Source organism: Capricornis sumatraensis, chromosome 12 (assembly GCF_032405125.1).
Source record: "Capricornis sumatraensis isolate serow.1 chromosome 12, serow.2, whole genome shotgun sequence".
Taxonomy (NCBI): domain Eukaryota; kingdom Metazoa; phylum Chordata; class Mammalia; order Artiodactyla; family Bovidae; genus Capricornis; species Capricornis sumatraensis.
This window is the reverse complement of record NC_091080.1, coordinates 37,172,623-37,244,711: the sequence shown is the minus strand read 5'-3', so window position 1 is coordinate 37,244,711 and position 72,089 is coordinate 37,172,623. Positions and strand designations below refer to the sequence as shown.

Below are 72,089 nucleotides of genomic sequence, written 5' to 3'. Positions count from 1 at the left end.
TAATCATAAAATTGTAAACTCTCTTGCAGTGTAAAATATTGCTCCCTTTCCAGTTGTCCTAGGCCACTTCTTCCCTCTCTTCTTTTTGCACCTCTCCAGAGTTAGCAGAGCTAGAGACTAGGGCAGCTGAGGCATAGAATGGTCTAGCTTGGCTGACATCGTGGTCATCTGGTTTGAATGCTTTCTGAATATGGCAGATTCTAAATTCTGATTCTTTCTTTCTGATCTGCTTGTTGGGTTCTCTGGAGAAACCTTCTCCCCCCAAGACCAGTGTCCTCCCTCCTATAGTCACATCAAGCTTGTGTGCTGAAAACTTTCTCTTTGCTTGTTCATTTTTCTTGCTAAGGACTGTGCTTCCTGTGGCCTCCTGCATAGTCTCCATCCAGTGGAGCACTGTACTAGGGACAGAGAAAGGATGGAAAGGATGTTCTTTGCTAGAAATTTGACTGCAATTTCTCGGGAAGAAAAGAGTTAGAATTTCATGGGAAGGTCAATGAATTGTGGAAGTCTTCCCTGAAAAGCAATTTATCTGAGAAATGACCACTTGACTAAACTCTTCTTCACACTGTGCTACCCAATCTGAGACCCTTAAACCAAGCCCTGGTGGCATTGTGGGCAAAAAATGACCATTTCATCTGAAAACTATGGGATGTGGCCTTTCTGGAAGTATCATATCTGACTCATGTGTCCTATGAGCCTCTGTCATGTATGTGGGGAAACACAGCCATCCTTATTTTCTATGAAGACCTGGTTCCCTCTGTTGGGGACCAGACTCCATACTGCCTGAGGAGCAGGCTAGGCAGTTTTTACTTGCTCAGACACCAGTGAGTATTTGGTGATAAGCCAGTTTGACTGAAATGAGACAACCTTGTCAAAGTTTTCTTAGTTTCTGCTTTTGGGATAATTGATAACCTTGGATTGCCCCCCACCTCCTGCCACTCCAGGTAAGATACCTAGAAATGCAGACATAGATTATAAAGGAACTTAAGAGTTGCCAGGAAGCTAAAACTTAGTTCTTTAAACACAACATATAAGCACTTCAAAAGAAAATACATGAGGATTATCTTGTTGCTAATCTATTAACAATGTGAAATAATACTTTCTAAAATCCCATGAAAGGCATGGGAACTGGACAATTCTCTTGACAGTTTGCATCTGGAAGGAAGGCTGCTTTCATAGCTACAACAAAGATGTGTGTACCTAGACTGTCTGTAGCTTCCAAATCGTAACACTCCTGAAATTTAAGTACAAAGACAGTAATGGAAAATATTGAGAAAAGGGAGGAAAAACTGAAAGTGTTAAGGAGAAAGAAGCCCAATGAATACAGCTTGCAAATAAAAGTCAGAAATGGGAGTGAAAAGAACATTATCACATTTTGATTCATCTTCCACTGTATCATTGAGTGATTATAATTTGGCCACCCATGTCGTGAAGTCTCCACAAGGAGCCTTTATAGAAAATGAAGATGGAAACAATGAAGTAATCCTGCCTTCTTGCCTTTATAATTTAAGGTTGTTTCCCCAAATTCTGTTATTGAGTGTTATGCCCACCAAAATTTCCTATGACTCAGACTATGGGATTATTACGCTTCCTCTGGGAAGCACTTTATAAAATAATAGCATTTATTATTAGGAATGCTTTTTTGAAAATCAGCCAAATTTTTTCATTTTCCAAGTGAATCCAAGATTTTGGCTATAATTTCCCTGACCACCCCCAAACAACTGCTTCCTTTCAATCCATGTGTATAATACTTTAAGTTTCGTTTAGTACTTGAAACAGTGTGAGTTCCAAAGAAATACTGGCGGAATGAATATTTCTAGGTGAATAGATGGATGAATAGATGAATTATCTTTTACTCCATGTCTTGAATCCTCAGTCTGCTTTCTAAAGGTCTTTGATAGGGATAAATTTTAGGGGGTTATGGGAGTGAAGAAAGGCATCTTCATGCCCACCGCCTTCAGGATGGATCCCACTATCCATCAGATGTGGGACAGTGATAGTGCATTGGTTTGCGCAGGCTGTCATAACAACATATCATAAACTGAGTGGTTTAAAAAGTAAGAACCTGTCCTCTCTCCATTCTGGGAGGCTAAAATCCCAAGATCAAGGAGCTTACAGGGTCCTACCTTCTGAGGGCTGTGAGAATCTGTTCCAGGCCTGTTACTTAAGGAGAAGTAGGTTTGTTGACAATCTTTTGGCATTCTTTGGGCTATAGATGTGTTGCCCCAATCTCTGCCTTAATATTCACATGGCATTCTCCTTCTGTGCATATCTGTGTTCAGATTTTCCCTTTATAAGGATATAAGTCATATTGGATTAAGGGCCTACTCTATTTCAGTAAAATCTCATTGTAGTTTAAACTAATTATCTGCAACCCTATTCCAAATAATAGCACATTCTGTGGTTCTGTGGATTAGACATTCAGCATATTGATTTGGGGGTGGGACACAATTTAATCATAACAGATAGAAACCATTCTTGATACCTCCTTCTCCCCTACTATCCCATGTCTGGGCACCAAAACAATTTATTTTATCTCCTAGTTATTTTAGTATTAACCTACTTTCCTCATTTCCCTAGTCCACGTTACCATAGTATCTTGATTACTCCAGTATCCCCCGACTTCATCACTCTGCTTTCAGTTTTGCCATACTCTATACAAAGTGATACTTTTAAAAGGCATATTTGATCATGCCACTCATCTTTGAAATCTCCCTGTGGGTTTGCGTTGGCTTTACAAGCAAGTTCCCACCATCTTCACCAACCTGCTTTCTTGCCCTGCACTGTTTACTTTTTGTTTCCAGTCATACTGGATCTTCTATGAATTTCTCCAATATACTAAACTCCAACCTGCCTCAGGCCCCTTGTTACATGCTGCTCCCCTGCCTGGAATACTCATTTTATCTCTCTCTTTTGGGTAACTTCTTCATATTCATCCAGTGTCAGCTTATATGTCCCTTCTGTATAGAAGCCTTTCTTATGCCCCACAAAAGATTGAGTTGCAGTGTTTGCTTTTATGGCACACTGAAGTCACCTTTTTAGTACTTGCCAAAACATAATCAATCACTTTCCTAGTAAATACTTGTTTAATTAATCTCTCTGCTGTAGACTGAATGTTTGTGTCTCCCCACCCCAAAATTCATGTGTTGAAACATAACCCCTACTGTGATAGTATTTGGAGATGGGGACTTTGGGAACTGATTAGGTCATGAGGGTGGAATCCTCATGAATGGGATTAGTGGCCTCATAAAACAGACTTCAGAAAATTTAAAAATAGATAAAGAAAAACAAATAAAAAGCAAAAAGAGACCCCAGAGGTTTCCTTTGCCTCGTGTGAGAACACAGTGAGAAGATGGCCATCTGAGAACAAAGAATTAAGCTCTCACCAGACACCAAATCTGCTGGGGCTTTATCTTGGGCCTCCCAGACTCCAGAACTATGAGAAGTAAATTTCTATTGTTGATAAGCCACTCAGTCTATGATAGTTGGCTTTATGAATAGACAAAGACTCTCTCCTATTAGACTTTAAACTCTTCTTCCCACATAAAAAGGCTACAGAATGAAATGTGTGTGTGTGTGTTCATTGCTCAGTCATGTCTGACTCTTTGTGACCACATGGATGGTAGCCTGCCAGGCTTCTCCGTCCATGGGATTTTCCAGGCAAGAATACTGGAGTGCATTGCCATTTCCTTCTCTGCAGAATGACATGTGGTCCTTCAGAAAAGATGGGGTCTCTGGACAAGTCACTGATTCTTGCTGATACAGCTTCCTCATCTTTATCTGCCTCAAAGGATTAGTATGGGGTCAGTCAGTGGAAAAGAAGTGAGCTATGGTTAATGAGCTGCTTAGAGAGAGGCAGAGGAAGTGGGGTGAAATCCTGAAGCACCTCCAGGAGGACTGAGGCAGGAAGTGGGTGGAGATCAGCACAGCTGTGTAGAAAAGGCAATTCCCCTAGGGTAGGGGAAATGCTACAACTTCCAGCTGGGAGGATCCACAACAAAGCAGATTATTTCCAGATTTTGCTATTTATAAACTAAAACAACCAATCAAACAATGGGGGCATTCTTGTAAAACTTCAGTTTTATTTAAAGAAGAAATAAGTACTTTTTGTGTTCTAAAAACTGTTGTTACTTTCAAAAGGATGACTGAAACAGAGATCTCTCCACTGGCCAGTGTGTGCACAGCCACTGCCTCTGCTGGCAAGATTGTTGGATAGAAAACCCTTACTTTAAAAAAAAAAAAAAGGAAATTCAACGTTTGTACTTTTCACTGATCCACAAAATGGTACATTCAGAACTGTTGTCTCCTTCCCAAGAGGGTATCCCAGGAGTCAGCAGCTGTGTAAACACACACAGTTCAGTTAAGCAATATTGGGGATTGATGATATGAGCTACATGTGCATTTTTAATCTTGTTTAAAAAACCAAACAAAACAAACAAAAAAACCCCACCATAAGCACAAGTATAAAGTATTGTGATGAGCCACACACCTGCAGGGAACATGGTGACCCAGCATGACAGAAATGAGGTACTCTTGCGTAATGGTGGGTTGGTGGCCTCCAGGGAGGAGAGCTTTTCAAAGATGTGGCTGGAAGAGAGTCTGTTGTTATCATTTCACATAAAGGATACTGGTAGCTGGCCATTAAAAAAGGAAAATTACCGTTCCATTGTTCCTGTATGTAGGCACAAACCATTTGTTACAAATTTAGCCAGCCTCACTGCCAGCCTGCTCTGCAGAGCCAAGTCAGAATGAGCTTCAGCAGTCCAAGGCATTCATTTGAATAAACTCACTCCTGTGTCTGATTGCCTCAAACTTGCTCACCACACGTTTTATACAATCTCCACCCTCTTTAAAGCAGCCTCTCCTTAAATGCCATTTCTTCGTTTTTTGGATGCTTGGTGCTTTTTAGTTGCCTTCTCTTGACTTAAGTTTCTTGAGGGCAGGGGCTACTTCATATCTACCTTTATATCTAAACCCATAGCACATCCTTGTTACAAACAGATGCTCATTTTGAGAAACAATTTCTCACTAAATGTTCCCATTTAACAAGAGCACGTGTGATACAACAGTGCTCTTCTCTGAGTTCTTGATGTCAAATTACCAAAGACTATGAGTGAGTAAATTTGCTCAGTTGTGTCTGACTCTTTGTGACTCCATGGACTGTAGCCTATCAGGCTCCTCTGTCCATGGAATTTTCCAGACAAGAGTACTGGAGTGGGTTGCCATTTCCTTCTTCAGGGGATCTTCCTAACCCAGGGATTGAATCCAGGTCTCCCGCATTGCTGGCAGATGCTTTACTGTCTGAGCCACCAGGGAAGCCCACGAGGGAAGCTACTATACAAAATGATAATAGCAGCTTTGGCAGTATGGCACGGTATCACCTGTCCACAAAGCACTTTAAAAATTAGCATGTTCTTAAACTAGGAGTTCTAAAATTTATCTTAAGGGATAGGATAAATCACGAATTTGTTCTAAGACTTAGCTACAAATAAATTCAATGCAGCATTGCTTATCTTATTTGAAAACGGAAACTAAACGGAATATCAAACATTTAGAGATTTGTAAGCTAAAATTATGTGTGTGTGCTAAGTCATTTCAGTTGTGTCAGACTCTTTGCGACCCTGTGGACCAAGCCTGCCAGGCTGCTCTGTTCATGAGACTCCCCAGGCAAGAGTGCTGGAGTGGGTTGCCAGGTTGTAAACATTTTAGATGAGACCAAACACGTTTGAAATCTTTGCAAATTGCTTTTTTAAAATGACCCCCTACCCCCGCAACCCCGCCACGGGTTCATTCTAGAATGCTCAATGTTACCTAGTTGAGAATGAACATTTTTTATTTTTTGTCAAACCATTTAATCATATTGTTCTCTGCCTGTCTATAAGCAGCCTGCCATTTTAGGCTTTCTGCCCGTACCTTTATTATAAGCAGCAATGCTTAGCACATCACTGCTTTGTTGTCTTCCCAATGTCCTAAATAGTTTTCAAGTAATAAATTAGATTCTCAAGCAAGTACAGTATTTTATAGCATACTCCTACCTAGTTTAAGAAGACATTAGCTCAAGCAGGCGAAAGGATGCTGTTCTTTGTCTGAGACCCTGGAATCCAGTCTTGAATTTCCCGGGGCCAGGCTGTGTGTTCCTATCCAAGGATTGATGCTTTTCTGAGGCTCCTTTTCCTTATCTGTAAAACCAGGAAGTTGTCACAAGATGATCTCTTAAGGCTCCTTTCAGCTTTAAAAGCCTTTGCAGTGAAATTATATGGAAACTGTCATGTGGAATAATTCATCATCATTTTTCAAAGATTTGGGGTATAGATCATGGCATCGAGTGACAGCAGTCTCCAGGAGGAAAAGTCACGCGGTGTAAAGTTCACTTGTCCATTCTACCTCCCAGAGGCCCAGAGACAGAGCTCATGTAGCTTTCTTCAGTTTCCTTAGCAGAACATGTGGATAAATGCATAAACTCATAAAATAAAATGCAAGGGATTTGAAATGAGCACTTTCCACAAATCACGATTTATCAAACCACCCAAATGGAATGGTAGTTTTTTTCTCCCAACACTCCCCCGCTGCCCCCGCCACCCTCCACCTTCTTCCTTTCAGCAAGTTGTAAATTCAAGACCACTCGCAGTGCCTATATTTGGCCTGGGAGTTTCTCCTCCAATAACTCAACCCCTGTGATGTCTCCTAGGTGCAGCTTTTGCAGAAATTACTTAATAAATCAGTGGTTGACATACATTTTTATTCCCCCTGGGGTTGTGCACTAAGCATTTTCTACAACCTTTGGGTTTATTTCGCTTGAAGACGTTGATCTTAGAGAAGGGATTACTTTCAATTCAGTCTTCAGTTTCTCAGTCATGTCTGACGCTTTGCGACCCCATGGACTGCAGCACGCCAAGCTTCCCTGTTTGTCATCAACTCCTGAGGTCAAGGACAGAACTGAAAGTTCTTACCCTCTAATCACACAGTTAGCTTCACTGGCAACCAGCCTGTCCTTAGTTGCTTTCCAAAGTCACCTCATTAGCATAACAAAAGACACTTTAATTTCTCTCTTCAAGGGAAACTTCAAGGGTTTTAGGAACTCTGTGCCAGGACAGGAACAAAACTCAAATATACATTTCTTATTATAAATCACAATATCACAATAACCAATATCTATTGAGTATGTCCATCGTTCAAGGCACCAGGATATTAGCTGGTAGCACCATCTTTTGAGGTACTGCTGCTAATAATACTATTCTAATTTTAGAGGTAAAGAAACTGAAACATACTTATTTTGGGTAGCTTACTCAAGAGTGTCCCTCTGGTAAATGACAAGACCTGACTTTGAAGTCAGATAGTCTGAGTCCATAGTCCATTCTCTTAGTCACTCCCATACCCTCTGCAAACCACTGTGGGTGTTCCTGGGAGTGTGCAACACAGTGACTTGTGTCTAGATATTTAAAACTTGAACCTGAACTCTGGCAATGTCATAGTAGAGGTGAAATGGAAGGGGAGATGAAGAAATGATAGTTATGGGATGACTAATGATTGTAATATTATGGAAAATTGGTTTTATCTTAGTCTCTATATAAACTCTTGGATATTAACTGAATATGTATTTTATAGTATTTATGTGTGGACACAATAAGTATTATTACTGTGCCAGTTAAAAATAGTCTAGTCTCTGAAGAAACTTTGAAAGAGTGTTCTTCAGAGCTACATGAGCTTATTAACAATAAGTCATCTTGCTCCATTGTTAATTGTATTTTCCCTAAATTTTTCCATGAATAAAATGACTGCATCTCCATTTTGATTTGTAATTAAAAATTCTGAAAGAGCTCTAAACTCCTCTTGAATATACCAAATCTGGCCTAGTAAAAGCCATCTTCAATGACTTATGTGAATACTTGTCAGAATTAATTGGATTGTTACTGAAAGTTCATGAAATGCCATTTATTGCCTTTTAAAATATTCATAATTTCAAGTTTACATCTTGATGACTCTTGTTTCCTCCTTCAAGTTATGTTTTTCCAGAGTTAACTCTTTCTTCTCTGAATTCCTATGCCTCTTTCAGTAAGTGCTTCTGCCATTCATCACATCTTGTATTACGTGTTCTCTGGTGTTACATTGAGAGGCATTATGTCTTCCTATTTAGTTTGTCATCATCTTGAGTGTCAGGAAGTAAAAATGTCTTCTATTTCTTAGCTATTTCTAATATGGTCAGCTTCTGCTAGCTTTGGCCGTGTGGAAGTGTGAATGAATGAGTGCCATGAACCTGACTTGTCAGTGCTGGTCAGTGATCTGTTGGTACTCTTAGGCTATAATTCAGTTTGGTGGTTAGGCCCCTGGGCTGGAAATCAAGAGACTCAGATTCTATTTCCTATTCTCTATGACTTTCGATGGCTCATTTAAGCTCTCATTCCCTCCCCACCACCAATAACTTGTGGGAAGAATCTCTGTCTAGACCAGTGGTTCTCAGCCTTGACTGCACCTTGAAACCACACGGTCGTGGACTTCTACCTCCAGAGATTCTGATTTTAGGGGTCTTGGCATTGGGGGTCTGGAAAGCTCCCCAGGTGATTCTGTTGAGAAGCTGGGGTGCAGAACTTGTTTAGAGAACTTCAGAAATGTTAATGCGTGCTGGTACACTAGTGGAATGCTCTCCATCATCCCACATATGCTTTCTTCCAGGTTCTGCTGATTTGCCTGTTATACCTCTCTGAGTACATTCATCTCCTCCTCTGCATTTCATATGGTATTGTCCAGCAACTTTTTAAACTTCCTTTTCTTCTTCTCAGATGCTTCTCTTGTCACAAATGTGGCTTTCCTAAAGCAAATATGAGTATCCCTTTCATGCTAAAACTCTTCACTGTAGAGTTGAGTACTTGCTCCTTAGAATGTTGTACAAGCCCTACATAATATACACCTGGCTGCCTCTCTAACCACACGCACGAACACATCCCCCCTTAAACACTGTCTCCATCTGTGATGTCCCATGTCTCTGTTCTTGTGTACCTACTGTTCCAGCTATAGAGGGTGATACCCTCCTCCTCTTTCCCCACCATTCACTCATTAATCACCTGCTACTCTAAGACTTCTGGACTTCTATCAGCAGACGTGACCCTCCCTCTTCTATGTTACATATGTATTTTATACATACATCTTTACTCTTCTCATACTGTAATTATTTAAATACACGTCTAAAGTTTGAGGATAGAAAGTGTCTAATTTATCATGTTTTCTTAGTGCAAAGCATGGAAACTTTTACAGAGTGGGAACTCAACAAAGTTACTTGAATTAAGTTAATTTATATTAATAAAGAGTTTGGAATTTCTTAAAAACAAGTACAAATATACTTGGCTTTAAAAAAAAAAAGAGAGAGTCTACTCAACAGGAAGACTTCTCAGATCAAAATTTCATAATTTATGTACATCTGATACATGCACTATAAGGAATTTTTAAAGTTAATTGAATTCCTATTTTTGCTTTTGTATAAACCCAAGTTATTAATTGAACAGATATCCATTGAGTTCATTCTATGTGCCATGACACTTGCTGCCCTCAGGGAACTCAATGAGACACACAGACAGTCCAAAAGTTGTAGAATGATGCAATGCTATGACAGAGGTAGGCACAGACTTACCTCTGGGGTCAGCCAACCTTGTCTCTGGGACATTCTCAGTATAATGGCTGAAAATTTACCCCTTTTTCCTTCTCATTCAAGAAAGTATAATCAAATGCAGATCATATAAAAAGATAGTATTATAGGGATGATCTTGCATACACTCAAGACTTTGACTTTTGATACACTAAAAAACAAGAAGGTTTTTTCTAGGTGAATAATTCACAAACCTTGACACTTTAGCTAATATAGTAACACATTCCTTGTGACATATCCTATTAATAGAACTAAACTTGCAACATACAAATTTATCATGCTACCTATTTTGGGTGGGGGGAGAAGGGGAACCATTTCCTTAATGTATTTTTAATAATTTAGTCTTGCAAAAATTTAGACTTAAGTATATAATCTTTTAGGAAAATATCCATGCATATTGTAACCAAGGTCATTTAGTGCTGGCAAGAACTCAGATTTAACTGGTATCACCAATGTAAGATGAGTGGATAGTCATTTTACTTCTTTGATGCCAGTTCTATCTCCTCCCTTCAGTTCTTTTAGTCAATCTGACTTTCTGAGAAAGAAATCTCTCTACCATTAAATATATAAAACCCCTAATTTCAGACTAATTTCCTTTATCAATTTTGAACCTTGAAACATTTTGTTTTATTTCCCCAAAACAGCGTTAGTGATTGATGGGCCAAGATATGGTGATAATGTAACATATATATACTAAAATAAATGAAAATAGCTACTACTCAGAACATGGAAGACTGGAATAAGCTGAGGTCCAGGTTCAATCCCTGGGTCTGAAAAATCCCCTGGAGAAGGAAATGGCAATCCTCTCCAGTATTCTTGCCTGGAGAATTCCACGAACAGGAGAACCTGGCAGGCTCAGTCCATGGGTTGCAAAGTTGGACATGACTGAGCAATTATCACTTTTACTTTCAAGGTCATTACACAGAGATGATTTCACTTAATCTTAAGGTACGTCTGGTGTGTCCTCTTGATTCTACCTGATCCCGTTACAAGGATTTCATTAGGCTGAAGGCAGTAACTCTACTTCATATTCTATAACCCTCTATAACCCTAAAATCTACCCTGTGCTACACCACTAATTCTTTCTGCAACATCAATTGCTAAAAAGATCTCATATATATATATATATATATAAAAGAACATATATATACACACATGCATGTATATATGTATATACACACATATATATGCATATATTTCCCATGCCTCTCTTAACCCCCCTATAAAAACAGATTAAATTATTTCTTTTGACCAAAACATTCTGAACGTAGCACCTTAGACTGCTCGACCATCTTGTCGGCACCAAAATCATTCTGAAAATAAAACGTTAATTTGCATTTATAGGGTAAAAACCCAGTTTTCTTTTTTTACAGTAACAAATGTTTTAATGACATGTTCCTCATGGCAATAGAATATAATCTTGAGATGAAGGACCATTTCTTTTATTTTTCAACCCTATGTGTTATCTTATTCAAAATACTTGGTGACTTTTTGGCAACATAGATAAGCACAGCAAAGGTCTACTGTTACTGTTGTGAATCTAAAGGATTAGACTATGATTGGAATTCTGTAGGATATAATCTTAAAACAGATATTTTGTTGACTTGAGGTTTATTTTTTGAGGTTCTCCATTACATTTATGTTTTCTTTTGTGCATCATTTTCTCTTTTTCATTCTGCCGATGCATTGAGCCCTGACTTGCACATACGTTTGGGGCCTACCTGAAAGCAATGTTTTACATGAACCGTCTAGGTATCAGACCTATAAAGCAGCATTTAATTACCATTTAGGGGGAAAATGGGTATGTCAACTTATTTCATACCACAAATATAAAACTGAATTTTAATACTTTAAACCCAACTCAAAATTTACTTTTAGATGAGAATTGACATTAAACCAGGTCCTAGGAGAGAAAGAAGAGTGAGCTATTACTTTCCCATTTTTGACCAAGTGAATTTTAGCCTCTTTATGGCACTGAGTCTCAATTTTTCTCCCTGAAGACCATGGTCTCCTTGTTACAGTCATTTGTAACTAGCATGTAGGACAGACAGTGGATAAGTCCAAAAGTCTCTTACCACAGGCCACGTGCATTCCTGTTCCGTGCATATTTAGCTCTGGGGATCACACATTGCTGGCAATGAGTAAGCTCCCCACCCCTTCCTCACTTATTTAGCTCTTGCATTGTGCTGGGTCTGTGCTAGGTGTGTGCATGTGATATTAAGCAAAAGCAGACAGGGCTCCTACTCTCAGGAAGCTTACAGTCATGTGCGAAAAAGAGACATTAATCAAGCAATCAGACAAATAAGTAATATATTGTGACAAGTCCTAAGAAAGTGAGTACTTGGTTCAATGATAACATTGCTATAAAATCTGACTTCACTTAGGAGTCAGTTGAGGCTTCTTAAAGAAGTGAGCATGGTGTCAGGATCTGGGTCCTAACCAAAAGGTTAAACAGAAACAGAAATCCAGGCAATTGAGAACAGAACTCTTTTTTTATCTTCACTCAGAAATTTTACTTTTATTATCAGAGTAATTGAAACAAAAGATTCTGAAGGGTCATTAGTAAACTGAAAACTTGCCACAATATTTAGAGCCTGAGCAATTCTTCACCCAAATATGCTTGCCTACAAAAAGGAACAAAACTACAAAAATACAACAGATGACATTCAAGCTTATGACACAGAGGTCACCCTTAGTTATCACATTTTTGTGTTTGCTCTTTAGATAAGGTCCAACCTGCCCAGTGTGTTTTCAGGCAATTTCTGTTCTAGCCCATGAACTCATGAACGCCACAGGGGGCAGTGGGCTCTGCAGCACCCCAGTGCACTCTTGCTCAGCTGAAATAAGTTTTTAGTTCACTGGCTCCAGTCACACATGACCTGCTGCTTAATTGCCATGGCTCTTCAGTAGCCTTTTAAATCACCTTCTTCCCCAAAGTGATCTTTCAGTACTGTGGCATTGTGAAGTGATGCCATAGCCAATTCTGTGTGTTGCTGTTTTGTTAATTTTTCATTATTATTCAAGTTAGCTTAGCTTAAGGAAACACTGTGCCTGTGGTTGAGTTCACAAAAACAGGACAGAAGCAAATGGATTGTTAGAACCCGAGTACACTGAAGGCTAATGTTGCCAATGCGTTTTCCTTTCTTTTGTACCCAGCTCTCTGGTGCCCAAGGCAGGTGGCAGAGGCCAGCAGTGACCAATCTTTTCAGAGATCCTTGAAAACATTGAGCAGAGCTCATTGCATCAACAGGCCAGAAATAATAAAAGGCATAAGACCAGGACTCCTAAAAGAGGGAACGTTGCAGGTTTGGATGCGCCACTAGATGGCAGTGTTACTGAAGTTCCCTCTGAAGAGGCCATGCTTGGTATTATCATTGCTGTTTTCTTGAAAAGTCGGAGTAATAAATAATAGCTAGTCTTTATCAAGGTCTGGTGTACAAAGTAATGCAGTAAATGTTATGTTCACATGAACATGATAGGAAAAATGATGATCCTCTTTTTACAAATAAGAGAGTAGAGTTTTAAAATAGTTAAATAAGAGCAGTAGGAAACAGGAACTTAAGTATTTTTGAGGTTATATATAGTTTAGCTCCCAATTGCCTTATGCTGTACGTGTTTATGAAGCTTTCAGCTTGAAGATGAAGAAATCGAGGAGAAAAGGTGCTGTCAGGTTGCAACAGTTCTGGGTAGGATAGGGCTTCCCTGGTGGTGCAGAGGTTAAAGCGTCTGCCTGCAATATGAGAGAACTGGGTTTGATCCCTGGGTCGGGAAGATCCCCTGGAGAAGGAAATGGCAACCGACTCCAGTATTCTTGCCTGGAGAATCCCATGGATGGAGGAGCATGGTGGGCTACAGTCCATGGGTTGCAAAGAGTCAAACACGACTGAGTGACTTCACTTCACTTCACTTCACTTTAGCTCCCAATTGCCTTAACCTGTAGGTGTTCGTGAAGCTTTCAGCTTGAAGATGAAGAAATCAAGGAGAAAAGGTGCTAGCTAGGTTTCTTGCTCAAGGTCACACAGCTGGAAAATGAGGAACCAGGATCTGAACCAGGTTAGTCTAACTCCAGAACTTACACTCTTAAACACTCCCTCCTCCCTTTTGCCTGCAAAAGAAAAAGGTTAAATTTACACAGTATTCTTTCTGCCCTGCCTGGGCATTAGATACTCATAGAGTATCAATAACTTGTGAATCTCCATTTATTTTTGTGATGGTACTGGGGAACATCATCAAAAGAAGAATGCTCTTATCCCAAAAATTAACTCACAACATTTCTTGAGGATTAAAGTCATTTTCCCCAGAATTGAAAATAAAACCCTTCATACTTTAATAGAATGGCTTAAAAAAAACTCATCTCTTCCATGAAAGAAGAAAGTACTCATCTCTCTTTCATTTCAAACTTGAAATTGGTAAGAAGCCTATGCCCTCCATTCTTGTGCAAGTTTGTAAGCCCGAATCAAATTTCCCAGAACTGGACAATGAAGAACTGCTGCTGCCATCCTGATGAAACCTTAAAGACTTCTGATCCTCTTTAACAACATACTGTTAGCCAGTATTTAAAATTATTCATCATAACTGAATGATTATAAAGCCACACAGCCCATGCATTTTGGAGTTTTGTTTTTGTTTTTGTGTCTCTCAGTGGAAGGTAGTTAGCTGCCATTTTGTTCAGTGTGATGAACACTTACAGGGCAATGCATTTATGGTAAGACAAGTTGTTTTTAGAATACAGTATAAAAATATAATTTAATGTTTAAGATCTTGGAGAAAGGATTGAAAGGGGATGGTAAGGCAATAAAGGAAATTTACCCACTTTGACCCAGGAGGTGTCAATTTTAATAGAAACACTTATGCTCATATTCCAAATTTTACTTTTTCTCAGATATTTATTTAAGAAACTTTTTTATTAAGTTTTTTTTTTTTTTCTGGAGGATTGATTCTTTGTATTACCTGCCTGCAGTCACCACTCTGTTCCAGATAACTATTAAAAGAAGCAAAGAAACTAAATCCAAGAAACCACTTCAAAATTTAGCCTCTACCAGTACGTAATCCAAGATATCTAGAGCCTTCCAGATTATATAATAAATTAGCTCGCACCAACTGCCAGATAAGAACGGTGACCAAAATTCTAGTCAGCTAGATGACAAAGGGGAGGAATGCCTCAAAACTTCTCACCACTTCTTTAAAATATCACTCCCTAACTGAGCCTTCTCCCAGTCTTTGAACCAAAGGATGGTTTAGTAATGATTCGAAGTCATTAGAATTTGTTACTTCTTGGATGCCTTTTGTGTGACACTTACTGTGTGGATCACAATAAACTGTGGAAAATTCTGAAAGAAATGGGAATACCAGACCACCTGACCTGCCTCTTGAGAAACCTGTACACAGATCAGGAAGCAACAGTTAGAATTGAACGTGGAACAACAGACTGGTTCCAAATAGGAAAAGGCGTACATCAAGGCTGTATACTGTCACCCTGCTTATTTAACTTCTATGCAGAGTGCATCAGGAGAAATGCTGGGCTGGAGGAAGCACAAGCTGGAGTCAAGATTGCCAGGAGAAATATCAATAACCTCAGGTATGCAGATGACACCACCCTTATGGCAGAAAATGAAGAAGAACTAAAGGGCCTCTTGATGAAGGTGAAAGAGGAGAGTGAAAAAGTTGGCTTAAAGCTCAACACATTCAGAAAATTAAGATCATTGCATCCGGTCCCATCATTTCATGGGAAATAGATGGGGAAACAGTGGAAACAGTGGCTGACTTTATTTTTTTGGGCTCCAAAATCACTGCAGATGGTGATTGCAGCCATGAAATTAAAAGATGCTTACTCCTTGAAAGGAAAGTTGTGACCAATCTAGACAGCATATTGAAAAGCAGAGACATTACTTTGTCAACAAAGGTCCGCCTAGTCAAGGCTATGATGTTTCCAGTGGTCATGTATGGATGTGAGAGTTGGACTATAAAGAGAGCTGAGTGCCGAAGAATTGATGCTTTTGAACTGTGGTGTTGGAGAAGACTCTTGAGAGTCCCTTGGACTGCAAGGAGATCCAACAAGTCCATCCTAAAGGAAATCAGTCCTGAATATTCATCAGAAGGACTGATGCTGAAGCTGAAACTCCAATACTTTGGCCACCTGATGCGAAGAGCTGACTCATTTGAAAAGACCCTGATGCTGGGAAAGATTGAGGGCAGGAGAAGAAGGGGATAACAAAGGATGAGATGGTTGGGTGACATCACTGACTCAATGGACTTGGGTTTGGGTGGACTCCGGGAGTTGGTGATGGACAGGGAGGCCTGGCGTGCTGCAGTTCATGGGGTTGCAAAGAGTTGGACAAGACTGAGTGACTGAACTGAAACTGAAACTGTCTCACTAAAGCAATTCTCTAAATCTAATTAATTTTGATCCAGCATAAAAATAAAGTCAGAAGAGATGTTTCATTTAAAAGAGTTATTTCTGAGCAACTATGATGATGGAGGTGAGGTATTAGAAATTCTGAGATTAAGGAGAACGTTTTCCTTACACTAATAATAGTTTCTTGGAAAATCACTGGTTGCCTCTGAAAAGCTATTAGAAATAGCAGAGGAGTTGATAACTCTGGGAAGCCTGGTGTGCTGCATTCCATGGGGTCGCAAAGAGTCAGACATGAGGGACTGGACTGAACTGATAACTTTACTTACGATTTTCTCTGCTACTAGGCTAGGCTCTGCAGTTCTTTCTTTTTGGCATAGGTGGATTTTTTTTGAAAACTTTAATTATTTCACTTAATCAATAAGATGGTCAAATCAAAGCAGGGAGCTCCAGTCAAGGACAAGAAAATACTTTTCCAAAGTATACATGATATGTGGGTAATTTTGAATTCAGTGGTAGTCAGAGTGTAGTTTCCTCCTCAGTTACTTTGGACATTAAGGCTCTGAGTCATTCTAATATGTACGAATGCGCTCAGACGTTCAATCACATCTGACTCTTTGCAACCACATAGACCATAGCCTGCCAGGCTCCTCTGTCCGTGGAATTTTCCAGGCAAGAATACTGGAGTGGGTTACCATTTCCTGCTCTAGTGGATCTTCCTAACCCTGGATTCGAATCTGTCTTCTGCATGGGCAGGCAGATTCTTTATCACTGCGCCACCTGGGAAGACTTACTTCTAATATGGATAACCATAAGAAAAATATAAGAAAATGTGACCCTATATATGTGATCCGTGTAAACCAAACTACTGGTAGAATAGCTTTGTGTGCAACAAACAACAGATATCTGTGGCACGCAATAACTTTTCTTCCTGCCGAGGAACAGTTCACACGGTACATACGAGTATATGAATATTAGGTGTTGCCTGGTGGGCTACAGTCCATGGGGTCACAAAGAGTCGGATACGACTTTGCCTGTGTGTACTGAACTGTAACTTCCTCCAATTTTAAAGGAAAACTGGAGAAGGAAATGGCAACCCACTCCAGTGTTCTTGCCTGGAGAATCCCAGGGACGGGGGAGCCTGGTGGGCTGCCGTCTACGGGGTCGCACAGAGTCGGACACGACTGAAGTGACTTAGTAGTAGTAGTTAGTAGTAGTAATTTTATGGACCATAATACTTTAGGAAAAAAGAATGATTTGGGGGGTGCAGTCGTCTTCAGAAGGCCATGACAAATAAATCTTGGAGAAAGCCAGAATACTTTTTTTTTCTTAAGTATCTCATTTATTGAATTTAGTTACTAGTTCTCTTCAAGAATGTTTGACAGGTGAGTCTGTGGCTAAATTTTATCTGGGCTCCTTCACCAACTAGTTCTGGCCTAACCGGCTGCTCTTTTATCTGCTCTTCCTTCCTATTGTCTCTTCCAACTAACTCCTTCAAATGTAAATATATTATGTGTCTCCTTCTCCAAATACATGCTTCCTAAGTGCAGGTCCTACCTGTTTAGATCCCTGCAGTAAACCATGGAAATGCCTCATACTCAAGGCTAGCCCCCAGCTTTCTTTGCACTTACCGCCTCTTAAAACTTCACCCAATCTGTTAAGTGTAAATGTCCATCTGCATGTTTGAAAGAGCTTAGTGAGTCATCTTGTCTTGGCAAAGTATACTTTGAATTTTTAAAAAGTAGTTTTATGAAATTATTTTTAATCGTGAAAAAATTTCAGCAATTTAGATGACCATAACACGGAGAAGTACAAATTGACAAGTAATACTTTTAAATCAAAGTTAACAATTTTAGTTTGTAGCCTTTCTGGTGATCACTTCTGTAATATCAAGTATATGCAAACACCTTGAAATCTTGTTTAAAAAATTCTCAGCAGCATCTCTTGTCTCACCGATGTGAAAGAAGAAGAAATAGTTTTACTACCCCATCTCTTCTGCTTGCCCAGGTTTTGATGGTTACCAAGAGTTTTGATTCTTCTAGAGGTTTCCTTCTAAGTAATTCAGATAAACATCCCTTCCTTGACTGGATGACTTTATTCGCGGATTGAAGGTGAGGATGTTTTTGATCCTTGTACTCCTTTCTACTTTCTCACTATTTCTCTTGCACTCCAGTTTCTTCAAGCTATATTGTTATTTTCTTTGTTAAGACAGGCCAGATTTGATGGCTAGTCACTCAGGTTTGCTACCTTTTTTCTCTTGCTCTAGATTTTAGGAGGTTTCTGAAAGGACATTTCTCAGAGCTTCTACTGAAATTTTCATTTTGGAAATCATAATTTTTAGTTATCAAGAAATATCTTTTTCTATGATTGCTTCTTTTTCATGGCAGCCTATGGCTTGTTTTATGGTTTCAATATCTTCTCATATTTCTCTGAGGATATGAAAAGAAATTTTGAAACTCTCTTCTATCCCTGAATTACAAGTTTTCTCTGAAGTTAGTTGTTCTACTTATTTCTCTTTGTGTTTTTCATTTGTGTAAATTTATTCTCTCAAATATCTACTGATTATTTGTTTTGCCTGAGCTTATTTGTGAATCCTAAGTAACTTCTTTGAGGTCTTTTTGTCTGTGTTTTTGTCCTTCAAGACACAGGTCCCTTTTTCAAACATTGTTTGTCTCTGCTGTCATGTTGTGCTTGCCTAAGTATCCATTGATCTGACTTGGACTTGTTTGTATATTCTAGAAGCAATACTAATATCCACACTGGTACTATGGGTAAAGGTTCTAGGGAGGTCTGTTTGGGCTCCAGTATGAAGGAACTTCCTCACTTGCCCACAACAGACTGAGAAAAGTGTGTTTACAGAACTTTGCTTACATAGTTTTACATAAAACTAAATTCATTTGATTTATAACTTAGTCCTTTATTCTGAGATCATGTCCTTTGTTTTTCTTGGTATTAGAATCTCCTTCCTTTTATGAATTACAGTGTTGGTGAAAACAGTCATCTTTTAAATGTCCTTTCTTGGCAAAAAGAAGGCTGAAAACACATTATTTGAAGCTTTATAGGCTTAGACATCCATGTAATGCGGAACTCCAGTTTTCCTAACTTCTAAATTATGTTCCAACTGTCAAATTATGTCAGATTTTTTAGTTGTTTATCTAGTCAAAGGATAAGAAGGAAAAGTTCATTTGAATTAAATCAGAGGATTATTTGCATATGTAGATTTTTACTGTCTGTATTATTTTGGATATTTTATCTTTTGTAAGAGGACGCTGAGGGAATGAACTGATGTGATAGAACAAATTAGGAGACCTAGAATCAAATTCCCAGCTGTGCAGCTAACTAGAGGTATTTGCTTATTCTGGTTCTTTAAAAATTAGGTAATGAGCAAGTAGTAAGACTCATTTTGGTAATAAAATGCAGTTTAAAAATACATATAAAAATGCAAAAATATGTATAGCTGAGTCACTGTGCTGTACACCCAAAACTGACACAACATTGTAAATCAACTATACTTCAATTTTAAAAAACAGGAAAAAATGTTAAAAAATACATATAGATAGAATGTATGTATATGTACATGCATTTGTTTGATTATATGTGTCTATGTGTGTACATGTATACACACTTATGTATACACATGTATACTTGTATGAATATACACACATGTATATTGAACTTTGTGAGAAATTGATCAGTTTTACTAATAATAGAATAATTTTCAATCATTGTTTATAACTGAAAAGTTTATGGAAGATTTAAAAATCCAGGTGGGAAATTTAATGAATATACAAGAATACTGCCAATATTTGAAAAGTGAAAAGAAATTGAACTATATGGGATGACTGGAAATTTTTTATGAACACCAATTTGCTGATGGGCTAATAAGCATTTACTTTGCTGATCTTGTAGTTAGCTACCTAATTCCTCAATCTGGGCATGCAAATGCAGTCGTTTGTGTATAAGTGTATGCAGGTGCAAATCTGCATTAGTAGTATTAGGATCTCACTTAAAACTTGGTCATGATCTTTCATTTCTCTATACTTGAAAAGTCAAGATCCCAGTTTTCAAAAATAGTTCCTGAAACAAAAAGTGAAATCTGTATGGGCAAGATCAGGTTTTTAATGCAATTGCCCTCCCTAGATACCTATATTCAAATCTTCTAAAGCTATTGTCTTGCAACAAAATTTCTAACTAATTGATAATAGTTTTAAAAAATGATGTGCTACCTTTTATTGCCAACATGAATTCTTAAGAAAAGGGGGTCTTAGAGACCCCAAATCAAAGACATAAGAATATGATTAAATGCAGTGAGGAAACCAATTTGATAATGCAATTATACACAATTCAGTTCAGTTCAGTCACTCAGTCGTGTCTGACTCTTTGTAACTCCATGAACCGCAGCACGCCAGGCCTCCCTGTCCATCACCAACTCCCGGAGTTTACCCAAACTCATGTCCATTGAGTCGGTGATGCCATCCAACCGTCTCATCCTCTGTGTCCCCTTCTCCTCCTGCCCTCAATCTTCCCAGCATCAGGGTCTTTTCAAATGAGTCAGCTCTTCGCATCAGGTGACCAAAGTATTGGACAATTATATGCATATAATTGGAGAAGGAAATGGCAACCCACTCCAGTACTCTTGCCTGGAAAATCCCATGGACAGAGGAGCGTGGTAGGCTACAGTCCATGGGGTCGCAAAGAGTCGGAGATGATTGAGCAACTTCATCTTATTTCACTTCAGATGCATATAATATAATTATACACAAATTAGATTTCTTATATTTTTGCTGTTATTGTAGTATGCCTGTATTGTTAAGCCATATTATTTACAAGTCACTCAGTAGTCACTGTTTGGAAAGACTTTGAGGGGAAAGTAAAACGTATGCTTTAAGATTCAGCAATAATAATACTATCTAACTGTTGTGTGGGACTTTGAAACTTAAAGAACATTTTCCCATGTATATTACCTTGCTTGATCCTGCAATATTCCCATAGGCTAACCTTTATTTTAGAATTAAGAAAACTGAAGCTAACAAAATAAACTTAATGCCATGATTTCACAAGTATTCATTCACATAGCAAGATTTTAAACCTAGAATACTGTTTTAAATTCTGGGATAGTCCTCACATCATACTCAATAGTGAAATGCTGAAAACATTTCCTCTAAGACCAGGAATAAGACAAGGATGCCCACTCTCACCACTTTTATTTAACATAATACTGGGGGTTCTGGCCATAGCAGTCAGACAAGAAGAAGAAATAAAAAGAATTCAGATTGGAACAGAACAAGTAAAACTGCACTGTTTGCAGACGACAGGATATAGATAGAAAGTTCTTCAGACACAATAAAAAAATAAAAGTACTAATAATAAATGAATTCAATAAAGTGGTAGGATACAATGTTAATACACAGAAACCTGTTATACTTCTATCACTAACAAGCAATTATCAGAAAAACTTAAGAACACAGGTCCATTTGTGATTGCACATGGAATAGAAACAGACTCATAGGTACAGAGCGAGCTGTTGATCGCCGGAGGAGAATGGGGTAGGGGAGTGAATGAAAGAAGGCAGTAAGATTAAGATTAAGTACAAATTCTAGTCAGATAATAAATAGGCCGTGGGGATGCATAGGGAATGTGTCAATAATATTTTAATAACTTTATCTAATGACAGATTGGTACTACATTTATTTTGTAGTGTATAAAGCATCTAATCCCTCTGCTGCTAGCCTATTAATACAATAAATCAATTATGCTTCAATAAGAAAGAAATGAGTAAATAAGTTAATTGCCTCTGGGCTCCTTCAGTAACATCACATTGTCTTAATTCTGTTATTTGTTCTTGGTTTTGCATGTTAATTTCTGCAACTCACTCCCTCCCTTAATGTTACAGAATTATTAATCTCAAAGAGCATAATTTCCTTCTCAGCATTTTGCATGGTGCTAAGCACAGTTTTGTACATAAAATTAGATACCTTAAAAATACCTGTTTACTGTTTATTACTGAGGAGGTAGAGAGCTGGTAGCTAAGCAATGAAGTTCATTTTGTGAATTGATCTTAGCGAGGCCGGTGTTGGAGCACAGCTTTCACCAGCGGCCTCATGCTCTCAGTCTCTACATGTGAGGACAGTGTGAAAACCGTGTCCCAGGATGTGGTGAGGCAGAGCTGGTGGGGATGGCACAAGCTATGCATTTTGGAATTGCAGAATGTACTCAAGACATGACAAGCCCTTTTCATTTCTGTGTCAGATACCAGGTACCTCTAGTTTATAAGACTGGCATGTTTTTCAAAGTAGAAGTTATGGAAGTTATCACAGTAAAAACTCCAGAGTAATCTCATATATAACAGATTCTCATTCACGAATGAACATTTGATTCTATTGAAACAGGGACCTGAGGCAGTTTCATTTCTCTGCTCTAAAGAAATTCTTCATTCTTTGGAGATCCGCTCTGAAATTCCCATTCAGGCACTTTTACCTCAACATCTAATTTTCTTCTAAGATGCAAGATTGAATAAATAGCTCAGGTTGTTAAGAAACTATTTCTGGAGGGAATAAACATTCTCACATCTTGCTAATAAAGCTATTTTCATTGTATTCTGTGGACTTAACAGTTATGGCTTTACCAAATGCACCTGCAGAGGGCAGTATGTGGGAGCAGCCTAACGACTCCAGCCGCAGATTCCCAATGCAAGCGTGCTGCTGGGACGGGGAGACCTCAATTTCCGTATACACACAATCGGGATTTTATGAGAACATCTGTCTCACCTTCTGGGCTGCTTTGCTTAATCATTTGGGTGCCCAAGGGAATTCCTGATGAAGGCAGGTGACAGGATACAATGGGAGTAGGGTCCTATTTTCAGGACTCTTGGTTTCTCTCCTGAGTACATCTCAAGGCTTCCAGGGGTGCTACTTGCTCCTCAATATCCAGTCTACTTGCCAGTGAGCTTAGTTGAAAGGATTTACAATGAGACAGTTTATTTATCCCATTGACATCACAGCAATATGATGCTTAGGTGACTGTCCATAAAAAAAGGTATAATGACAGCTGCAGTTATTGTGTTCTGACGTGTTACATTCCAGACACTGTGGTAAGTTCTTGTTATTTAATTCTCACAGCAACCATAATACAGGAAGGAAAACAGAAACTTCAAGGTTTGAATAACTTGCCAGTATATATCCACAAAGTATTAGCAGGATGTGTACTCACTCCGGATGCCAAAGCCAATGCTCTAACCTCTAGGTCACAATGACCTTGAGTTTGATAGAAAGGCTTCTTTGGGGAAAGAAATATAATTATTTGGAAAAAAAATAATTCTGCTGTTATTATTTGGTAGCCTTTCCTATGACCAGCTATGACCAACCTAGACAGCATACTAAATAGCAGAAACATTACTTTGCCAACAAAGGTCCATCTGGTCAAAGCTAAGTCTCTTCCAGTAGTCATGTATGGATATGAGAGTTGGACTATAAAGAAAGCTGAGCACTGAAGAACTGATGCTTTTGAACTGAGGTGTTGGAGAAGACTCTTGAGAGTTCCTTGGACTGCAAGGAGATCAAACCTGTCCATCCTAAAGGAAATCCATCCTGAATATTCATTGGAAGGACTGAGGCTGATGCGAAGAACTGACTCATTGGAAAAGACCCTGATGCTGGAAAAGATTGAAGGCAGGAGCAGAAGGGGACAACAGAGGATGAGATGGCTGGATGCCATCATCGACTCGATGGACATGAGTTTGAGCAAGCTCCAGCAGTTAGTAGTGGACAGGAAAGCCTGGCATGCTGCAGTCCATGGGGTCACAAAGAGTCAGACATGACTGAGCGACTGAACTGAACTGAGCCTTTTCTATTTGATAGGTGTGGTTCAGATGGATAAGTTTCAGAGAATTTTCAAAAAGGAAAGGGAAAGTGTCTGGCTACTTTCAAAGATCTGAATAGCCCAAGGTGCCTGGGTGCTCATGCCTTCTGTGCCACCTCCCACTTCCTCATGACAGAGCTCCACACCCTCTTCCTTTATACTTCAGCAGCCTCTAATTGCTTCTGCTCATACCTCTGGGGCTCTGCTGTATCACTCCTTCTTCCCAGAGTGCAGCCCCCAAGGTCTTTAGCATGAGAATTACTATCAATTCTTCAAAGTCCAGTTCCGACATCATTGCTGGGGCAGTCTCCTCTGACCACTCCATGCAGATGAGAACCCTCCCTGGCTCCACCCAGGGCCCTTTTCTGTTTTTTATAGTCACACTTGTCATTGCATTTATCACACCGTGTTGTCATTTTTTCCTTGTCTGTCTCTCATATCTCCCCAACTGTAAAAAAAATGCACAGGAATTGTGTTAAGTGTTATTCACCTCTGTATCTTTGCTGCACAGCCTGCAAACAAAGGTGCTTAATGAATGTGGTAGAACTGACTTGAAAACTTTTCTATACTAGCGGCATAAGCTACTTAAATAGTATTTCAAGATAAATGAGGTTAGAGTCTTCAAAGTAGTGCACTGTGCTTTTTTTCTTTTTCAGTTGTAAGTGTATTAAGGATGAAAGATGTGTGTGTACTTCTGCAAATGTTTCTGGAAATGCCCCAGAAAGGAAGAATGAGACACATAGCCCACAGCTCACCAATACAGAGGCCTTTGGGTTGGGAATTAATTGTAAGAAAAACAGCTGCATCAGATTGATGCAAAAATCACCTGTTTCCTTCCATGTTGTCATTAAGAATTGCGGGTGTGTGGCTTTTTATTTTTTATTTATTTATTTTGCAACAGGCAAAAAATTTAACGCTACAAAATGATGTATGGTTTGTAGTTGCTTGAGCGGGTAAGCGTTGTTTGCCTCAACCACTGTGAACTTATTTGTTCATCAATCATTTTAACAGTGTGCTATAAACAAGGAAATATGTGGTTTAAAGAAGAATAATACGTTGACAGAATCTGCCCAGAGCCTTCTGATGTTTGTAAACCTCTGAGTGCCTAGTTTGTAGACTAGCTTAAAGAGAAAGTTCACAGAATTCGATCATTTAAGACAAGGGATAGATATATATTTTTTTAATTTGAGAAAATTCTCACCAATAATTAAGACATTTTTATCTATCAGTTCAGTTCAGTTCTGTTGCTCAGTCATATCTGACTCTTTGTGACTCCATGGACTGCAGTACACTAGGTCTTCCTGTCTATCACCAACTCCCAGAGCTTGCTCAAACTCATGTCCATCGAGTCGGTGATGCCATCCAACCATCTCATCCTCTGTTGTCCCCTTCTGCTCCTGCCTTCAATCTTTCTGAGCATCAGGGTCTTTTTCAAAGAGTCAGTTCTTTGCATCAGGTGGCCAAAGGATTGGAGCTTCAGCTTCAGCATCAGTCTTTCCAGTGAATATTCAGTACTGATTTCCTTTAGGATGGACTGGTTGGATTGCCTTGCAGTCCAGGGAACTCTCAAGAGTCTTCTCCAACACCACAGTTCAAAAGCATCAATTCTTTGTTGCTCAGCTTCCTTTATGGTGCAACTGTCACGTCCATACGTGACCACTGAAAAAAACCATAGCTTTGACTAGATGGACCTTTGTCGGCAAAGTGATGGCTCTGCTTTTTAATATGCTACCTAGGTTGGTCATAGCTTTTCTTCCAAGGAACAAGCTTCTTTTAATTTCTTGGCTGCAGTCACCATCTGCCATGATATTTGGAGCCCAAGAAAATAAATAATCTTTCTCTACTAGCCCTTATCCTTTCTCTTAGGAGAGACAAGTGAAGCCAGAGGAAACCAGCTTGAAATTACAACTATAGAGGAAATAGTGAACTTAATCAGCAAGTCTAGGTAGAGTTTAGGCCCTTTACCTCTCTCAGTGACATTGGGCAATTTCTGTCACCTCTTGGAACCTCTGTCCACAGTTGTAACTTTGGGATAATATGTGTCATGATTATATCTCAAAGAAAAATGAGTTTCTGAAGATTGTGACCTTGAGGTCCTTGAAGTTGCAAATTTAACTTTCAACACTTCAAATCTGAGACATCTGCTCTCAGGCTGTTCGGAACAACCAGAAGAACCTGGGGAGAGTGTCTGTCTCCTGATGAGTGGAAGTGGAGAGGTGTGTGGAAAGCCACTTGCAATTCACACATGTTTAAAAAACATAGTACTGAACTTCATGGCAGAGTGATGGTAGACAAAAAAGCTTGATTTAAAACCATCCCCAGCTTAAAAGCTTTTCTTTGATTCCATATTTCTGGCTTTGCAAGGCCTTGATTATCTCTATTATTGGATATCTCCAAATCAAAGGCTGATAAAGTCCACAGATACAGGCCATACATGTTGAGATGTGTAGCTATCAATCTAAGTTTGCCCAGTTGGACTCATGACTTGGGTACGGCATTCATCACTGCAGACAGTAGCAGCTCAGCATCCTGGACGGACTCTTTGACTCTTACTCTCCCTGCTGATCTACAGGTTACACAGGTAGTTGACCCAGTTACCTTCATAGCCAGGTCATGTTCAGTGCATCAAAAACCGCCTTTCAGGATACTTTTAGGATATCTCTTTCTCCTGCCCTCTCCTCCATTCATTCATGGACAACATCTCTCTCATTTTCTTCCAAAGTTTTAGAGAATGAAGAAGGCAGAAAGAAAACCACAAGTGTTGAGGATAAGCTAAGTATGAAAGTAACACTGGAACATATACAGTGACCATATTTCCTAAAACAAGAATTGTAATTTGTGATCTGACAATAGAATAGGATATTTAAAATCCAAACTCAATTAGAAGACTAGAATACATGGTTTTCTTGTTGAACTCAGCTTCAGTAAGATGTCAATATATTTTCAAGGAGTGAAAGATGGTAGGGTCATTTACAAAGTTGGATAATTCATTGTCAGAGAGCATTAATGGAATAGGTAGGAAGATGGACCTGCTGAGGTTAATTCTAACAAATTCATTTATTCCTTCATACATACACTCATTCAACAAGCAGTTATTGAATATCTACCACATGCCACGGACTGATGGAAACAGGGTTAAAATTAAGGTGAATTTTAGAAAACAAAAGTTACATCTTTTGCACCCTGAATTTGTGGACCATGTTACATATGTATTACCAATCATGACTGTGAAGAGCCACTTACTTATTCTGCTTCCACAGATTGTGTCAAGTTTGATTTCCAAATTTTAAATCAGATATTTTGGAAATGATAACAAATTTTCTAGACTAGGACAAGAATGATAATTGCAGGAAAGTAGGATTCATGAAGACGTCACCAAGGCATTAACGATAGAAGTAATGGTGAAAGGAACTGCCGTTTACCAAGCACCTACTCTGTGCCTGTCACACACTAGGCCCTTCTTGGATACGGTGTCCTATTTCAATGGCTGCTAGAGAGGGCAAGACAAAACATATTAACTGTGCCATGCTTCCTTAAAACCTCTCAAAGGCATCTAGCAAGTTATGAGGAAGGAATCTCGCTGATTTGTTAAAGCTAGCTACCTAAAATCAGTAGATCCAACTCAAAACCAGATAGTTCGACAAGTAGAATGCTATAAGAAGTCCTATACCTGTCTTGTGTGCTCCACACTCACCACCTGCTGGTTAGACGCTGGTGAGGAACTTTGTCTCCTAGTTTTACCAATAAACTGCTTTTCCAAACTTGACTTTCCACATCTCCTCATCACTGACTCTAAAATTTATCAATAGAAAAGCTGAATTACCAGCTACTCAGAGTCTATAATTCCATGCCTCTCTGACTTAACTTGCTCATCTTGCCCCCCACCCCCAGCTGTGAATTCCTTTAATGACCTAGCTCAGTGTTGTCTCCTTAAGTTGCCTCCTTGGCTTCTTCTGCTGCAGGAAGTCTCTTTCCTCAGAGTTCTCTAGTGCGTATCTTGTCCTTCTCTTGTGATAAGGACCTTGTTCCTCTTTGAATTTCAGCTGCAGGTTGTACTTGGTTTCTTCTCTATTCTCAGGACAATTGTTAGCCATCATCCAGCAGTTAAATCCTTCTTTCTACACCACAGAGTCCATATGGGAAACAGCTCTGTCACAAACCAATATCTGCGATTTGGAATGTCTGCCCTGATGACTTACACATTGGGACTTAGGTTTGAAATCTCTCTGTATTGGTGATTTTGGTATTTCTCTCTCCATTAGAAGGGAGATGTCTGTGATATCAGTTGGGTTCTTTGGTTGAAAGCAGGAGAAATGGATATTGGATGGAATTTTTTTTGTTTGTTTAAGTCTTTATTAAATAAAGACTATACAGAATCCCAAGGAAGGCAGAAGAACCAAATATAAAGCAGAGACCAGGGATTGCCACAGGTGTCACTGCCAGAAGAGGCAGGTCATTCTCACTCAAAATCTATTACTGGGATGAGCCAAGACCAGTCATTTATTGTAATTCATTTCGGATCACTCTGATTAAGATTCCAAGTTTTGAGAGTCTGAGTGGCCAGTCTTGGTTTACTTGCCTGCCTCTGGCTGTTCTTACAGGCTGAGAGGACCCTTCAGCATCTGTTATGAGGGGATCTGATCCCTTGATTTGCCATCAAGCAGCTGTTTTCTACTCCATGCCACTTTTGGGCCATTAGTCCTTCAGCCTCATATTAAAAACTATGTCTTCTTAAAGCCTATAACCCTTCTGAGAGATATAAACTCTTGCCTGTCATCTACACTTGATGGTTCTTATTTTACATGTGTTATTAAAATAGCTCTTCACACTGTTGACAGCTCCCTCCTTTTTCTCAACATCTTCCCAACCCAGCAGGAGCTGGGTCCTATTGCTTTTCTACCCGGTCTTTCAAACTTCAAAGTGCTGGCTTCTCTTGATCTGCTCACTCATACACGTCTGCATTTCTCAGTATCATGGACACGGAGCCAGGCTGCCCAGGTCGCCTGGGGGAGAGACTTGCTGTCATAGCAGCTGTGAGTGCAGACAAGAGACAAGAGCTTTTAGCTCAACCTGGTGTGGCCTTGGCTATTTCTTACATAGGATCTGTGCCCCTTCCAGGACGCATATCCTGTGACTGACTAAGACAGGATATAAAGGGCTGGTTATTGTGGCCGAATAAAGGACAATTCCGATAGGTTGCTCCACCTAGAGAGACCCTCTTGGGGGTGGCATTGCAGCTCAGCTTCTCCCTTTGCCTCACCCTGCTTCTTCCACACCCCTTCTGCAGGTGTGCGTTCCAAGTGCACCCATTCCTCCGTGAACATCTTGAGCACACAGCTCTGTCTCAGAGACGGCATCCTGGAAAACCCAAACTCCAGCACGTGGGATTTTTTCTTCATTGCCTCTCTTTTCACACTGCGTAGTTTTCCTTGCTCATCTCATCCACTGTGGCAACGTCAATTACCTCTGTTACACTGAAGTCTGTATCTCCTGTCTAGATCTTTGTGAATTCTGGATGTGCATATTAAGCTTTTTCTTTACATTTCTACTTGGATGGCCCATAAATGTCTTAGATTCAAGGCAACCAAGACTGAATTAGTGTTTTGTTTTGTTTTTTACAATATGTTCATTCATGGGGTTCTCAAGACAAGAATACTGAAGTGGCTTGCCATTCCCTTCTCCAATATTTTGGTCCCCTGATGTGAAGAGCTGACTCACTGGAAAAGACCGTGATGCTGGGAAAAACTGAGGGCAAGAGGAGGAAGGGGAAACAGAGGATGAGATGGTTGGATGGCATCACTGACTCAATGCACATGAGTTTGAGCAAACTCTGGGAGATGGTGAAGGACAGGGAAGCCGGGTGTGCTGCAGTTCACTGGGCTGCAGAGTCAGACACGATTTATTGACTGAACAACATTTTTTCCTTTTAATCTTCATGATACTTTTCCTCTGATTTCTTGGGGCAAATATCGCTCTCTGTGGAAGTCAGGGGTTTGGATCACTCAAGTAGTAACATGATACTTCATAGGGAGATAGGCAGAGCATGCTTGTTGGTGATATTATAGTCTCCTCATTGGCCAGTCTCGAGAAATTGCTTTCTCATCCACCGAAAACAACGGTAGCATATCTTCTGTGCCTTGACTGCATGTAAATAAGCTTGAACCCATTACAACTTTCTTTTCCTTTTTTAAATATAATTTTTAAAGATTACTTTCCCCCATTGCAGCATTTTTTTTGAAATGTATAGCCAGCATTGTTTGGTAAAATGTTTAATCACTGTGACATTGATCTGGGTGTTACTGTAATCACTGGCCAAATATACATATTTTGGGAGGGTTCTGTCTTTGTAAAAGTTTCACCCAGTTTTCAAATCTTCTCCCTTATGACATTTGTACTGGTAGCATTTGTGTCCTGAAAGAGAGTACAAATAAACACATACGTAACAAACTAGAATTTGTTAGTGTGACCTCAGCAACTAAAAAGGCAGCTGTACTTCATTGAAAAAAACAGCAGCAGCAGCCCTCTATGATGCAGGTAAAATCCTGAGTTGTTCTAGAACTTGATGATACTGAAAACCATTTACTGGACAACTGTGAAGGGGAATGGTAATAAAAGACATAGCGGAGAGAACTACCTGAATCTGCAGCTCGATGGGTTCTTTTTATCCTAGGACCCTCCTATTTAGCAGATCCTCCAAAATGACCATCACTGCCCTCTCCCAGCCCAGCCTTTGAAGAGAGCACCTGATTATCTCATGGTTTCCCTGTGTCATCCTCACAGTTTATATCCTATCAAAGTTTTTCCATTGGCAAGTGTCCAATTATGAAAAGTTTTACATTTTGGTGGCCCTTAAAAGTGTTTTCTGGGCATAAATAATGAAGATTTAAAACTTTTAGTATCTAAAGAAGTACCAATAGACACATGCCCTTTACTTTTAATCTCACCACTCTCAGACACATGCCATCTTGAAGCATCTTGAAGACACTTGCAGTCTTGAAAAAGCTAATTAAACTTGCATTATCTTTGTACTTAAAGGCAAAGTCCTGTTTCTAATGTAGGCGGTTTGCATTTATAAGTTCTGACAAGCTGTTTGGTACCAGACAGCCAAAAGTGATGAACAGTCTTAGCAGATTAAAATGTAAATTTGATTGAAGAAAACAATCTACAAAAATTTATGCTTCTGTATAATCTATGTGATTAAATGTTACTTGTTTCAAAGCTAGTGTTTCTGACACTTCCAATTACAGCTTTTGGAAGTTTTATTCCACATCATTTAATCTATTTTAAATAACTCTCCCTTTTAGGCTCTACACATAGAAATGCATGTACAGTATGAATCTCCAATACAAATTTAGAAATAATCTTTGTCCAGTCTGCACCAAGACTCATTCTATAAGGAGATAACAAGCTTTAAAAGCTAAATATTCAATCCTCTTTCTTATACTGGATCTCAGTATAGCTATAATTGCCCTTTTTTTTTAAACCGTGGCAAAACACACAGCATAACATTTATTCCCCTAACCACTTTTAAGTGTGCAGCTCATTGGTGTTAACTATAGTCATATTGTTGTGCAATTACATTTCTAGAATTCCTTATTTTGCAAAACTGAAATTCTATATCCCTTGAACAGTAGTGCCCATTCCCCATTCCACCCAGCCTCTGGCAACAACCCTTCCACTTTCTATTTCTGTGACTTTGACCACATTAGATACTTCATATACGGGAACTCCTACAGTATTTGTCTTTTTGTGACTGAATTATTTCACTTAGCATAATATATTCAAAATTCATGAAGCAGGATTTGTAGCATTTATAAGATTTTTTCTTCTGTAAGGCTGGATGATATTCTGTTGTGTGTATACGCCATTCTGTTTATCAGTTTATCTGTCCATGGCCATTTGGGTTGCATCTCTTGGCTACTGTGAACAATGCTGTATTGAACATGGGCGTGCAAATATCTCTTCAATTTCAGCTTTCAGTCCCTTTGGCTATACCCAGAAGTGGGATAGCTGGATCATATGGTAATTCTATTTTTAATTTTTGAAGAAAACCCCATACTGTTTTCCATAGAGGCTGCAGCATTTTATATTTCCTCAGAGCTATTGTCCCTTTTATTACAGATTACAATAACTAAATATTGAATGATGTTAGTAATTATTAAATAATAATAAAATAATGGTAAGATTATTCAGTTCAGTTCAGTTCAGTCGCTCAGTTGTGTCCAACTCTTTGTGACCCCATGAACCTCAGCATGCCAGGCCTCCCTGTCCATCACTAACTCCCGGAGTCCACCCAAACCCATGTCCACTGAGTCGGTGATGCCACTCAACCATCTCATCCTCTGTTGTCCCCTTCTCCTCCTGACCTCAATCTTTCCCAGCATCAGGGTCTGGCTGTCATATAACTGAGTTTTCAGTGCTTTGCATTAGTTTGAAACAGTACATTTAGTGGTATGCCATTTTGCCATGCTTTAGTTTTGTTTTGTTTTTATTCATGGATTTGGAATCTCAGAGCACTGCTCTACCATGTGCTGTGCTGTGCTTAGTTGCTCAGTCATGTCCAGCTCTTTGCAACCCCATGGACTGTAGCCCACCAGGCTCCTCTGTCCATGGGGATTCTCCAGGCAAGAATACTGGAGTGGGTTGCCATACCCTCCTCCAGGGGATCTTCCCAACCCAGGGATTGAACCCAGGTCTCCTGCACTGCAGGCAGATTCTTTACTGTCTGAGCCACCAGGGAAGTCCTGCTTTACCGTAAACTGTTATAAATGAGACTTCCATGTAATTCAAAGAAAATTATAAGCCAAGGTAAAGAAAGAAAATTACCATTTCCACCGGTTATCTTAGTCTGAGGAAAATTCTCTGTGAGCTGCTAGGGTAGAATTTGCCTGATAAAGCCCCATCAAGTGAGCAGGGTCACCTTTTGGCACTGTTATAATGACATCTTACCTGGGAAGTGACATTGCACCCCTGCCTGGTACTTCTGGGTCACTCCTGTTGCAGAAAAGCTTCCTGGATTCGTCATGGCTTCAGTTGGTGAAAGCCCAAATATCATTGGAATTTACGTGTGTGTGTGTGTGTGTGTGTGTATTGTCATTGTCAGAACTTTACCATGGTTTTCCAGAAGATAAAATGATTTCACATATATAAAAACACTTTTAACTCCAAATTGATCTGTACAGTTAGTGCAATTCCTATTAAAATTCAGCAAGGTTTTTTATAGACACAGATAACCTTCTAAAATTCACATGCAAAGGCACAGAATACAGACCAGATAAAATAGTTTTGAAAAAGAAGAATCAAGTTGGAGAAATTACCTGATTTTAAATCTTACTACATAGAGGCAAGATAATTGGCAGAGGGTAAGTACATAGATCGCTGGAACAAAACAGAGAACACAAAAGCAAACCCATACAATACACCCAACTGATTATCAAAAGCACTCCAATAAAGAAAAGCCCTGTATTACCACAAAATCCTGTCTGTATCGATTTCAGCCTCTCTGCCTCTGGATTTTTATTTGTGTCATCTACTTCAATTTGCAGTGCCATCTTCCCAGATTGCATGGTTCTCCCCACCTTCAGAGAAACCTTCCCTGATCATTCCAGCCTGAAATAGTATTTTCTACTTCTAACTTTAGGAAGAAGCATTTAGAATTTCTGGTCAAGGGTCTAAAATAGGAAATGAAAAGATATTACAGATTAAAGCAAAAGACTAAAGTAGGGTAAAACTAAACTGCAGAGGTTGCCGTGGCCTGATTTTTTCTGCCAAGTTTTAAAACTCTTCTGACGAGGGCCAGTAAATGTGTTGAGGCAAAGAGCTATTTCTGTCTAATTCACTGCTAAATGTATCCCTTTATTTGGTGCATGAATTTGAGCGTTGGGCTTACTAGGCATCTAGGTAGGCCCTGAGCCCAAAAAGGCAAGCAAAGGCCAAACACAACTCTTGAACTTCTGTGTTTTCACCTCACCATCTAGTTCCCAAATCAATACCCTCAGGAAGTATTTGTTGACAGACTGAATGGCTAAATTGAGGTTACATAATGAGGGAAGCAATAGAGGCCACCCCATAAAGACCGAAAGACATTGCATAATGGAGTATTTTCTACTTAACATTTGTCTAGCCTCGACTTCCCAGAAGCATAGCATGCACGTTTCAGCCAAAGCTTCTGTTTGAAATAAAATCAGGTCTCTGGCTACTAAGCAGTCCCAGCCTCAAGGCTCAGGTCTCCAGTAAAATGGAGATAAGACTGAAACAGAAATCTCTTTTCTTTGAGGTTTCCATGTGGCTTGCCACCTGCCAGTCCCTGAATGGCTTCCCTACTGAGTGGGGTCAGACACACAGTGGGTGTGTCAAGTAGACAGTGTACTGCAGCTAATTTTAAAATGCACAAGTGCCTTGAGGAATGCCAAAGGTGGAAGCGTACTGCTTCAGGAGACATCGGATGGAATCATAAACACTCAAACACCCAGAGCAGTGCCAAACTCCATCTCCAGCCTGAAGCCCCCAAAACGAGTGTGGGGCTTAGTTTCCTTAGCTATTGTTGTTGTTCAGTCACTACATCATGTCTGACTTTTTGTGACCCCCCATAGACTGTAGCCTACTAGGCTCTTCTGTTCCTAGAATTTTTCAGGCAAAAATACTGGAGTTGGTTGCTATTTCCTACTCCAGGGGATCTTCCCAACCGAGGGATTGAACCCGTGTCTCTTTCATCTCCTGCACTGGCAGACAGATTCTTTACCACTGTGCCACCTGGGAAACCCCATGTAAATTATACCTGAACATAATTGATTTTTTAAAAAGAATAATGAGAACCAGAAAAAAGAAAAACAGCAATGAAAGTGACCATTGGTTTGGTTTTGAATAGAATCCAAAGCTTGACTTCCAATACAAATTAAAAATCTGACCATAACTTCAAGATAGGTATTCTCCTGGGCTGTTCTATCCAGGTGCATCACTCAGAGACTGGCATAATACATTGGAAAGCCTTTTTTGGCTTCTTTACCAAAAATTAGACTGTTTTAAATCCTCCTCCTCCTTTTAAGCTTTTTTGGGTCAATTTCTCCCAGCTCTAGGGATCACAGAAGTTTGATCATGAACAACTATGTGCTGACTGTGGATCAGGAAAAGGCAGACTGGAGAAAGGGTTCCCCAGGATTTCAGTTTGAGCCCTTACTTACTGTTCTTCGCTGCTAAGACAGTGCTGCTAACATCCCCAGAATCTATAGAGTAAAAATGCACCTGGGCATAGGACCACAGGCCTGGGTCTGGAACGCTTTCCTGCTGGTTTCTGGCCACACATATAATGTGTTTTCTGGCCATACACACTAGATCTATGATGAATCATCAGCTTGGAAACATTTTCTACTTTCAAATCCTGTCCTGAAGCATTTGGCATGACTTCTTTTCCTTTAGAATTTTTGTGTTCATTGTGAGAGTGAATGAATTTGGTCTTATTAATAACAATGCCTGATAACACAGGACTAATGCTAATAACAAAGGACTGATGGTGAAGCTGAAGCTCCAGTAGTACTTTGACCACCTGATGCAAAGAAGTGACTCCTTAGAAAAGACCCTGATGCTGGGAAAGATTGAAGGCAGGAGGAGACGGGGATGACAGAGGATGAGATGGTTGGATGGCATCATTGACTCAATGGACGTGAGTTTGAGCAAGCTCTGAGAGTTGGTGATGGACAGGGAAGCCTGGCATGTTGAAGTCCATGGGGTTGCAAAGAGTTGGCCATGACTTTGTGACTGAACTAAACTGAATAACAATGCCAGCCATTTCAGCAGTATTAAAATTACCTTTTCATTCTTTAGTGTCAATTCTAACACCATCTCCTGAGGGAGGGCTGCCCTGATTACTTTAGTTAATGCAGGCACCTCTCCCCTTACATCCTTGAGCCACCCTCAACCACTTTGCCATGTATGATTGTCTTTATGGTGCTCATTAATATCTGAGATGATCCTGGTGCTTACTTATTGTCAGTCTCCTCCTTGCTAAAATGTCATCCTGTGAAAAATGGGACCAAATCTACCTGTTCACAATATCCTGAAAGCAGTGCTCAACTCAGAGCAGGTACTTGATGAATATTTTGGAATGAATTCAGCTATACAATATGGGAAGACATTTAAACAGTTATGTAGAATCTACATTTGAATTCTCTCAAATATCTTTGTTTATATTCTTCAATTGTAAGTATCGTTAAAAATATAAACTTAGATTCCAAGTTATTTGTCACTTACTGATGAGAGATCTGTAGACAAAAGTTGCCAAAATGCAAATTGCTTTTTAAAGTGCTTTAATTCCTTTATAAAGATTTTTTAAGTTCTTAAAGTAAAACTAAAGTTTGGTCTCAGTGAATGTTCTTAATACTATTAATCTATTAAGCAGATACACATATTTGCTTTATCAAATATCAAATTTAGTTATCAAAGAATTTCAGTTGATTTTTTGCCCTTTTCATGGTTCAGAGAGTCCTATTTCAAAACTAAATAAAAGTTAACTGAAAATATGGAAATATCCAGGGTAAGTTCACCTAGTGAATAAAATTGCAATAAAGAGAGGAAAAGGTATGCAAACAAAGTAGGCAATGTTCTGTTTTTCTTTGATTTATTGCTGAAGGAAAAGAAAAAAAGTAATGATTCAACACTTCCGAAAACCTTCATCATTTTAAACTATTTAATGAAAAAGTTATAATATAAAAATGCAGCATGAAGAAAAATATAAAAACAGGAATTTCCATCAGCTTAAAGAAGAAGTCTGAATGGAGAGTACAAAACAGCATTTTATTTTGAATAGAGATTTGTTTCTTTTCTTAAGTGCATGAGTTTGAACACTTACCCCACGTTTGGGTCTCGTTGTCTTTGGCCCCCTTGACATCACAAAAACTTGTTTTTCCACCTGGGATTGGTTGTTGTAGTGGGTTGAATTGAAAATTATATCCATGTCATAATCCTTAGTACTTGCACATGCGACTTTATTTGGAAATAGAGTATTTATTTAATTTAGTGAATGGAAGATATTTCAAATTCTGTAGTGGCTGATAATTTTCAGAAGTTTCAGATATATGATTTCATATAACCTCATAATGGCCCTCTCTCCTTGTCTGCCTTTCTGTTGTCCCTCCCTCCCCACTGGTAATCACTACTTTGTTGTCTTTATCCTGTGAGTCTGTGAGACTGTTTCTTTTTTGTTTTATTCACTAGTTTGTGGGGTTTTTTTAAATTCCACATAAAAGTGATAAATACAGTATTTGTCTTTCTCTGTATGACTTCTTTAACTTATCACGATTCCCTCCAAGTACATCAGTTTTGTTGCAAATGGCAAAGGAAATAGGACCTTTACAGATAAAATTAAGTTAAAGGTTTCCAGATGAGATGATCCTGGATTTCGGGTGACCCCTAAATCCAATAATTAGTGTTCTTATGAGAGAAAAAGAGGGAGATTTGAGACCTACTGACAGAGGAGAAAAACCAGAGGGAAAAAACAGGGGCGGCAATTGGAATGACATATTTAAAACCAAGGAATGCTAAGGATTTCCAGAAGAGAAGCTAGGGGAGAGGCATGCCGTAAATTCTCCCTCTGAACCTCCAGAAAGAAACAACCCTGCTGACAACTCGATTTCAGACTTCTGGCCAACAGTGAAAACTTATGTTTCTGTTGTTTCATGCCACCAATTTGTGGTAATTTGTTACAGCAGTCCCAGGAAATAAACACAGTTGTACACAGCACACCTCATTTTATTGCACTTTGCAGGCATTGCGGTTTTTTTAAAAAATGAAGGTTTATGGCTATCCTACCTCTCGAGCAAGTCTGTGCTTAGTCTCTCAGTCATGCTCGATTCTTTGTGACCCCATGGACTGTAGCCCGCTAGGCTCCTCTGTCTATAGGGGTTATCCAGGCAAGGATACTGGAGTGGGTTGCCATGCCCTCCTCCAGGGGCTCTTCCCAACCCAGGGACTGAACCCAGGTCTCCCCTACTGCAAGCGGATTTTTTACTGTCTGAGCCACCAGGGAAGCCCATGAATACTGGAGTGGGTAGCCTATCCCTTCTCCAGGGGAACTTCCCGACCCAAGAATTGAACTGGGGTCTCCTGCATTGCAGGTGGACTCTTCACCAGTTGAGCTACCAGGAAAGCCCAGTTTGTGTCATTTTTCCAACAGGACTTGCTCACTTCATGTCTCTGTGTCACATTTTGTTAATTCTAACAATATTTCAGAGCCTCCACCAGCAAAAAAGATTGTGACTCGATGAAGGCTCAGATGAGGGTTAGCATTTTTCTTTTTTAGCAATTTGTAGGTATTTGTAGATTAAGGTAAGTACAGGTTTATTTTAAGACATAATGCTATTGCACACTTAATAGACTATGGTATGGTGTAAACATAACCTTATATGCACTGTGCTGTGCTTAGTTGCTCAGTCATGTCCAATTCTTTGTGACCCATGGACTGTAGCCTGCCAGGCAACTTGATCCATGGGGATTCTCCAGGCCAGAATATTGGAGTGGGTTGCCATGCCCTCCTCCAGGGTATCTTCCCAACCCAGGGATTGAACCCAGGTCTCCTGCATTGCAGGCAGATTCTTTACTGCCTGAGAAACTCCCAAATTCAATGACTTGCTTTATTGCTATATTGACTTTATTTCAGTGGAACTCAACCTGCAAGATCTCCAAGGTGTGTCTGTTATGACTTAAGTAAACGTCTAGTCAAGGCTATGGTTTTTCCAGTGGTCATGTATGGATGTGAGAGTCGCACTGTGAAGAAAGCTGAGTGCCAAAGAATTGATGCTTTTGAACTGTGGTGTTGGAGAAGACTCTTTAGAGTCTCTTGGACTGCAAGGAGACCCAACCAGTCCATTCTAAAGGAGATCAGTCCTGGGTGTTCTTTGGAAGGACTGATGCTAAAGCTGAGATGCCAGTACTTTGGCCACCTCATGCGAAAAGTTGACTCATTGGAAAAACACTCTGATGATGGGAGGGATTGGGGGCAGGAGGAGAAGGGGACGATAGAGGATGAGATGGCTGGATGGCATCACCGACTCGATGGATGTGAGTCTGAGTGAACTCCGGGAGTTGGTGATGGACAGGGAAGCCTGGCATGCTGCATTTCATGGGGTTGCAAAGAGTCGGACACGACTGAGCGACTGAACTGAAACGCTTTTTTCATGTCTAAAAGTTTGCAGAACAACACATCTTGTTACTTTGTAGACCATCGTGGAGCACTGTAATCTGTATCTCTGGGAAGCAGCCTTTGAACGGTCCTTAACGAAAGTTTCTTTAGGCTCTGCTGCATTCTAGAATTTACTTTGGGGAACAACGGTGACGATTTCAAGACTCAGGAAAAAGAATCTCAACCACCTAGGGGGCAATTGAAAGCTCTACTTTTCCACTTAGTAACACTTAACATTCTTAGGGGACAAAAATCATTTAATAACAACATCCCTAGGAAGTAAAAGCAAGTTTTCCTTGAAATGATTGCTTGGGAGAGCTATTCTTTATTCAGTGGTTCTATAATATTTTGATTTTAGTTTGTCATATGAAAAATGTACTTCAAATTGATAATAACATAAGTAAAAGTAGAGGAGGGGTGAAGAGGAAGGGCTGCATTCTTCAGTGTGTTTACTACATTCACTAAGGGCTTGGGCTATATAATATTACATTTATACTTTTATTGTTCTTTTGTTTCTAAGTTGTATCCAGCTCTTTTGTGACCCCATGGACTGTATCCTGCCAGCCTCTCTGCCCATTTTCCAGGCAAGAATACTGGAGAGGGTTGCCATTTCCTTCTCCAGGGGATCTTCCCTACCAAGGGATCAAACCCACATCTTCTGCACTGGCAGGTGGATTCCTTACCATTGAACCACCAGAGAATCCTGACTTTATAATAGACAGATAAAAATTTAGAGCATTTATTTAAAATGCACTTGAACTTTCAAAGCCCATAACTTTACCATTACCTAGTCACTTAAATAAGAAATTTTAGAAATCTTGTTTTCTTAAACAAGAAAATATTGTTGAAAACTCTTCTCTCTGTCCCCAAATTCCCCAAGTATTTTCTAAATACTTGTCCTTTGTTGAAGTGTCTTAGAAATGGCTCATATCATATCAAGACTAGACGTTCATAGGATGTTGCTAACCAGTCTCCCAGCTTCATTATCTATTTATTCCAATCCTATTTATTATTATTTATTATTATAAATAATCTATTATTCTATTTAATCCACCATCCACACTATTTCTTGGGTTATATTATTTTTCTAAAACAAGTCACACGATGTGAATACAAATTCCTCAGCACGATACAAAAGACCTTTTCTTATCTGTAGTGGTCAATCTGTGCACACAAAAGTATGAATTCTGTGTAGACAGAATAATAATTCTGAACTAACATTCAACTCTTTTAATGGAGACACAGGCTAGTATTTCTCAAACTATAATGTATATAAATATCACCTAAGGATCTTATTAAAATAAAGACAAGAAGGATGGGTGAGGCCTGAGCGTCTGTGTTTCTAACTAACTCCTAGGCATTGCAGACGTTGCTAATTCAAGTACCAAACTTTGAGTGGCAAGGATAGAGTGAAGCCTTAAGCTAAACGTCTAAGTAAACACTTCTCTCTCTGAATACAAGTGTGGGTCCTCTTCCATTTCCTTTTTGGTTCTCTGCCAGCGTCTTCTATGAAAGCCCAGGTAATAGAGTAAAGTCCTTGAAGACAAAGACCACAACTCCTTCCTCCTTGGGTCTCTACTCCAGGGTCTAGCACAGTGTTCTGACACAATGACTCACAATCGTTCCACAAGCTGTCTACAACTATAATAACAATTAATAGGTTAATTTATCACAAGAACTTCACAGACATAGTGCTGAGGGGGCTGCAGATAGGAGCTTGAAAGAGGGGGACTGTTTTTCCAGTTTCAGTTTGAGTCAGGTGTGGGTTAGCCACCGAGTCTAGCCAACGGGATGTGCCATATGCTGCTCCAGACCCGGGCCCACAGGAACATTCCACGTGTGGTTCTGCATGGTCTGTTCCTCCATGGGCTTGGTGCAGACCTGTGTAGTGGCTGTGGAAGCCAGCTGGTGAAGACGGCAGAGACAAAGAGGGAAGGAGTCTGTGACCTGGTATTACTGATTGGAAGAGAGCCACCTGCTGTTCAGGACCACTCATTTTTGATCTTTCATAACTGAAAAAGTAAAGTCTTGTCTTTTTTGAACCTTTATAGATTTGAGGGTCTGTTTTTATGGTAGATTATCTTACTTAAAGCAGTTGGAATTTTGTAATTTGGCAGAATGATGCATGATATTAGTGTCAGATCAGTGTTGCTTTTAAACTGGTTATGGTTTTCAATTTTGAGGGGAGGGATGCTTGTAAATATAAATTCCTGTTGAATTAGCTTTCTTGTTATATACCCACTTAAAAAGGTGTCTTAACTGGGCTAGTTGTAAACCATAAAAACCATGTTCTTATTTGAATAGTTGCTGTTTTATTTAGAATTTTTTTTAAAAAAACCCACTTTATTTAGAATGTATCTAGTTTTACCAGTGAAATGCAACATAGAAATTGCAGATATAATGTTTTTGTTACAATAATTAGTAGCAAACTTATGAGTAAATCTGAGATACTAATGGTTCCTAGGGAAATATCTAAAATAGAGATGTTTTCAAACATGTAACCCATGAATAAACAGAACTGCTTTTTGAAACTATATTCTAATGACTAACATTAAAAAGCACCATAGGAAAGGATATGATAATTCAAAGTCACCTCTCTGGGTAAGCAGTTCCTATAAAATGCAGTCATTCCTCCAAGCTGGGAGTAGGAAGGATGAGGAATATAGCAGAATGTTTGAATAAAAATGTTAGAGACATTAAAAAGGTATAAGGAGTATAAGGAAAATCAAAAGGGTTCTGTTAGAAGTTATTCCTAATCCTTGCAATTTTACTTATATAATCACATTGTTTATAATAAAAGCCTTTTATAATTATTGGCAGTGACATATATTGTCCAACTCTTTTAGAATAAATGAAACTGAAGGGATTTCTGAGCCTTTTCATTCCAAAATTGGAACAGAGAAATTGATTTTCATATAACAGATTATTGTGGAAATAAATAACTAAATGGTCAGATATGCTTTGCCTTACATCTGTGAGTATTATTTATGGACAGGTTATTATTTATAGAAAACATGATTTGTCTTAAAATATGAAAAATATAGGTAAGTGTGTTTTCCTATATTATACATTTTTGAAAAACAAACAAGCAAAACTCCATTAACCTATTGAACCAGAGTGGTAGTCTTTCAGATAATAGTTATCAGTTGCCAGGAATTCCTAATACTATGAGGCAGAGGATGTTGGCATCAGTGGCCATCAAACAGGCCCCTCCTTTCTTTTAGTCAAATGTTTCTGTTTCTGCCTTGACCAGAGTTTTCTCTCCCAGATCAAGCAGGGGGAAATAAATCAGATACTGCTATGATTTGAGTTTTGAATTTATTTCTTCTCTTTCTGAGGTTTGAACAAAATGTTACAAGGTGTAAGCAGAGTTTGCAAGCCAAGGAGGCAGGCTGAATCTGGCCTGTAGATGAGTTCTGTTGGCCTGGACAATGTCTTTGTTTTTCTCAGGAGATTGTACAGAATCACTGTGGATGGTGATTGCAGCCATGAAGTTAAAAGAGGCTTGCTCCTTGGAAGGAAAGTTATGACCAACCTAGACAGCATTTTAAGAAGCAGAGACATTACTTTGCCAACAAAGGTCTGTCTAGTCAAGGCTATGGTTTTTCCAATGGTCATGTATGGATGTGAGAGTTGGACTATAAAGAAAGCTGAGTGTCAAAGAATTGATACTTTTGAACTGTGGTGTTGGAGGAGACTCTTGAGAGTCACTTGGACTGCAAGGAGATCCAACCAGTCCATCCTAAGGGAGATCAGTCCTGGGTGTTCATTGGAGGGACTGATGTTGAAGCTGAAACTCTAATACTTTGGCCACCAGATGCGGAGAGCTGACTCATTTGAAAAGACCCTAATGCTGGGAAAGATTGAGGGCAGGAGGAGAAGGGGACGACAGAGGATGGGATGGTTGGATAGCATCACTGACACAATGGACATGGGGTTGGGTAGACTCCAGGAGTTGGTGATGGACAGGGAGGCCTGGCGTGCTGCGGTTCATGGGGTTGTAAAGGGTCGGACACGACTGAGCAACTGAACTGAACTGTACAAAAAAGAAATCTGGACTGGAGCTTCTTTCAAAACACTTGAAGTTCTATCACTAATGGTTCAAGATCCTGCTTGTGGGTGATAAAGTAAAGCTGAGGGCCTGCCACCCCCTTTTGGTGGGAAGAAACTTCCTGCCTTCTCTCCCTGTTTTACTCTCCCAAAGCTTACATCTTGCATTTGCCTGTCTATACCATGCTAGCATTTTAGTTGGTAACTCCTATAAAGAGGAATGTAGAGGATATATGGATATCAGGAAGAACACATCAAATAATATCAGTTAATGAGCTACTGTGATTATAGGAAAAGCATAATAATGCTGTTAAATTATTTTATCTAGTTAATAAAATATAATAATTAATTTCTGAGAGAAAAAAACAAATCTATATTTTCCAAAAGCAGTGTTGCAATAAACTGATCTAAAGTTGTCATAACAGACTGGCAGGCATCCTAGACTATCATCGCCACATTCCAGTTGCTGAAACCAACATTCGCTGGTATGCTGTTCCATTTTGTAGAAAAATCTCAAAAACTGGGAAGTTTAGGAACTGTTAAAGATCATGGTAAAAGAAGGAGTTTCACAGAAAAATGTGAATTCTTTAGAGACAGGGAATTCTTCCTTTTGGCAAAAATACAGCGAAAAGTGGAAGGTGAAGAGAGTGTTAGGGCTTGCAGGGCCCTGAGGAGTTATGTAGCCCAGACTTTAATTTTGTGATTGAGTCCATTCACCCAGAAACAAACTAGGAGCTAAGATGAAGTCACGGGTGAGGTGAAGTCATGCCCTGATGCCCAGCAGAGAGCTTTTCATCACTGCGAAAATCCCTGGGGAGACTGCTCAGGGTTTTAGAACCATTTGGATGTTTGAGTTGAGAAGAACCAGCTTAATCCTATTACCTTACCTGTGAGGAGGTAACTGGAGATGATTCAGGACATAGGCCAGAAAGATCCTCATTAAAACCAGGACGACCACTCAGCGCAGTCTCTTTCCTGGTTTGTTCAGCCTCTTCTCATGCCTTTCTTCTCCATGTTCACTCCTCTTTGGCCGAACAAGTGTTTCAGTATGACCCCGGAAGCTTCCCTGTTCAGGGCCCGTGCAAGTCTTAGTCCTTTATTCTAAAATACACTCTTCTCCCTTTCTGGCTCATTCCACTGCTCAAGCTTCATCCTAAATGTTACTTTCCCAAAGAAACCTTTCCTGACCTACCTGATTAGGTGGGTCTCCCTAGAAGTCCCATTCAAAACTGTTAGCAAAAGAAATAACTTCGCTTTGTGTGGCATTAGAGGCTGGTACATTCTTTGGGGTCACTTTGTTTTAATCACTGTATTGACTTAAACTTTACTTTTCAACTTATATAGTGAAAATGTTAAAGGTTCCACAGTGCTTGTTATGCAAAATAGGATCGCTGTTCCTGATCTCTGCTCAACCATTTCTGCTTCCCAGAAAAAAACACCTTCAACTCTTTCTGTGTATGTGCATGTGTGTGTATGTGTTGTGTGTGTTGGTGTTAACTCTATATTTCTTAATAATATATACTGCAGTTTCTTGATTTTGAAAATTTAGCTGCTGATTGCCTACTATAGAAAGTGAAGTCATATCTCTTTTACATCCCTCCCTTCTCACACCTAGACACACTTCCCCTCCTAGTGCATTTATATCATAATTTCTGGTTAGATAAGTATATGGTGTTCTTACTATTCTGAATATGTGTTATGCACAATTGAGCCACATGATAAAATGCTATAACATTTCCTATTTTAGATACTACATATTCCTTTTATATAACTTTTATGTTCCCAGTTCTTGGTAACTGTCCTGTTTTCTCTTTGGTTAGTTTTTAGCGTACCTCTTGCTAATTTATTCCCAGACTCTCTTGCATATGTATAAATCTCATCTCAGGATGTGTGAGCACATCAGATACTGATTTCATCTTCTGGAGATAGCCACCCTCCTGCTCCAGTCTAAATAGCCTGTTTGCCACACTGGCTCTGCCACTGTTGCCTGGGACTTTCCTGCACCATTGTGTACAATGCCTTCTTATTCTCTTCTACTGTGGGATCTCCTGATTTCTAGGTCCCTCTCTCAGAGGTTACAGGTTACTCATTTCTAAAACATTAGGATGAAGTAATATCAGTGACAAGAGCCATAGAACCTCAAGGGAATAAAGGCACTGCCTTCTTTTTATACTAGATATTTAATCACATTTTGTGTTTTTAAAGTTGTAGTTGGTTTTTTTATGACATTTCATGAAAAATAAATCCTCTCTTTTAACAGCTAGGAGTGACTATTTTTAGTTTTAATATATTACCTTTCAGGAAGGTAGTAAAAGCAATTGAAGATATGTTAAATATATATCACCGTTAAATCATGCGGATAAAAGTGCTTTTTCACTTTTGAAATTACAGCTTCATATATAAAGGATTGAGTAAAATGGGTGACAGGTTTGTAATGTGCTCAAGTGGGACAATTTATATTTTATGATTCCTAAGATCAAAGAGATGAAATGTACAGTATTCAAATATGGGCTTTAATACTTGTAACTAGCAATCCCAAATGGAATATTAGTTAAGATTTTTAAAACAATATGCACTATACATCTTTTCAAAACAATATGCCCTAAATGTTAGTCGCTCAGTCGTGTCCGACTCTTTGCAACACTTTGGACTGTAGCCTACCAGGCTCCTCTGTCCATGGGGATTCTTCAGGCAAGAATACTGGAGTGGGTTGCCATTTCCTCCTCCAATATGCGCTAAACTACAGTAAAATTAAGAACTTCTGTTCATCAAAAGAAACCATTAAGAGAGTTCAAAGCCAAGTTACACATAGAAAAAGTTATCTACAATACATACGTTTGAAAAGAAACAAGTCATTAAGAAACTAGTAAAAAAAAAAAAAAAACCACAAAATCTTGAATAGCATTTTACAAAAGAATATTCTGATATCCAGTAGGCATGTGATAAAATGCTCAATACCATTACTTATTCCTCCATCAACCCACCAGAAAGGCAAAAATTTAAAAGGCTTACTGGTTGATGAGGATGTGGAGGTAAGGTAACCTCAGTGTATTGCTGGTGGGAACATAAAATGACACAACTGCCATGAAAAACACTGAGGGGGCTATTCAACAAATTAAACAGGGAATTACCATATACTGTAGCAATTCCACTTCTGGCCATTTGCCCCAGAGAATCTGGAATCAGAAGCTTGAACAGATATTTGCACACTAATGTTCATAGTAGCATCATTCACAGAAGCCAAAAGATTAAAACAACCCAAATGTCTATTGATGGATAAGTAGATAAACAAATTATGGTATATACCTACACTGGAATGTTATTCAGCCTTGAAACAAATGAAATTCTGATACATGTTACAACACTGATGAACTTTAAAGGCATTAAAGTACGTAAAATAAACCAAACATGAAAAGATAAATATTATATGGCTCCGATGGCACCCCACTCCAGTACTCTTGCCTGGAAAATCCCATGGATGGAGGAACCTGGTAGGCTGCAGTCCATGGGGTCGTGAAGAGTTGGACACGACCGAGTGACTTCACTTTCCACTTTCATGCATTGGAGAAGGAAATGGCAACCCACTCCAGTGTTCTTGCCTGGAGAATCCCAGGGATGGCAGAGCCTGGTGAGCTGCCATCTATGGGGTCGCACAGAGTCGGAAACAACTGAAGTGACTTAGCAGTAGCAGCAGCCACTTATAAAGTTACCCAGATTAGTCAAATTTATAGAAAACAGAAAGTAGAATGCTGGTTGCCACAGCCTTGGGATTACCAGCACTGGGAGTTACTTTTAATATGTGCAGAATGCAGTTTGGGATGATGAAAAATTTCTGGAGACAGATAATAGTGATGATTGTACAACAATGTGAATAAATGTACTTAATGGTACTAAATTGTACACTTAAAAATAACTCAAGCACATTAATACCTGTGTTCTTAGAGCATAAGTGGATGAGGAAATAGAAAATGGATAAGAAAAAATTGGTCAGATTCTTGTCCTTTGACAGCATGGGCACAAGCAGGGTCCTACTTAGTACGTAGGCCCAGTACCGAACTGTGTGTTGTGAATTACCATCCTCAGGGGAGAAAACCTCAACCAGTAGGGTATAAGAACTTCTCCCCAGCCGTCCTAAATAGATGATTCAAAGATATACTCTATACATTCCTCAAAAAGTCCCCAGAGGGGTTAAGCCCCAGTTGCCCCTCGGAGTGATCTTGATAATACAGGGTGCTCTGGCTTTACGTTCTTCTCTGTTTCACTTTTCTCAATCTCTCACTGAGGATGCATTTGATCTTCTCCCGCATAAATTACCCACTTTGTTTGCGGGAGAGGGTGGATCACTCTGGCCTAAGATGCAGGAACTTAGTTTCCTACTATCAAGGGCCTCAACTGTCCCCGAGAGCCTCAAAACCCTCCTCTGGGTTTTCTGCATCGAGCTGGCCAAAGAGCAGAGAAAGTATGCAGGAGAACCAGGAGTTTAAACTGGAGAGGAGTGGAGATAGGACTCATCAGAGCAGACTGCTTTCTATTGGCCAGAGCTCAGTCACAGCATTCCACTACTTACTGAGGAAGCAGGAGAAAGCATCCCTGTCCCCTCAGGGGGAACAGCAAACAGGATTGGTGAATACAGAGCATCGTCTCTGCCACAATTTACTATGAATTTTCCATTCATAATCTCTTCAAAATTTTCTCTTAGTATTTAATTTTATTTCCAAAATGCAGAAAGGGATCTGCCTATTAGTTCTGTGTTAAATGAGGGAATGGAACTATAACTGATGCTTTATTATAAGTTCTATTTACCAATTATAATTGATCATTGACAATCAGAGAACAAATTATAAGAAATAGGGTCTGAACTTTCTCATTTTTATTAAATAAATAGAGGCTGGATACTAGAAAAATTTTCTGGGTATGCTCTCTGAAATAGAAGGTCCAAATCTGTCCAAGTATATGAAAAAAGAAAACTCATAAGCACTGCGGGAAAGCCAAAGTTACATATATCCTTTTATGCCCTGAACTGGTCTCTCAGCTTCTTGCAACCATGAAATTTCTTCCTCTTTAAAGAAAGAAAATTAGATCCAGCCTGAAGAAGAACCTTACTCCTGATTCTGGCAGTTACAGGTTTGCCCCAGAGAAGTGCACTGGGATGAAATCCTAAGTGGAAAGGTCTTGAGGTGGAAGTCTCCCAGGTTGTTTCTAAAGTTTTTTGCGAATAGAGACTGTGTCTTTATCTGATGTTGTTATTAATGGTGCGGAGTAATTTCCTGCACATATGAATAATTCAGTAAATATGATGATTCAGAGAATACAATAAATTCTTGTGTCATAAGTGAATGAGAGGGGGGACCTTGATAGAAGGTTATTACACATATTGAAAATTAATTCCTGTCCCGTTGCCGTATTTAGGATTCTGAACAATATGTAAAGTAAAAGTGTAAGTTAAATACGTAATTAAAATTATATACATCGAGAAAAGTGCATTTAAGAGGTGCAGTTTGAGTGGTCCCATTTCTGTAGCTTTTTCACGACCTTTTAGATTCCTTAGCTTTAAATCCAGTAAGAATCTTGAGGAACGGAGGTCAGGAAAGGTAATGAAGATTAGATCTCAATTTTAGCGGTTTACTCAATACAGCTTGTTTTGGTCCCTGCCACGTGAGACAAGTCCCAAGCCGGATATATTCTGGTGCCAAATATAGAGCTCCACAAGGTAAATAGTTGGTAGGTTTCAGTGGAAGGAACGAGTGAATGAAGGAACGAATGAAATGAGTTCAGAATGGTGGTCTCTCTGAAGTACCCAGATTTGACTCCTAGAGTATCAGAGCCAATTTTCCAGTTTTGCTTAATAATTCCTGTACTATGATAAGGGTGAGAGCAAAGAGTAAATTATTAAATGAAACAATGAACATTAATAAGTAGGCGGTTCCGATACTGCGACCAATTCTGTCCAAACTAGGCTTCCGTAGTCTTTGCGTCGCTAACTACGTGAACACGCCGGTAGTGATGTCGCGAGATTTGGAGCTCGCGGGAAAACTTGTTTGCGTGTGTGAGTGGGGCGCGCGGGCGCGGGACATTAGAGTGTCTGACCCTGGGAACTCGGGTTGGAATGAGCCTCTGGGTGGACAAATACCGGCCCTGCTCCTTGGGACAGCTGGACTATCACAAGGAGCAGGCGGCCCAGCTGCGCAACCTGGTGAGTCGGCGGGACGGGGCGGCGAGAGCCGGGGGAGGGGAGGAGCGCCACTCAGGGGTTTCGCGCCCCTCAAGAGCGGAGCTTCGCTCGGGCTTTAGGTGTCAAGTGCTGTGGAGAACAGTAAAACAGGGACGGGGACAGACTGTGGGGCCGGGGGCTGTGTTTGCAAACAAAGAAAATCTCCCTGAGGACTGTCTTCTTTGATTTTCTTATTTTCTTTGTCCCGTTTTTTATTGAATAGGGTTTGGAATAAATATTTGAACAGATTTAGTATGTTAGTCTTGAGTTAATAGATTTGCTTTTGAAAAGTATTCACCTGTTTACGTTTTAATCTTCAACTTAATAAAACTGTGAAACACTTACAGCATAACTTTTATTTTTGCTGAGATCGAAATTTTAAAAATGAAGGCTGTATTTGTGCAGCATCTCCTTTTTCCATGCACTGTATTAGGTGAATAGTTCCTTGACACTTTTTTCTTTCAGTGCCAACGTTAGATAAGTTTCCAAAGTATTGAAGTTCACTTAACAGCACTTGTGTTGATACTTCTTTATTTTTAAATGGTTATTTATAAAATTACACTCACAAGATTTTATGCATCTGAAGTTAAGGTCTGTGTTCTTGTCATCTTTATAACCTTCACAGTGCTGATCCCCAAGCCTGACTGAGCATCAGAATCACCTGTGAACATATTCAAAATACATAGTCTTGTTCTGTAATACAGAACTACTCCAGCATCCTACTCCATTCTCTTGGTCTTAACTCGTGAGATTACACGGACCTGACTTCCAGCTCCCTGCATCTGCACTTGCTGGAGGCTTTTTCTTGCTCACACCTCTAAGCAGACTTGAAATGCGAGGGAATTAACACCTCCCCCATTCCCAAGCTAGCAAAGGTCTGAGGAGGGGTTTTGTGTCATACTCCAGCTTCCCCACTCCTTGGGTGGTTTAATACTGTAATGTATTTTCACACTGGCTTCAGGTGTATCCCCAGCAGGATCAAGCTCCAGATGTCCAGAGTGGTATTTAAGTGATAACACTTGTTGGCTGCCTTCCTTTCCCCACTTTGCTTTTCTTCTCCCCTAAAAAGTTTTCCTTTACCTTCCAAATAAAACCAAATGCACTCATTTCTTATCCAAGGGACTCTTTGTAGAAGTGCAAACTATGGCAGTCATCACAGTCTCAGTTACTGAATCTTCGTCTTGTGGATGGAGTCCTGGAATTAATCAGTCGTTTATTAAAAGTTTTTTTTAGCATATCTGATAGTCAGCCAGGTTTGGGATTTCTTGCTTTCTAGCATATAGTATTGTATCTTACATGTCCTGTGCTAGATATATAAGTTCAGTTCAGTTCAGTTCAGTTGATTAGTCGTGTCCAACTCTTTGCATCCCCATAAATCGCAGCACACCAGGCCTCCCTGTCCATCACCAACTCCCAGAGTTTACACAAACTCATGTCCATCAAGTCGGTGATGCCATCCAGCCTATCTAGCATTAATTCCAGGGGAATAATCGATTTCAAACACGTTTTTGAACTTTCATAAAGACATAAAATATTTCATACATAAAAAGTAGTTTCTACGCGTAGGGGTGGTGGCTTCTCTAGGGAAAATGCCTTATCTGTTTTATTCCAGGTACAATGTGGTGACTTTCCACATCTGTTAGTGTATGGACCATCAGGTGCTGGAAAAAAGACAAGAATTATGTGCATTCTACGTGAACTTTATGGTGTTGGAGTGGAAAAATTGAGAATTGAACATCAGACCATCACAGTAAGCATTTCACTTTGAAACAGAAATATATATGATTACCTCCTTTAAAAACAATTTTTATGAGAAACACAGACCCTGTTCAGTAATGTGTTATTAATAGTATGTGTTTATTTTTGTGTATTATCGTGGAAAAGGCTGTGAAAGGGCATATGCAGATTGTTTATAATGATCTGCTGTTAACTGGGGATAGTTTGGAGGTTTCTGGAGGTAAAGGAAAAAAGTGATCCACTAAAAACAGGATGTGTGATATGACCTAGTGTATATAAAAACATATATGTTTACCTGCACATTAAGAATGGGGCTAACATTAGTGGTGATTTTTATTTCTTTAATAAGCATAAATTGTTTATATAATTAAAAAAAAATGAAATACAGATAATAGGAGAAATAGCCAATAAACATTAAAAAAATAACTATTTTCTTTGTCCACAGACTCCATCGAAAAAGAAAATTGAAATTAGCACTATTGCAAGCAATTATCACCTTGAAGTTAATCCTAGGTAAGTGGCCACTACATAGAAATATGCATTTTTAGAATAGTGGTGTTCAGACTTTTTTTTTAAAGAGTAGAATGCTTTTTTGATATAAAATCATGTATGGAGAGACAAAATATAAAACAAATGAAAATGAAGCTGCCCTGTGTGAAACAGGGAGCCTAGAACCTTTCCATTTTCCCTTCTCTCTGAGACCCCTCCCCCAAGTCAAAAATTTTTAATAATTAAGTTCTTGCTCCCTAAAGCTCTGTGTGTTACATAAAGTGAATTTGGGTTACTAGTTCATTCTTTCCATTTTCTTTCAGTTTTTTAATTAGAGGGTATATTGATGTAATAAGACTGAGAAGGACATGATGGCTGTTTGGAAAAATAAACTAAAGCTGATTTCTTTGCCCTCTTTTTCTCATTAAGAGTTCTTCTATAGCACAAATAGTCAATTGGAGAGTAAGCTGTTTGTTTTTCAGGTGTTTGGAATTGACATTCAACCTAAATTAACCAGGTAACTTATTTTGGTTTGTGAGGTACAGGGTTTAAGTACTAAAGCAATGATATTGGTATAAATGACGTGCTGTGGTTCACAAAGAGTCGCAAGAGTCAGACACGACTGAGTGACTGAACTGAACTGAAACTTAATATTAAGAACATGTTTAGTGTTTTCAGTTACATTGATCGAATTGTAGTTGAGTATAGGAATGTGTTTCAGGTCAGTTCAGTCTTTCAGTTGTGTCCGACTCTTTGCGACCCCATGAACCGCAGCATGCCAGGCCTCCCTGTCCATCACCAACTCCTGGAGTCCACCCAAATCCATGTCCATTGTGTCAGTGATGCCATTCAACCATCTCATCCTCTCGTCCCCTTCTTCTGCCCTCAGTCTTTTCCAGCATCAGGGTCTTTTCAAATGAGTCAGCTCTCTGCATCAGGTGGCCAAAGTATTGGAGTTTCAGCTTCAACATCAGTCCCTCCAGTGAACACCCAGGGCTGATCTCCTTTAAGATGGACTGGTTGAATCTCCTTGCAGTCCAAGGGATGGATTCTCAAGAGTCTTCTCCAGCACCACAGTTCAGAAGCATCAATTCTTCAGCACTCAGCTTTCTTTATAGTCCAACTCTCACATCAGTACATGACCACTGGAAAAACCATAGCCTTGACTAGACAGACCTTTGTTGGCAAAGTAATGTCTCTGCTTTTTAATATGCTGTCTAGGTTGGTCATAACTTTTCTTCCAAGGAGCAAGCATCTTTTAATTTCATGGCTGCAGTCACCATCTGCAGTGATTTTGGAGCCCAGAAAAATAAAGTCATCCACTGTTTCCACTGCTTCCCCATCTATTTGCCATGAAGTGATGGGACTGGATGCCATGGTCTTAATTTTCTGAATGTTGAGCTTTAAGCCAACTTTTTCACAATCCTCTTTTACTTTCATCAAGAGGCTCTTTAGTTCTATCACAATCCTCTTTTACTTTCATCAAGAGGCTCTTTAGTTCTATCACAATCCTCTTTTACTTTCATCAAGAGGCTCTTTAGTTCTTCTTCACTTTCTACCATAAAGATGGTGTCATCTGCATATCTGAGGTTACTGATACTTCTCCCGGCAATCTTGGTTCCAGCTTACGCTTCATCCAGCTCAGCATTTCTCATGATATTCTCTGCATAGAAGTTAAATAAGCAGGGTGACAATATACAGCCTTGACTTACTCCTTTTCCTATTTGGAACCAGTCTGTTGTTCCGTGTCCAGTTCTAACTGTTGCTTGCTGACCTGTACACAGGTTTCTCAACAGGCAGATCAGGTGGTCTGGTATTCCCATCTCTTTCGAATTTTTCACAGTTCATTGTGATCCACAGTCATTAGTGATCCTAAAACACTTCAGTTTTAAATTTTTGTGAATGTAGTATCATTCAGTTTGCTTAAAATTGTAATCACTGAAGATCTTCAAGATTTTTCTTAGCTTACGAATAAGGGTTGCTGTTGCTGCTGCTGTTGCTAAGTCGCTTCAGTCATGTCCGACTCTGTGCGATCCCAGAGACGGCAGCCCACCAGGCTCCTCTGTCCCTGGGATTCTCCAGGCAAGAACACTGGAGTGGGTTGCCATTTCCTTCTCCAATGCAGGAAAGTGAAAAGTGAAAGTGAAGTTGCTCAGTCGTGTCCGACTCCTAGCGACCCCATGGATTGCAGCCTACCAGGCTCTTCCGTCCATGGGATTTACCAGGCAAGAGTACTGGAGTGGGTTGCCATTGCCTTCTCCACGAATAAGGGTTAGTACTTATTAAATATTTACATGTATGTATTTACCACTATTTTTATTTTGTATAGTGATGCTGGAAATAGCGATCGGGTAGTAATTCAGGAGATGCTGAAAACAGTGGCACAATCACAGCAACTTGAAACAAGCTCTCAAAAAGATTTTAAAGGTATGTGATAATTTTTTTTTTTGGATAAGGCAGACACTTAAATTGTAAGCAGTGGGTATAAGAGGGAAATGTAATGAGGACTGTAAATTCCAACCATTTAGCAAATATTTATTACCCTGTTCTGTGCCAAGCACTATGCCACCTTTTTTTTTTTTTAATATGTAAAAGTGAAGAAGAGAAACATAATCTCTGTGCTCCTAGGAGTTTATAGTCTAATGGAGTTGAATTGTGTGAAAAAGAGAACTGTTTGTGCCACCTATTTGTTATTTTAGAATTAGTAAAATATTTAGATGAGTAATGGAAAAACAATCTAAAGTAGGGAATTTCATGATTTAAAAATAATGATTCTTTGAACCAAAGTTAATGTTCACTGGGCTTCCCTGGTGGCTTAGAGGTTTTAGCATCCGCCTGGAATGCGAGAGTGAGTGAGTTAAGTTGCTCAGTTGTGTCCGACTCTTTGCGACCCCATGGACTGTAGCCTACCAGGCTCCTCTATCCATGGGATTTTCCAGGCAATAGTACTGGAGTGGACTGCCATTTTGGAGACCTGGGTTCAATCCTTGGGTCGGGAAGATCCCCTAGAGAAGGAAAATGGCAACCCACTCCAGTACTCTTGCCTGGAGAATCCCATGGAGGGAGGAGCCTGGTAGTCTACAGTCCATGGGGTTGCAAAGAGTAGGACATGACTGAGTGACTTCACTTCACTTTATATGTTCATTATTAAATATATAGCTAAACAACAGAAAATTCAAATAAGCTATAATCCCACCATCCAGAGACCATTATTGTTAACATTTCCAGTATTATGTGCATAACACCATATATTTTTACAAGTTTTCTGATAGATATGCCAATATTTGATGCTTTTGACATATCTTGCCAAATTCTTCATTTGATTTGTGCTACTGCCAGCAGTATTTAGGAATGCCCATTTCTCTCTAACATTTATTAATTTTTTTTAATCCTTGTCAGTGTTAGTAGAGAAAATAAGCTGTACTTTTTCTTTAGTGAATGTGATAATTTTACCATTTTTCCATTGCTCATTTCACTGTTTTGTGAATCATCTTACATATTCCAGCCTATTTCTTATCTTTTCTCCTTAATCTCTACATTTCAAAATAAAATTTTTTTTTCTAATACTCTTCTGTGGTCTTATAATTTTTCTTCTTAGTTCTCATTATTATCTTACTGGATCGTCTAATGAAACTGCTTTGTATTTCTGGAGTTATCCTCAGTACAGTTTTTAAAATATTTTGCTGTTTTCTGCCTAGCATTGATTTAGTTTTGCATTATTTTTTTTTGGTGCTCTCCTTGTCAGATACTGCGATTGATCTGCTTGTTTTTATTTTTTCTATTTATTCAGTTTGGATTTGATTTCCAGAATTTGTCATTGGGAAGCATTGTCTTGGAAGAGAGCTTCGTTTTGTTATTTTCAGTCCACTGCTCTGTCAGATCTTATTGCATCAAGGTCCTTTAGTTCTTGTCCATGAATTGAACCCTATGGATGCTGTTCTCAGATTGGCTCTTATATTCAGTGTGCTTTTTGGGTGATTTAAGGTTCTCCTGTTCTGAAGATATCAGAAAGCTGGTGGGTCCTAGCCACTTCTTCCCACACATAGTTTCTTGCTCTCACTTACTTATATTTAGGGTTCTTGGGGACAGCTTGTCACCTAGTTTCAATGTAAATGTTGTCTTGGATCTTAGAATCTGTTCTTTTATGGAAGAGATTCAAATGCTACACTGCTACCACTGTCATCTTCTTGAAGTAATTTAATGCAACAGCTGGATTTAGTCCCTGTATACTGAATTTCTCAAACGCTTTAAGGCCAATCCTTGATTATGACCAGGTAGAATCTTATTGTGCAAGTAAGCAGATATCTTTATCCCTTATTTGCTACATCTCTTGTAATAGTGTTTTCCAAAGTATATTCCTTAGAATGCTAAGATTTTCTACAGAAGTACACACCTGAGTGAACTATTTTGGGTAAATGCAGCACACTATATCCTTGTCTTGGTGATTTTTACTGCATATAAGTATAAAAAGACTACAGTAGATTCTGCAACAAAATAACCTCTTTAACTTCTATATCCTAGTGTTTGATCTTAGGATTTTTTCTTCGTATAAATTTATTTATTTTAATTGGAGGCTAATTACTTTACAGTATTGCATTGGTTTTGCCATACATTGACATGAATCTGCCATGAGTGTACATGTGTTCCCCATCCTGAACCCCCCCTCCCATCTCCCTCCCTATACCGTCTCTCTGGGTCATCCCAGTGCACCAGCCCTGAGCATCCTGTATCATGCATTGAACCTGGACTGGTGATTTGTTTCACATATGATAATATACATATTTCAATGCTATTCTCCCAAATCATCCCACCCTTGCCCTCTCCCACAGAGTCCAAAAGACTGTTCTATATATCTGTATCTCTTTTGCTGTCTCACATACAGAGTTACCGTTACCATCTTTCTAAATTTCATATATATGCCTTAGTATACTGTATTGGTGTTTTTCTTTCTGGATGACTTCTCTGTATACACTAATAATGAGAAAATAGAGAAATTAAGGAAACAATTGTATTCACCATTGCAATGAAAAGAATAAAATACTTAGGAATATATCTACCTAAAGAAACAAAAGATCTATATATAGAAAACTATAAAACACTGGTGAAAGAAATCAAAGAGGACACTAATTGATGGAGAAATATACCGTGTTCATGGATTAGAAGAATCAATATAGTGAAAATGAGTATACTACCCAAAGCAATTTATAGATTCAGTGCAATCCCTATCAAGCTACCAATGGTATTTTTCACAGAGCTAGAACAAATAATATCACAGTTTGTATGGAAATACAAAAAACCTCGAATAGCCAAAGCAACCTTGAGAAAGAAGAATGGAACTGGAGGAATCACCTTGCCTGACTTCAGGCTCTACTACAAAGCCACAGTCATCAAGACAGTATGGTGCTGGCACAAAGACAGAAATATAGATCAATGGAACAAAATAGAAAGCTCAGAGATATATCCACACACCTATGGACACCTCATCTTTGACAAAGGAGGCAAGACTATACAATGGAGAAAAGACAATCTCTTTAACAAGTGGTGCTGGGAAAACTGGTCAACCACTTGTAAAAGAAGGAAACTAGAACACTTTCTAACACCATACACAAAAATAAACTGGATTAAAGATCTAAACGTAAGACCAGAAACTATACAACTCCTAGAAGAGAATATAGGCAAAACACTCTCCAACATAAATCACAGCAGGATCCTCTATGATCCACCTCCCAGAATATTGGAAATTAAAGCAAAAATAAACAAATGGGACCTAATTAAACTTAAAAGCTTCTGCACAACAAAGGAACCTATAAGCAATGGGAAAAGACAGCTTTCAGAATGGGATAAAATAATAGCAAATGAAGCAACTGACAATTAATCTCAAAAATACACAAGCATCGCCCACACCTCAATTCCAGAAAAATAAATGACCCAATCAAAAAATGGACCAAAGACCTAAACAGACATTTCTCCAAAGAAGACATACAGATGGCTAACAAACACATGAAAAGATGCTCAACATCACTCATTATCAGAGAAATGCAAATCAAAACCACAATGAGGTACCATTTCACACCAGTCAGAATGGCTGCTATCCAAAAGTCTACAAGCAATAAATGCTGGAGAGGGTGTGGAGAAAAGGGAACCCTCTTACACTGTTGGTGGGACTGCAAACTAGTATAGCCACTGTGGAGAACAGTGTGGAGATTCCTTAAAAAACTAAATAGAGCTGCCATACGACCCAGCAATCCCACTACTGGGCATACACACTGAGAAAACCAGAATTGAAAGAGACACGTGTACCCCAATGTTCATCACAGCACTGTTTATAATAGCCAGGACTTGGAAGCAACCTAGATGTCCATCAGCAGATGAATGGATAAGAAAGCTGTGGTATATATACACAATGGAGTATTACTCAGCCATTAAAAAGAATACATTTGAATCAGTTCTAATGAGGTGGATGAAACTGGAGCCTATTATACAGAGTAAAGTAAGAATTTAAAAAAAAAAAAAAATTATTCCCACCATACCTGTAACTTTTTTATGTTTTCTCCAAAGGGAAAAGTAGTATATTAGGCTTACTATTTAGGATTTCACTCTGAATAATGAGAAAGATAAATACTCAAAAGTTTGTTTTGTTTCTTGACTCAGTTGTGTTATTGACGGAAGTTGACAAACTCACTAAAGATGCTCAACATGCCTTGCGCAGAACCATGGAAAAGTATATGTCTACCTGCAGATTGATCTTGTGTTGCAATTCTACATCTAAAGTGATACCACCTATTCGTAGTAGGTGCCTTGCAGTTCGTGTACCTGCTCCCAGCATTGAAGATGTAAGTCAAGTTAAACTTTTCAGAAGAATTCAGTTCAGATTTCATGCATACTATGTGTACATTCCTATTGTGTTTGTTCTTATAAAAACTTAGTGAACTATGTCAGCAATTCAGAAATAGCTATGGCCTAGGTGCTAACTCAAACCATTATCTGTATAGTAGTAAATATCAGATACCGGTACATAGAAAATGTTCTTTTCTTTAAATCATCTTTTACTTTAAATAGGTAGTAATTGTGGATTTTATGAAACTAAGGGAAAGCTAGTTATTTAGTGGCTTCTACCTCAACCTGACTTAATTGGCTTGTAGAGGAGACTTGAATATTCAGGAAGTAGATTTTGCAAGAAGGTGATTTGGGAATTCCTAGTCCAGTTCAGAGACCAAAGTTAGTCTGAATCAACATAAGGTGTATTTTTTTTCCTTTATCATTCTTAATGCTGCTGCTGCTGCTGCTAAGTCGCTTCAGTCGTATCATTCTTAATAGCAATCAGTAAAAATGCCAATTTCTCAGAATAAGCAAGTGTCTGCTGTTAATAGGTTTGAGGTGATTTTATGCAAAGTAGGGATAATAAGTGACATTGTATTGTGAGTTTCACTTGTAAAGATTTTGAGAGTTTTAGAGTTAAAAATGTTTATAAAGCAGCAGGACCACCAAGTTACGTCTCTCCCATGAGTACCGTTCACATCTTAGTGCCTGAGTTGTGTTCAGTTACGCTTGTGCAACTCAACTTGGCAGCCTTGTGAGCAGTGTCTTTGCCATTTGCCACCAACCTGAGGCCCTTTGCCTCCAGCTCCCTGCTGCCTCGAGGAGGCTGGCAGGCATGGAACTGGGACCAGATCTTTCTCCAGGTGCCCATCTAGTTCCTTACTCTACCTGATAGCTAGGTTAGACCCCTGGCTTCCTGCTGAAGGAACAGTGGATTAAGTTAGGGTAGTGACCAAAAAAAGAAAGGTTGGGGTTCTGCAACAATATTCTTAACAGAAATTGTCTCAGCATATAGTTTAACAGATTGCTCATTTTTGTTAATTATTTTATTTGTAGATTTGCCATGTGTTATCTACTGTGTGTAAGAAGGAGGGTCTAAATCTTCCTCCACAACTGGCTCATAGACTTGCAGAGAAGTCCTGCAGAAATCTCAGAAAAGCTCTGCTTATGTGTGAAGCCTGCAGAGTGCAACAGTGAGTAAAAGGGGTCAGTTACTACAGGAATCATGTTGTGACATAAACCACTTACGTTTAATTTATTGTGTTCTCTTTTTGTCATGTAGATATCCTTTTAGTGCAGATCAAGAAATCCCTGAAACAGATTGGGAGGTGTATCTGAGAGAGACTGCCAATGCTATTGTCAGTCAACAAACTCCACAGAGGTAACCACTATAAAAGATCACCATAAAAGTTTGATCACTGAGACAGTACAGATATTCTAAGTTCTAGATTAGCTGTTTTATACTGATTCCATGTCATTTAGCATTATAATTACATTTAACTTATAAAATACTATACTTCTAAAGAAAAAGTAGGGTTTTAGACATTTAATGGTTCAGAATAGTTGGTGTGTATCATGGCTTTTAAGAAGCTACTGGCATGTAAGTATGGAACTTATACATAAATTGAAACAAATTTTGGAAGTTTAAGGTTTTTTTCCCCCCTCAGAATCTTGGATGATTTAATATTAATGCATGATGTGTCTAACTTTCTAATAGTGAAGATAACACTATAACTTTGTAATGTGTTATAGAAAGACTCTAGACTGTGGGTAGACTTCTAGTTCTACTAATTTTTAGCTAAGTGTCCTTAAGCAGGTAACTTTATAAACTTAGAGCGTCAGCTTTTTCATTTGTATAATGAAGAGAGATTGTGTGATAATGGTTTGAGAACTAGAAGACCCTGTGCTCATGTGTGATGATAGGCTCCATTAAGAATAATACTGCGTATGTGCCGTCAGTATGTAGGAAGTGTTTTGTGCATATTTTTTGCACAGATGTTTCTGTTTACTTCTTGGGTCTCTTATTCAGTAATAGACCATACTGAAAGTACTTCAACCACAGCCTGTTGGATTTGTTATGACTTTGATTAAGGAGGGCAATTGGCTCTTCTCCAAATCAAGAGTGACGGTCTTAAGGCTTGGTACTTTTGGAAAGTCTGGTGAAGGTCCCATAAGCTCACTGAGACACAGTCTCCTACTTATTTTGCCTGTCTGAAATGAGAAACCCATCTTTGGACTTTAGAGAGGGTTATTAATTATTTTAGGAAACAGACTAGATTGAGTGCAATCAGTGAAAGGTAGGCTTCCCTGGTTTACGTGAACATAATTGGGAGAAGGAGAAACTGTGTTTCTTCTTTTAGGTGGTATATCTGAGAATTGTTATTTTTACAAGAAATTCTTCAAAGGAAATTGCAATATGTGCTGTTGGACAACCATAATAAATTAGAGGAGGTGAATGGTCATAGAAAATTGGTACTTGATATTTTATCAAAATTTGCATTGAATTCCTCTTCATCTATTTTAGTTGAAGAAATAGTTTTTGAAAAGTGCCAGATGTTTTAAGTAGATTCTTGAGAAAAGAAACCTTGACTTTAGGAAAACGTGTGCATTCCATTTTGTAAATATTGTCAGGTAGTGAAGAAATCTCAAGTTTTAAGGAAATAAAATTCAAATGAAGCATGTCTTAGGAGCTTTTTACTTTCATAAAATATTTCTACACCAAAGGTGACTTTTCTTGTTTTTGTTCTGATTTTAAAGAAGAAAAATTGATAATAATAGTTGAACTTTCCCACTCTTAAAGAGATTTAGGTACAGATGTTGCAGTATTTGACATTATTAAATGTATTTTTAAGACTTACGTTGATTATTACTTTTCTTAATTCTGCTGCTGCTGCCCATTCCTCCAGTTTCCAAACAAATTTTGACAGCTCATAAATGAATTTGTCCAAGAGGAAGTGCTGCTGTTCCCTATTTAGATGAACAGATTTGGGATTTGATGCCACTGTGTGTTTAAAACAAAATATTCCTCTTAATTTCCGAAAGCCTTGAAGCTGTCCAGAAATACTAGGATGGCCACTGTCATTTTGAACATTGGTCTGCACATTACCAGTGACTCCTGATTTTTGACCTGGTAGTGCTGTAATATTTATAGTCTTGATTCTTTTTTTTGATACATCTTAGAAAATTTCTTATTTTCTAATGTGATATGTGTCTGTGATATGTGCTCAGTAGTGTCCAACTCTTTTTGACCCCGTAGACTGTAGCCCCGCAAGCTTCTCTGTCCGTGGAATTTTCTAGGCAAGAATACTGGAGGGAGTTGCCATTTCCTTCTCCAGGGGATCTTCCCTATGCAGGGATCTGAACCTGCATCTCTTGCATCTCCTGCCTTTGCAGGCAGGTTCTCTGCTCCACCTTTCTCATGTGAATAGCAGCTTAAATCTGATGAGCAATTATTATGCTGACATTTATACTATTTCATTTAATTCAAATAATAGTCCTATGAGGAATGCATTATTACCATCTTACAGATAGAAAACTGATTCTTTGGGAGATTGTTGCTTTTTTCAGGGACATCTGGTTAGTGAGAGGCAGAGGCAGTTCTAGAATACCATGTTTCTTTGATAGTATAATTTGTACTCATTATCACTTGTAACCTCCAAGAGATAATGACACAGGCTTAATAATGTAGAATGTATTAATTTTTTAGAAACAAAATCATACTAGAAATGAACTCAGGCTAAGAGAAGCATGAGAAAATGTGTGAGATATAGACAGTATTGTTACAGTACAGTTTTATAGGTAAATATTGTGAATCAGTTTTTCAGAAATAAGCTATATACATTATTATTACCATCTGTCATTTTTACATTAAGGATCAGATTTTATTTGGGGTATATACTGTCATGTCCAAGAGACATTAAGGCCTTTGGAATCAGACTTGAGGTAATGCTGCTTCAGTTATATAAGTTTTGCTGGAAGCTTAACCTCTCTGAACTTCATGTTCTCTTCAGTGAGAGACTTGTGTTTGTGAGAAATAGCGTACAGCAGTGAACCTCATACAGATAAGAGATTAAATAGATGCTTTGGCAGACACTGGAAGGGTATGGGCTAAGACAGATTTGTGCTTAAATCATGGCTCTGCTATGGTCAACTTTGTCAGGTTATTTAACCCATCCAGGCCTTAGTTTTTTCTTTAAAAAGAAAAAAAAAAATGGAGATAATGCCTCACCATAGCTGGTGTGGTGACTGAGTTAAATTATTGTCATAGTGTCTTGTGTATAGCAGTTGCTCAAAAAATGGTAGTCTTTTTTTTCCACTTATTTAGTTTTATTGTGGCACAACTTCATACTCCTGGAATCTCAGGAAAGGGGTCTTAACTTCTGCTTTGAAGAAATCTTTTAAAAATCACTTCCCTGATTGATCTGAAATAAAGAACATAATGCGATCTTGTTTTGGTAAAGATTCAGAACAATATTTTTTCTTTAGGGATAGGTAAGTATATTTAGAAAGATTAAGTTACTTTTGTAAATATAGTTTGTTACTTTTCTTCTTGCTGTTTTAATATGTTACATGTATATTTCCCTCAACCGTTTTTCTTTCTGAAAGTGTTATGAGGAGGGCTTAGAATTATGAGCTTACAGAGCCCTCCAACAAATGGCCATATTCACTTAGCCAGCCTGGTTTGTGCCTACCTGTACCCTCTTGTACTGCCCCTTTTATGACAAAACAGCTTTGTTTCTCTGCTATAATGTTTTTTTTTCCTTTGCAGTCGAAATGATAACATTATGTTATATTCATGGCTATATTTTCTTTTCTTCTGTAATTGACTTATTTAATATTTTCATAACCATTTTCTCATTTCCTATGTATCATCTATCTGGAGAAGGAAAGAAAAATATTACTTGATGTATCATTAAAGTATATTAAAATTGGTGGTGTGAATATGCTCAACCCTTACTATCCGTGAAGTCTTCTGTATTTTTAGTGTATATATATAAATACTATGTTGGTGTGTGTCTGTATATGTAAATGAATATAAATGTTGTCTGACTTTAAAACAGTTCTGTAATTTTGTTTTAGAAAGATGAACTAAAGTTAGGAAAAGCTCCCATATATATATCTTACATATGATAAGCCATTGAAGAAAATGTTTGTATTGGGATGTGTAATTCTTACAGTAAGATGGCACAGTAGGTACTTGGAAAAATGATCTGTTTTCATCACAAAGTATTGTTTTGTTTTGTTCAGGCTCCTTGAAGTTCGTGGAAGACTGTATGAGCTTCTAACTCATTGTATTCCTCCTGAAATAATAATGAAGGTATTCTGATTTCAAATCTTGTGCTGTCTATAACCATACAATTTGGACACTGATTATGGGGTATCATGGCTTTTGCTGCACAAAGATATATTGTCAGTTCTTTCTGTCTAGCTCATTAGTTCAGCAGATACTCAGAGTCCAAATTGTATGGAACTTGTAAGGTGTGCCAGTCACCGTTAGGAGTGTGTTGAAGAAAACAAGGGTGGGCCTCCTTCAGAGAAGTTACATTTTGGTGAAATGGAATGGGAAACAAGAGGCAAGAGGATTTCAGAATGGTCTAAGTACTACAAAGATGAAATGATAAAAATGGAGGGCTGAGTTATGGAAGGTCAGTGATGGCTTCTGTGGAAGGTATGTTTAATCTGAAACTTGAAGATGGATCCATGCAAGTAGTCAGGGAATAGTATTAATATTTTAGACAGCAAGCCTCAGTGCACTTGAAAATTGAGGTTAAAGAAGGTGGTAGTGATTTGTGAGGGACAGCTTTAGGTCTGGTCTGAACCTAATTGACTCTCTAGCTAGAAAGATATTCTAGATTGACTGTTACATCTTAGGTAATACAGAACTTTTTGTTTCTTTGTATTTATTAAAATTATATGAAAACATTCAAATGATACTAAATATATGAAGTGAAAAGTGAAGGTTCCCCCTTCTGTTTTCATAAGCCCTCTTTTCAAGTCACATTGAATTGAGTCCATATATGTATGTTTCACAAAGCTTTAGTGTCTTTTACACTATTTTGCTTTTTAAATTCAGCAGTGTAGTATGGATGCTATTTCATGACAGTACAGATTTACCTCATTCTTTTTGGTACATGACTGGGATTTCATTGTATGACTATACCAGTTTTTTGGATATAACCCCTGTGTTACAACTGAAGTCTAGTGTTAGACTTCAGGTTGTCTACAGATTATTATAATTAATAATGCTACAGTAAGATCTTTGTACTTAAATCTTTGTACACTGAAGTATTTGAGATTGAAATATGATAGATAACTACCACATTTTTACTCTATAGAATAGTACGTTCTTTAGAAGTCTGCTGGTCCATCAGAAATAAAAAAGAGAACATATCAGTATTTAAGTTTCACTTCCTTTTTGAGTGAGAAAAGTAAAGCGTGTTTAGCTAATATTTTTTTAATTATTACTTTTAAAAATTGCTATTTATTTTTCTTTAGGGCCTTCTCTCAGAGCTTTTACATAATTGTGATGGACAACTGAAAGGAGAAGTGGCCCAGATGGCAGCTTACTATGAACATCGTCTACAACTCGGTAGCAAAGCCATTTATCACTTGGAAGCATTTGTGGCCAAATTTATGGCACTTTATAAGAAGTTCATGGAGGATGGATTGGAAGGCATGATATTCTGACATCTCTCAGTAATTCTTCCTAATATTTCTCAGTATCATCATTTATGTTCAATTTATATTGGAAGAGCTGCAGGTAAAATAAACTAACATTACTTATGTGTTATTTGTGTTGTTTTTTTTTTTTTGGAGGGGGGAAGGTAGTAATTTCTTTGAATTATTAATCATTCTCTGAGTTAGATAACTGCTCCTGTACTATTGAAGTGTATTGAAAGGATACAACTGGAAACTGTAGAGTCTAGGAACATGATTTTAATTTACTTTAAAAGTATGTTTTCCAAGTATGCAGTATTGATCCTCCCATTTCCGTCCACTCTCTCCCCTGCTGAAGGAAATTGACCTAAAAAATCAGGGTTTGTTTTTTTACCTCCAGATGACCATTTTTGGCCACAGATGCATAAATTTTTGCTTGGCAAGTCATTATTTTTAATCATATTTTCCCTCAACCAAGAATTATATTTTTGCAGCATATATAGGAATTAATTTTGAATTATAATAGCATGGGTATGGAGAAAATTGCATGGACCATATCTGTTAAAACTAGAAATCCAGCTGTTAATTCAATGATTCAGATTTGGTATAAGGTTGACTATTAAGAAATAAAGATCTTTTCATTAATACTTGAGAATCCTAAAGAATATCCATCATATTGTTCTGAAGCAAAGGTATATTACTGTTGAAATTATTCTTTGAACAAGTATGCTGTTATATTGTTGGTCCTGTCCTTTGGAACATTTTTTATTCAGAAATTTGGTTCATGGAACAAAGGGTTTGCTTGACAGAAGTCTATGACAAGCTCTGTATAAGAATATTGGGAAGACCTGCTTTTGTAGCAGTTGGTGCTAAGCAATCAGGAAGTGTTTAATTGGCAAAGACACAGCTATACACTCACTGAAAAACCTAAACCTGGAAAACTGTTCAGGTTAAGAGGAATGATGGTTGCCTTTTTTATGGGAGCAAGGTGTACTAATCAGGCCCCAGCTGGAAGTTTTAGTCCTGGATATTGATATTTTAACAAGTACTGGGAAAGGGAGGTTTGGGAGAGCTAAGGCTGTTTTATTTGTGGGGGGTAAAAAAGGGAGGTAAAAAGTATGTCCCAGAGATTAAATGCTCCAGAGATCATTGAAGTCTGTATCCTGAGTCACCAAGAACTCATTGTCTTCCAGCCCTATGTGAACTCTGGTAATTATTCAGCTTAGTTTTCAGCAGGTCTTTCCCCAGTTGTATTTTGTTGTTTGCTTGTTTTTTCTTCTTGGAGAAATGCTCAATGTGAAGTTATACTCAATGTATTTGCAGTTTAATAATTAGCCAAAGATGTAAGGCCTCCATTATGCAGATTTCTGTTGAACTTTTCTGTGTAACTCCCCTTTCCACATTTCTGCCATGTGTATTCAGCCACCCCAGCCTCTGAATTCTCTTTTTCCCTCAACTCTTCGTTACCACTGTTGTGTGAAGGTGTTGATTCCTGGTTGTGAATCACTTATCTTCCATAGTCCTTTAAAATGAACAGAGTTAGAAGTTTAGCAAATGTTGATATCAACACTGTTTACAATAGCCAAGACATGGAAACACAGTAAATGACCGAGCATGATTGCTCTCAGGTCCCTTGGTTTATGGTGCTGGATTCCACAGCTTGCTCAAAGGAATTTCTGCCCCTGGTTAGATGCCAAATTTTGTTGTTGGCAGGCAGACAAAAATGAGGTACATCTTAAGCTGCCATGATGCCGATGTCACTCCCCTTTAGTTTTATGTTTTTATAATACAAATTTTTGTACATAAAATATTAGAAGTTGTGCAGTATGCATCACACACACAAAAAAAACCTCTTGCTATATTTTTTCCTTAAGTACTGTTTTTTACTTTGAATTATAGCAGATCTGAGTAATAGGAAATTTAAATGTTATTTCCAAATTATAGCACTCCAAATCATGAAACACATTTCTTAAAAATTAGAAAATCAACCCTTGGCAGCAGTTTTCCTTGTACCTAGTTCTCAGGAAAGTCATAGTCATATCATGTTTTTTAAATTGATTTACTAGCTGTTTGCTGTTTGTTTTCTTTCCTGTTTATAGTTCCTATGAACATTTGTGGAAATATGAAATGTTATCATGAGGTGTTCTTTATCAGGTGTTTGTAGTGTGCAGACTTAAAAATAAATTGCTTTCCTCAGTAAAGGAAAAGTCATCCTTAAAAACCTTAACTCATGTTTAAATTACAGCCTAATGCTGGTTACGAACACTGTAGGGTACGTTTGTGGCTTGGTACTTTTTGTGCCTCTTTCAGCTCTTTTGATGCTGATTGCCTACTGAAGTTACTTTCTTTGTTAGATAGCAGCATAAGAAACTTTAGCAACTTCCTAAAATGTCGCTGTGCAAGATAATTTACAGTAGTAGGCATGGAAAGAGCTTCACAGTCTTTCCAGAATAACATTAAATACCTTTATATAAGGCACTGTGTTAGATTCTTTACAGGCATTCTGTTATTTAGTTCTCTTAATCTTGAAGTTGTCCTTTATTATCCTGTTTTGTAGATGAAGAAGCTGGATCTAGGTAGGTGAGCACAGACTCCCTTCTAATACACTCACAGCCACCAGCCAAGAAATAGGCCCCTAATACTGCCCAGCAAACTCAACGTTTCTCTGATCAAGTCTCTTTAATGCCTTTGCCAAAACTTCATTTAGAGCAGATAACCTTATCTCCTTATCAGCCAATTACCAAAATAATATGTATGCATCCTGTATTACTGTATGTTTATTTGTATGTATCCTGTTTACTCTGCACATTCATATTTTCTCTTGATACAGGAGAGAAGCTGTTCATCTGTTTGTGATACCATGCCTTGGATTTTACTGATTTTTACCTGTCTGTAGAAACCTACAATGTCTTCTATCCTTGTCTCTCTCGTCCTAAGACCCTCTCTCAAAATTGAATTCTTGCTTTGGTTTTTATTTTCCTTTATATCGTCTTATTAAAGTTTCCAACATAACAGAAAACTGGAAAAAAAAAGACAAAAGTCGTACCAGTATTTTATAGTGGTCATGTAACTCCATTTGCTTTATCACATATCTGTCCATCCCTCCATTATTTAGTCGGCTTATATTTTTGCTGCATTTCAAAGTAATTACATTTTTTCCCAAGCCTTTTAGCCTGTATATAATTAACTAGTTAGTTTAATAAGGCAAGAAAAATATATAACAGGCATAAGGAAACAAAAGGATGGAGGAAAATTGTTTTTTTTAGCAGATGAAATTATTGTTTACCTAAAAAACCTAAACAGTTCCTTTAACAAATAAGTGAATTTAGCAAGCTTACAAGATATAGTCAGTATACAAAAACTAATTGTATTTTTATGTAATTGAAGTAAATTACTGGAATATAAGGTTTAAATAATTCCATTTACAATACATCAAAAATCCTAAAATAATTAGTAATAAGTTAATAAACTGCTTAAGACCTATACATTGAAAATAAGTGATTGTTAAATAATGTGTATAAATGTAATGCTGTATCTTGAATAAGTTGAGTGCATAACACAGGTATCTGCTGTCTTTACACAAAGGTTAGGTGAAAATGACATTTGAATTGTTGAAAGAAGTCAACTTCCTCATGTCATAAAGGAAAATCTGTTCTTAATTTTTCCCCACTGGCCTATCTCCTGCTTTGCAAAGACTGAATTCTTTAGTTGATAATACAGTGCATCTAACCATTAAATATTTTTGTGTAAGGTCATTCTTAAGCCATTTACACATGCTTCAAGCACTTATTCCTACTGAAGTTGAGTCTTTGGGAAATTAGTTGGTAGGTAATAATCTGGCCTATAATCTTGTGGGAAATCAATTTCCAGACATTTAAATAACAGACCTACTATGAATACATTCCCCAAATTGTGGAATTGAAGACTGAATTCCAAAATTGACGTTCTGATATCAAATTTCATGAGAATGAATTAATGTTAATATTGTGAAACACTGATATCTGGAGTGGGATTTATTAAATTGTAATGCAATATGGTATTAAAAACTAAATATGGGAATATTATCCTATCAGAATTCACAAATATCTTGAGAAAAATTGCTCTCAGTATGAAAACCAGTGAGCAAAGAATTTAACCTTGTTTCTAGGCATTGTTACCTGGGAATAATTATTTCCCAATTATGATATTTCCTTCCTATGAAGTAAGATTTATTAATGTATTAATGTCATTTGAGATCTCTTTCTGTCATTTATTCACCCAGCTCTTAGATCAGGTGTCTTATTTGATTGTTAACTTTGGGAAGAATAAATAAACCTGCTTGACTTAGCTCCAACTTTCTTCATTTTTGGAATGAACATGTGTGTTCTTGGTTCTAAACCTTAGTTAGTCAGTCTTCCTGAATACATACAGGAGGACCTATCTATGTCTGGCATTGGACATCCTCAGCCCCCAACAAACTATCCTGCAGCCTGCCCTCTCCAGTAACAGGTGATATTTGGCCTCCTACTTTACTGTTTTGTTGTACTTTTCAACTTGTTTTAAGCTGAATATAGATTTAGGGTGTTATTTATTGGGGAGGGGCCCTCAGAGATCTCTAAATTTAGTTTATTCACCATCAACATTCAGAAACAAAGGTAAGAATATTTGGAGGGAGGAAATAGGGGGAGAAGATTGTGCATCCAGGGCCCACATTGCCCATGGGTCTTGGACCACTTCAGAGGGGGAAAAATTTCCTGGTTTATAGAGGCTTATTTTAGGCCAAATGTGTTTTTTATACTTTTGTACTTGGCTTTGAACTTCTGTATTCTGAGAATCTGTAACTGTTATGAGGTATTTTGAGCTTAACAGGTGACTATGACTTATGACTTACTCAGCTTACATGAGAAAATAAGACACAACCCTCTTACCTGTGTTAGGGGCTTTAGGTAGACTACTTTCCTTACTGCATAGGCCTCACTTGATTGAGGTGAAGATTCCATTGTAGAGAAGAGTTTTACAACTCTTAGATACATTTTGGCTAAAAGAATATCTGCCACTTATAAACCACAAGGCAGCTGAATTTGCCTGTGAACAGAACACTAGAGATGCTCTAGCTTTATACAGTTAGTACCAAGGCTATTTAGGTGATCTTGATTGGAATTTCTAGGTTCTCTTTCTACTTCAGGATCAAGGAGGGCCCTCTGGAGGGCCTGACAAACTTTGATTTCATGTGACGCTTCCTCCAACTTTTAAGACTCACTGTCATATCAGAGAATCTCAAGTTGGCTCTATGTTAATGTCATAACTTGTAATCCTGGCTTGATAGCTGAGACCCAACTTGTCACTTCACCCTTGACCCTGTATTTGATGGAATGAACAAATATGTGATGTGAGCCCTTATTAGAAAATACCATCCCTTTAAAATAGAAAATCAACTAAAGGACATGATTACAAACCCAAAGGTAGAAAGAACCAAAAATTCTCTGTGCCTGGAACTGTTTGCCTCTTAATTCATTTGCTTAGGAAAACAGGAGAAGCGGCAGTGGCTTCAAAAATGTATGTTAGTTTTACTATCAAACTCAGAAGCAGTGAAAGATTAAAAAAATAAAGGAACACAGACCAATTAAGCTGGAGGAAGAGATTTTGAAATCTATTTTAAGGAAGTAAAGAGGAAAATGGCATCTTAAAAATGAGGTTAGACCAATATAAAAGGGGATTGAAACTGCTCAAATTCCCACTGCTTGAAAATAATAAAAGATATTTATGTTATTAGATCAGAAATGATCACTAGAATTCAAACAAATTTAACAGACCTGAGTTATTCCCTCAAGAAAGGCCAACTCACTGAGGGATGACTTCCGAAAGCCACAGGTCCTCACTTGGAGCAGTTGGTAAATCACCCCTTAGAGTGGGACAGCTATACCAACTGGTTATTAAAAAAAAAAAAAAATTGGGGCAGAATTGAGGGAGGAAATCCTTGTGAGATAATCAAAACATTTTTCAGGGGGGTTTCCAAAAAAAATGGACGATGTGTTGAAACAGTTGAAACAGGGTGGCAGAAATTCCCATTTCTCTGAGGGTACTTACCTTGGTCAATATATTTATGAAATGAGGATTTGAAAAGAAAGTAGAGAAAAAATGTGATGAAGTCTAGATGTGACAGTCAGAGAACAAGTACAGGATTTGATTAAATGTCATCTGATGAAAGAATATTTCTAGGTAGAAATTAGCCATCTCATTGAGTAAGGTAGACAAAATTTGCACAATGAACCCAGAACTTGCTGATTTCTTCTCGATGATGATGATGGTGAAGAATTCAGAGTAGTTTTAAAAATAGCTGTCTGGACCACAAAGATGAAATAAATAGAAGAGAGGTTGCCAAGTTTCAGCAAGCTACATTAGTTCCCACATGGATTAGAGAAGGAAGGTGGCCACTTTAAGAAGTAGATTACAGTTCTATTTCCAGTTTTTAAGGAATCTCCACACTGTTCTCCATAGTGGCTGTACTAGTTTGCATTCCCACCAACAGTGTAAGAGGGTTCCCTTTTCTCCACACCCTCTCCTGCCTTATATGACCCAGCAATCCCACTGCTGGGCATACACACCGAGGAAACCAGAATTGAAAGAGACACGTGTACCCCAACGTTCATCGCAGCACTGTTTATAATAGCCAGAACATGGAAGCAACCTAGATGTCCATCAGCAGATGAATGGATAAGAAAGCTGTAGTACATACACACAATGGAGTATTACTCAGCCATTAAAAAGAATACATTTGAATCTTCTAATGAGGTGGATGAAACTGGAGCCGATTATACAGAGTGAAGTAAGCCAGAAAGAAAAACACCAATATAGTATAGTAACACATATATATGGAATTTAGAAAGATGGTAATGATAATCCTGTATGCGAGACAGCAAAAGAGACACAGATGTATAGAACAGACTTTTGGACTCTCTTGGAGAGGGAGAGGGTGGGATGATTTGGGAGAATGGCATTAAAACATGTATACTATCATGTAAGAAACAAATCGCTAGTCTAGGTTCGATACAGGATACAGGATGCTTGGGGCTGGTGCACTGGGATGACCCAGAGAGATGATATGGGGAGGGTGGTGGGAGAGGGGTTC

The 72,089-nt window shown here is 38.5% G+C and overlaps 1 protein-coding gene across 1 annotated transcript; it reads left to right on the top strand.

Annotated features, from left to right (window-relative positions):
• Window positions 1-49,113: 49,113 nt before the first annotated feature.
• RFC3 (replication factor C subunit 3) lies at window positions 49,114-65,027 on the top strand. The gene is made up of 9 exons (XM_068984567.1): window positions 49,114-49,261; window positions 50,892-51,029; window positions 51,462-51,529; window positions 53,835-53,932; window positions 58,157-58,338; window positions 59,381-59,517; window positions 59,607-59,705; window positions 63,572-63,641; window positions 64,820-65,027. The coding sequence occupies exons 1-9, from the start codon at window positions 49,175-49,177 to the stop codon at window positions 65,009-65,011; spliced, it is 1,071 nt and encodes a 356-aa protein (XP_068840668.1). The 5' UTR covers window positions 49,114-49,174; the 3' UTR covers window positions 65,012-65,027.
• The last annotated feature ends 7,062 nt before the right edge of the window (window positions 65,028-72,089 follow it).

Coding starts and splice junctions, on each gene's coding strand:
- RFC3 (XM_068984567.1), top strand. CDS start 49,175: ATGAGCCTCTGGGTGGACAAATACCGGCCCTGCTCCTTGGGACAGCTG. Junction 53,933..58,156: donor CTCTCAAAAAGATTTTAAAG/GTATGTGATAAT, acceptor TTCTTGACTCAG/TTGTGTTATTGACGGAAGTT. Junction 59,706..63,571: donor AGTCAACAAACTCCACAGAG/GTAACCACTATA, acceptor TGTTTTGTTCAG/GCTCCTTGAAGTTCGTGGAA.